Source organism: Stegostoma tigrinum, chromosome 42, assembly GCF_030684315.1.
Source record: "Stegostoma tigrinum isolate sSteTig4 chromosome 42, sSteTig4.hap1, whole genome shotgun sequence".
NCBI lineage: Eukaryota > Metazoa > Chordata > Chondrichthyes > Orectolobiformes > Stegostomatidae > Stegostoma > Stegostoma tigrinum.
In genome coordinates this window covers 3927174-3998420 of record NC_081395.1, presented here as the reverse complement: position 1 = coordinate 3998420, position 71247 = coordinate 3927174, and the positions used below count along the sequence as shown (strand labels likewise).

Below are 71247 nucleotides of genomic sequence, written 5' to 3'. Positions count from 1 at the left end.
TCTAATTGCTTGCACCACTACGGGAAAATTTAGCACGGCCAATCCACCCTAACCCCCACATCCCTAGACACTACGGGACAATTTAGCACAGCCAATCCACCCTAACCCCCACATCCCTAGACACTACGGGACAATTTAGCACGGCCAATCCACCCTAACCCGCACATCCCTGGGCACTATGGGACAATTTAGCACGGCCAATCCACCCTAACCTGCATATCCCTGGGCACTACGGGACAATTTAGCACGGCCAATCCACCCTAACCCCCACATCCCTGGGCACGATGGGACAATTTAGCACGGCCAATCCCACCCTAACCCGCACATCCCTGGACACTATGGGACAATTTAGCACGGCCAATCCACCCTAACCCACACATCCCTGGGCACTACGGGACAATTTAGCACGGGCAACCCACCCTAAACTGCACATCCCTGGGCACTACGGGACAATTTAGCACGGCCAATCCACCCTAACCTGCACATCCCTGAACACGACGGAACAATTTAGCACGGCCAATCCACCCTAACCTGTACATCCCTGGGCACTACGGGACAATTTAGCACGGCCAGCCCACCCTAACCCGCACATCCCTGGGCCCTATGGGACAATTTAGCACGGCCAATCCACCCTAACCCGCACATCCCTGGGCACTATGGGACAATTTAGCACGGCCAATCCACCCTAACCCGCACATCCCTGGGTACTATGGGACAATTTAGCACGGCCAATCCACCCTAACCCGCACATCCCTGGGCACTATGGGACAATTTAGCACGGCCAATCCACCCTAACCTGCACATCCCTGGGCACTACGGGACAATTTAGCACGGCCAACCCACCCTAACCCACACATCCCTGGGCACTATATGACAATTTAGCACGGCCAATCCACCCTAACCCGCACATCCCTGGGCACTATGGGACAATTTAGCACGGCCAATCCACCCTAACCCGCACATCCCTGGGTACTATGGGACAATTTAGCACGGCCAATCCACCCTAACCCGCACATCCCTGGGCACTATGGGACAATTTAGCACGGCCAATCCACCCTAACCTGCACATCCCTGGGCACTACGGGACAATTTAGCATGGCCAATCCACCCTAAACCGCACATCCCTGGACACTACGGGACAATTTAGCACGGCCAATCCACCATAACCAGCACATCCCTGGGCACTATGGGACAATTTAGCACGGCCAATCCACCCTAACCCGCACATCCCTGGGCACAACAGGACAATTTAACACGACCAACCCACCCTAACCTGCGCATCCCTGGGCACTATGGGACAATTTAGCACGGCCAATCCACCCTAACCCACACATCCCTGGGCACTTCGGGACAATTTAGCACGGCCAATCCACCCTAACCCGCACATCCCTGGACAATATGGGACAATTTAGCACGGCCAATCCACCCTAACCCGCACATCCCCGGACACTATGGGACAATTTAGCACGGCCAATCCCACCCTAACCCGCACATCCCTGGGCACTATGGGACAATTTAGCACGGCCAATCCACCCTAACCCGCACATCCCTGGACACTATGGGACAATTTAGCACGGCCAACCCACCCTAACCCGCACATCCCTGGGTACTACGGGACAATTTAGCACGGCCAACCCACCCTAACTTGCACATCCCTGGGCACTATGGGACAAATTAGCACGGCCAATCCACCCTAACCCGCATATCCCTGGACACTATGGGACAATTTAGCACGGCCAACCCACCCTAACCCGCACATCCCTGGGTACTACTGGACAATTTAGCACGGCCAATCCACCCTAACCCGCACATCCCTGGGCACTATGGGACAATTTAGCACGGCCAATCCACCCTAACCCGCACATCCCTGGGTGCTATGGGACAACTTAGCACGGCCAATCCACCCTAACCCGCACATCCCTGGGCACTATGGGACAATTTAGCACGGCCAATCCACCCTAACCTGCACATCCCTGGGCACTACGGGACAATTTAGCATGGCCAATCCACCCTAAACCGCACATCCCTGGACACTACGGGACAATTTAGCACGGCCAATCCACCCTAACCTGCACATCCCTGGACACTACGGGACAATTTAGCACGGCCAATCCACCATAACCAGCACATCCCTGGGCACTATGGGACAATTTAGCACGGCCAATCCACCCTAACCCGCACATCCCTGGGCACAACAGGACAATTTAACACGACCAACCCACCCTAACCTGCGCATCCCTGGGCACTATGGGACAATTTAGCACGGCCAATCCACCCTAACCCACACATCCCTGGGCACTTCGGGACAATTTAGCACGGCCAATCCACCCTAACCCGCACATCCCTGGACAATATGGGACAATTTAGCACGGCCAATCCACCCTAACCCGCACATCCCCGGACACTATGGGACAATTTAGCACAGCCAATCCCACCCTAACCCGCACATCCCTGGGCACTATGGGACAATTTAGCACGGCCAATCCACCCTAACCCGCACATCCCTGGACACTATGGGACAATTTAGCACGGCCAACCCACCCTAACCCGCACATCCCTGGGTACTACGGGACAATTTAGCACGGCCAACCCACCCTAACCTGCACATCCCTGGGCACTATGGGACAATTTAGCACGGCCAATCCACCCTAACCCGCACATCCCTGGGCACTATGGGACAAATTAGCACGGCCAATCCACCCTAACCCGCACATCCCTGGGCACTATGGGACAATTTTGCACGGCCAACCCACCCTAACCTGCACATCCCTGGGCACTATGGGTCAAATTAGCACGGCCAATCCACCCTAACCCGCACATCCCTGGGCACTACGGGACAATTTAGCACGGCCAATCCACCCTAACCTGCACATCCCTGGGCACTATGGGACAATTTAGCACGGCCAATCCACCCTAACTTGCACATCCCTGGACACTACGGAACAATTTAGCACGGCCAACCCACCCTAACCCGCACATCCCTGGGCACTACGGGACAATTTAGCACGGCCAATCCACCCTAACCTGCACATCCCTGGGACACTACAGGACAATTTAGCACGGCTAATCCACCCTAACCCGCACATCCCTGGGCACTATGGGACAATTTAGCACGGCCAACCCACCCTAACCCGCACATCCCTGGGCACTATGGGACAATTTAGCACGGCCAATCCACCCTAACCCCCACATCCCTGGGCACTACGGGACAATTTAGCACGGCCAACCCACCCTAACCCGCACATCCCTGGGCACTACGGGACAATTTAGCACGGCCAATCCACCCTAACCCCCACATCCCTGGGCACTATGGGACAATTTAGCACGGCCAATCCACCCTAACCCCCACATCCCTGGGCACTACGGGACAATTTAGCACGGCCAATCCACCCTAACCCCCACATCCCTGGGCACTATGGGACAATTTAGCACGGCCAATCCACCCTAACCCCCACATCCCTGGGCACTACGGGACAATTTAGCACGGCCAATCCACCCTAACCCCCACATCCCTGGGCACTATGGGACAAATTAGCACGGCCAATCCACCCTAACCTGCACATCCCTGGGCACTATGGGACAAATTAGCACGGCCAATCCACCCTAACCCCCACATCCCTGGGCACTATGGGACAAATTAGCACGGCCAATCCACCCTAACCTGCACATCCCTGGGCACTATGGGACAATTTAGCACGGCCAATCCACCCTAACCCGCACATCCCTGGGCACAACGGGACAATTTAGCACAGCCAATCCACCCTAACCCGCACATCCCTGGGCACTATGGGACAATTTAGCACGGCCAATCCACCCTAACCTGCACATCCCTGGGCACTACGGGACAATTTAGCATGGCCAATCCACCCTAACCCGCACATCCCTGGGCACTATGGGACAATTTAGCACGGCCAATCCACCCTAACCCGCGCATCCCTGGGCACTATGGGACAATTTAGCACGGCCAATCCACCCTAACCCGCACATCCCTGGGCACTACGGGACAATTTAGCACGGCCAATCCACCCTAACCTGCACATCCCTGGACACTATGGAACAATTTAGCACGGCCAATCCACCCTAACCTGCACATCCCTGGGCACTACGGGACAATTTAGCACGGCCAATCCCACCCTAACCTGCACATCCCTGGGCAATATGGGACAATTTAGCACGGCCAATCCACCCTAACCTGCACATCCCTGGGCACTATGGGACAATTTAGCACGGCCAATCCACCCTAACCTGCACATCCCTGGGCACTACGGGACAATTTAGCACGGCCAATCCCACCCTAACCTGCACATCCCTGGGCAATATGGGACAATTTAGCACGGCCAATCCACCCTAACCCCCACATCCCTGGACACTATGGGACAATTTAGCACGGCCAATCCACCCTAACCTGCACATCCCTGGGCACTACGGGACAATTTAGCACGGCCAATCCACCCTAACTTGCACATCCCTGGGCACTATGGGACAATTTAGCACGGCCAATCCACCCTAACCCACACATCTCTGGGCAATATGGAACAATTTAGCATGGCCAATCCACCCTAACCCGCACCTCCCTGGACACTATGGGACAATTTAGCACGGCCGATCCACCCTAACCCGCACATCCCTGGACACTATGGAACAATTTAGCATGGCCAATCCACCCTAACTTGCACATCTCTGGGCACTATTGGACAATTTAGCACGGCCAATCCACCCTAACCCGCACATCTCTGGGCAATATGGGACAATTTCGCACGGCCAATCCACCCTAACCTGCACATCCCTGGACACTATGGAACAATTTAGCACAGCCAATCCACCCTAACTTGCACATCCCTGGACACTATGGAACAATTTAGCACGGCCAATCCACCCTAACTTGCACATCCCTGGACACTATGGAACAATTTAGCACGGCCAATCCACCTAACCTGCACATCCCTGGACACTATGGAACAATTTAGCACAGCCAATCCACCCTAACTTGCACATCCCTGGACACTATGGAACAATTTAGCACGGCCAATCCACCCTAACCTGCACATCCCTGGGCACTATGGGACAAATTAGCACGGCCAATCCACCCTAACCCACACATCCCTGGGCACTATGGGACAATTTAGCACGGCCAATCCACCCTAACCTGCACATCCCGGGACACTATGGGACAAATTAGCACGGCCAATCCACCCTAACCTGCACATCCCTGGACACTACGGGACAATTTAGCACGGCCAATCCACCCTAACCTGCACATCCCTGGGACACTACAGGACAATTTAGCACGGCTAATCCACCCTAACCTGCATATCCCTGGGCATTATGGGACAATTTAGCACGGCCAACCCACCCTAAACCGCACATCCCTGGGCACTATGGGACAATTTAGCACGGCCAATCCACCCTAACCCGCACATCCCTGGGACACTACGGGACAATTTAGCACGGCCAATCCACCCTAACCTGCACATCCCTGGGCACTATGGGACAATTTAGCACGGCCAATCCACCCTAACCTGCACATCCCTGGGACACTACGGGACAATTTAGCACGGCCAATCCACCCTAACCTGCACATCCCTGGGCACTACGGGACAATTTAGCACGGCCAATCCACCCTAACCCGCACATCCCTGGGCACTATGGGACAAATTAGCACGGCCAATCCACCCTAACCTGCACATCCCTGGACACTATGGGACAATTTAGCACGGCCAATCCACCCTAACCTGCACATCCCTGGACACTATGGAACAATTTAGCACGGCTAATCCACCCTAACCTGCACATCCCTGGGCACTACGGGACAATTTAGCACGGCCAATCCACCCTAACCCGCACATCCCTGGGCATTACGGGACAATTTAGCACGGCCAATCCACCCTAACCCGCACATCCCTGGGCACTATGGGACAATTTAGCACGGCCAATCCACCCTAACCCGCACATCCCTGGGCACTATGGGACAATTTAGCACGGCCAATCCACCCTAACCCGCACATCCCTGGGCATTACGGGACAATTTAGCACGGCCAATCCACCCTAACCCGCACATCCCTGGGCACTATGGGACAATTTAGCACGGCCAATTCCACCCTAACCCGCACATCCCTGGGCACTATGGGACAATTTAGCACGGCCAATCCACCCTAACCCGCACATCCCTGGACACTATGGGACAATTTAGCACGGCCAACCCACCCTAACCCGCACATCCCTGGGCACTACGGGACAATTTAGCACGGCCAATCCACCCTAACCTGCACATCCCTGGGACACTACAGGACAATTTAGCACGGCTAATCCACCCTAACCTGCATATCCCTGGGCATTATGGGACAATTTAGCACGGCCAACCCACCCTAAACCGCACATCCCTGGGCACTATGGGACAATTTAGCACGGCCAATCCACCCTAACCCGCACATCCCTGGGACACTACGGGACAATTTAGCACGGCCAATCCACCCTAACCCCCACATCCCTGGACACTATGGGACAATTTAGCACGGCCAATCCACCCTAACCTGCACATCCCTGGGCACTATGGGACAATTTAGCACGGCCAATCACACCCTAACCTGCACATCCCTGGGCACTATGGGACAATTTAGCACGGCCAATCCACCCTAACCTGCACATCCCTGGGCACTATGGGACAATTTAGCACGGCCAATCCACCCTAACCTGCACATCCCTGGGACACTACGGGACAATTTAGCACGGCCAATCCACCCTAACCTGCACATCCCTGGGCACTACGGGACAATTTAGCACGGCCAATCCACCCTAACCCGCACATCCCTGGGCACTATGGGACAAATTAGCACGGCCAATCCACCCTAACTTGCACATCCCTGGGCACTATGGGACAATTTAGCACGGCCAATCCACCCTAACCCGCACATCCCTGGGCACTATGGGACAATTTAGCACGGCCAATCCACCCTAACCTGCACATCCCTGGACACTATGGAACAATTTAGCACGGCTAATCCACCCTAACCTGCACATCCCTGGGCACTACGGGACAATTTAGCACGGCCAATCCACCCTAACCCGCACATCCCTGGGCATTACGGGACAATTTAGCACGGCCAATCCACCCTAACCCGCACATCCCTGGGCACTATGGGACAATTTAGCACGGCCAATCCACCCTAACCCGCACATCCCTGGGCACTATGGGACAATTTAGCACGGCCAATCCACCCTAACCCGCACATCCCTGGGCACTACGGGACAATTTAGCACGGCCAATCCACCCTAACCCGCACATCCCTGGGCACTATGGGACAAATTAGCACGGCCAATCCACCCTAACTTGCACATCCCTGGGCACTATGGGACAATTTAGCACGGCCAATCCACCCTAACCCGCACATCCCTGGGCACTATGGGACAATTTAGCACGGCCAATCCACCCTAACCTGCACATCCCTGGACACTATGGAACAATTTAGCACGGCTAATCCACCCTAACCTGCACATCCCTGGGCACTACGGGACAATTTAGCACGGCCAATCCACCCTAACCCGCACATCCCTGGGCATTACGGGACAATTTAGCACGGCCAATCCACCCTAACCCGCACATCCCTGGGCACTATGGGACAATTTAGCACGGCCAATTCCACCCTAACCCGCACATCCCTGGGCACTATGGGACAATTTAGCACGGCCAATCCACCCTAACCCGCACATCCCTGGACACTATGGGACAATTTAGCACGGCCAACCCACCCTAACCCGCACATCCCTGGGCACTACGGGACAATTTAGCACGGCCAATCCACCCTAACCCGCACATCCCTGGGCACTACGGGACAATTTAGCACGGCCAGTCCACCCTAACCTGCACATCCCTGGGCACTACGGGACAATTTAGCACGGCCAATCCACCCTAACCCGCACATCCCTGGGCACTATGGGACAATTTAGCACGGCCAATCCACCCTAACCTGCACATCCCTGGACACTATGGGACAATTTAGCACGGCCAACCCACCCTAACCTGCACATCCCTGGGCACTATGGGACAATTTAGCACGGCCAATCCACCCTAACCCGCACATCCCTGGGCACTATGGGACAATTTAGCACGGCCAACCCACCCTAACCCCCACATCCCTGGGCCCTATGGGACAATTTAGCACGGCCAATCCACCCTAACCCGCACATCCCTGGACACTATGGGACAATTTAGCACGGCCAATCCACCCTAACCCGCACATCCCTGGGCACTACGGGACAATTTAGCACGGCCAATCCACCCTAACCCGCACATCCCTGGGCACTATGGGACAATTTAGCACGGCCAATCCACCCTAACCCGCACATCCCTGGACACTATGGGACAATTTAGCACGGCCAATCCACCCTAACCTGCACATCCCTGGACACTATGGGACAATTTAGCACGGCCAATCCACCCTAACCCGCACATCCCTGGGCACTACGGGACAATTTAGCACGGCCAATCCACCCTAACCCGCACATCCCTGGGCACTACGGGACAATTTAGCACGGCCAACCCACCCTAACCCGCACATCCCTGGGCACTACGGGACAATTTAGCACGGCCAACCCACCCTAACCCGCACATCCCTGGGCACTACGGGACAATTTAGCACGGCCAATCCACCCTAACCCGCACATCCCTGGGCACTACGGGACAATTTAGCACGGCCAACCCACCCTAACCTGCACATCCCTGGGCACTACGGGACAATTTAGCACGGCCAATCCACCCTAACCCGCACACCTTTGGACTGTGGGAGGAAACCAGAGCACCTGGTGGAAACCCACGCAGACACAGGGAGAATGTGCAAACTCCACACAGTGTCCCGAGGGTGGATTGAACCCGCCTCCCTGGCGCCGTGAGGCATCAGTGTTAACCCCTGAGCCACCGCGCTATTGATTCAACCAAAAGCAGCTCACTTGTCCTTGCAGTCCTGGCAATATGCTTTTCTCCGCTTAGCTCATATCCAACACCCCCTTCCTGACCCTTGATCGAGTCTGTCCCCTTCACATTCCAGGCCCGAACCACTCGTTGAGTTTTATTCTGTTCACGTTTCTCCTTCGCTCACTGTTTGTTCCCTGTCTCCTCCCATCTACGCGCCTCTTGTTCTCAATCTTTCTACCATGGGGGACGGGGCAGCAAAAGTGGGCAGTGGGTGGCAGGGGCTGGGTTTTGTGTTACAATTCTTTAAGATGCTGGTTAGACCCCAGCTGCAGCGCTGTGTGCAGTTCTGGATGTAACACAGTCTGTAACAAAGATGAGAAAACATTTGTGAGCGCAGGCGGGAATGGACCCAGAGATGAGGGACATCATTGGTGAGGGCCCATGGTGAAGACGGGACTTCGAGAGGCGGTGAATTGGTTGAGGTTTTTCAAATTATGTGCAAGCAGCGCAGGGAGAAACTATTCCATCAGTAAACTGATCTAGAACAAAGGGGGAGGGCACAGATTGAAATTGATGTGCAGAAAGGTGATAAGAGGAAAAGAAACTTATTCGCTCAGTGAGTGGTTAAGGGTCGGGAATGCACTGCCTGGAAGTTCGGTAGAGGCAGGTTCGATTAAAGGGGCATTGGGGGTTATTTGGTGAGGCGTGGAGTGCAGGGATACGGGGGGAGCAGGGGTTTGGGCACTGGGTAGCGATTGTCGCTTGACAGTGCGGGCAGAATGGGCTGAATGGCCTCCTCCTGGGATTTTGAGCACCTCGATCAAATCTCCCCGGGTCTCACAGCCACATCTGTTCGGATGACCACAGGCCATGAGAAACAGGTGGAGGTTCAAGGACCCCCGCGGTTCGTCTGAACAAACTGAAGCAGGGATCTGGCTGGAAAGAAGGACCAGGCTCGGCTGCAGTGCATCCCGTTGTCGATGACCCCATTTCAAAGAGAGAAGTGGGCAGCACAATTCCCATCACAGTGGGATAGACGTTTTTCCCAGCTCCGAGCCTCTTTTGGTAGGGAGGGGGGCTGACATTGTTCCTGCACAAAAACACCCCCACCCTCCACCCAAACCTCCTCACTTGTGCTTGCACCAGGGGCCAGACCAAGGGGACATTGGCCGATACAGCTGCCCCCGGTTTCCACACACACAACCATCCCGGGCCCTGGCTGCTGCAGTTCCAGAGACCGCCACCGAGCGGCAGCAACGCTCCACGGATCCCCCAGACGCAATGCGGAGCTGCAAACGCAGTGAAAGGGAAGATTATTAAACATGAACCGCAAAGGAAACGCTTCCCCCATCAGGAAACACAAGGCATTTACATCGCTGCTATTACAAGTTTATTCCTTTAAGGCGAATTCACAAACTCCCCATTAATTATTTTGCTTTTTAGAAACCAATAATTATTTGCAAAACGCAGCAGAATAAAAGTCTCTGCAGGTATGAGCTTTATTGAAAATTAAGTTAAAATATTTGTGCGAGCATCAAGCGTCAGAAAGGACAATGAAGCGTGGTCTGGACAGAGCACAGCCTGGAGATATACGTGCCCAGGTCATTCAAACCAAAACGCAACCAGGAGACAGCACCGGGGAGATTGTATTTACACTCAGACAGAAACACAGTGGGGCAGGAGGAGAGAGAGAGAGACAGGGAGGGGGAATAGAGAGACAGAGAGAGAGAGAGACAGGGAGGGGGAATAGAGAGACAGAGAGAGAGAGAGAGAGACAGGGAGGGGGAATAGAGAGACAGAGAGAGGGAGAGAGACAGGGAGGGGGAATAGAGAGACACAGAGAGAGAGAGAGAGACAGGGAGGGGGAATAGAGAGAGAGAGAGAGAGACAGGGAGGGGGAATAGAGAGAGAGAGAGAGACAGGGAGGGGGAATAGAGACAGAGGGAAGGCCACACACAGGGAGGGGGAATAGAGAGAGAGAGAGAGAGACAGGGAGGGGGAATAGAGAGAGAGAGAGACAGGGAAGGGGAATCGAGAGAGAGAGAGAGACAGGGAGGGGGAATAGAGACAGAGAGAGAGAGAGACAGGGAGGGGGAATAGAGAGACAGGGAGGGGGAATAGAGAGACACAGAGAGAGAGAGAGACAGGGAGGGGGAATAGAGAGAGAGAGACAGGGAGGGGGAATAGAGAGACAGGGAGGGGGAATAGAGAGACAGAGAGAGGGAGAGAGACAGGGAGGGGGAATAGAGAGACAGGGAGGGGGAATAGAGAGAGAGAGAGAGAGAGAGAGACAGGGAGGGGGAATAGAGAGCGAGAGAGAGAGAGAGACAGGGAGGGGGAATAGAGACAGAGGGAAGGCCACACACAGGGAGGGGGAATAGAGAGAGAGAGAGAGACGGGGAGGGGGAATAGAGAGCGAGAGAGAGAGACAGGGAGGGGGAATAGAGAGAGAGAGAGAGACGGGGAGGGGGAATAGAGAGCGAGAGAGAGAGACAGGGAGGGAGAATAGAGAGAGAGAGAGAGACGGGGAGGGGGAATAGAGAGCGAGAGAGAGAGAGAGAGAACCGGGCAAACAGGCAGAGAAACAGGGGGAGAGAAGTGAACAGAGAGACACAGGGAGAGAATAAGACAAGGTTTAGAGGCAGAGGGGACAGAAACAGAGGAGACGGAGAAAGACACACAAACACACACACACACACACACGCAGACACACACACACACACAGCAGAGTCACAGGAAAAGATGGGGAGATAGAGTAAGAGAGAGAGGGAGAGGAGAGACAGATAGACAGATACACACACAGAGATAGATAGAAAGACACACCAAGACAGCTGCTGAGGAATAACCAGCGAATCAGAAAGGCAGTTACAGTGGATGTAGAAAAAGAGTGATTTTACCTTTAGGGGCTGGCTGACAGATGGCAGTCTGAGGAAAGGTACTGACAATGAATCCCTGGCTCAGTGCTGCTGGAGATTGTCCCCAACAATTCAGCAACGGCTTGGTATCCCGTTACCTCCTGCTCACAGAGGCTCAGGCTGCAAACTCCTCCGACATGAGTGACCTCTGCAGCATCCCTCTGTTTCTCTCCCACTCCCTGGCTCCCTGTCGGGGGTGGGGGGGGGGGGGGGGGTGAACAATGACGTGACTTCAATGATTTTAATTTCCCACAATCCACACACAGACTGACATCACCCAGCTCTCCAACATCAGATGGTTTTCACACTGTCCCAGCCTGAGCAAACGACCACTTTAAAACGGATTGGGGCCTGAAAGCAGACTGACCAGCTGGTTTTCTACAGGAGAAGCCAATCTCCACATCAGAGCAAGGAGCTGGATTGGAAGGGGATAATTGGCTGACAGAGACACATGGATTCAGGGAGAGTGTGGTGGGACAGGCTGCACCCTGACATTCCCTGGATTCAGGCCGGTTCACCTAGCTCCCCCTTCGGAGGGGGAATAATTCCGATCCACTCCGTCCAAACCTTTAATCACCTTCATCCCCTCCATTAGGTCACCCTTTAAGCTCTCACACTCCATGGAATACAAATCCTCATTTACTTTCATCCTGGTTTTCAGATCCATCCAGCTCACTCAGTCCTCATTCACCCCTCTGTCTCCATCCCTGTCTCTGTCACCTCCTCCAGCCCCTACACCCCCTCCCTATCTCTGTCACCCCCTCCAGCCCCTACACCCCCTCCCCTATCTCTGTAACCCCCTCCAGCCCCTACACCCCCTCCCTATCACTGACATCCCCTCCAGCCCCTACACCCCCTCTCCATCTCTGTCACCTCCTCCAGCCCCTACATCCCCTCTCCATCTCTGTAACCCCCTCCAGCCCCTACACCCCCTCCCTATCACTGTCACCTCCTCCAGCCCCTGCACCCCCTCTGTATCTCTGTAAACCCCTCCAGCCCCTCCCTATCTCTGTAACCCCCTCCAGCCCCTACACCCCCTCCGTATCTCTGTCACTCCCCATACCCCTACACCCCCTCCCTATCTCTGTCACCCCCTCCAGCCCCTACACCCCCTCCCCTATCTCTGTAACCCCCTCCAGCCCCTACACCCCCTCCCTATCTCTGTCACCCCCTCCATCCCCTACACCCCCTCCCTATCTCTGTAACCCCCTCCATCCCCTACACCCCCTCCCTATCTGTGTCACCCCCTCCATCCCCCTACACCCCCTCCCTCTCTCTGTAACCCCCTCCAGCCCCTACACCCCCTCCCTATCTCTGTAACCCCCTCCAGCCCTACACCCCCTCCCTATCTCTGTAACCCCCTCCAGCCCCTACACCCCCACCCTATCTCTGTCACCCCCTCCAGCCCCTACACCCTCTCCCTATCTCTGTAACACCCTCCAGCCCCTACACCCCCTCCCTAACTCTGTAACCCCCTCCAGCCCCTACACCCCCTCCCTATCTCTGTAACCCCCTCCATCCCCTACACCCCCTCCCTATCTCTGTAACCCCCCCATCCCCCTACACCCCTCTCCCTATCTCTGTAACCCCCTCCAGCCCCTACACCCCCTCCCTATCTCTGTAACCCCCTCCAGTCCCTACACACCCCTCCCTATCTCTGTCAACCCCCTTCATCCCCTACACCCTCTCCCTATCTCTGGAACCCCCTACACCCCCTCCCTATCTCTGTCACCCACTCCAGAACCTGTGAAATAAATATTTTCAGATGCTCCCTGTTGGATTGTGGGGAAAGCAGCAGCTCAATTGTCACACAGCAAGATCCCATGGATGGCAATGTGGGAATGACCCGGTTCATCTGTTTTTAGTGATATTGGTCGAGGGAGCAATATTGGCATCAGGGCCTGGGGACAACTCCCCCCCCCCACCCCCGACTCTTCTTCCGAGAATGGCTGTGGGATAGTGACAGATTGAAATCAAGTTTTAGTGAGTTACAGCTCGAGCAGTTTGAAAGTCAGGGAGGTAATGGCCTCGTGGTATTTTCTGGGCCTGTTAATCCAGAGACCCAGGACTCAAATCCTGGCCCAGCGGATGGTTGAATAAAACATCTGGAATTAAGAGTCTAGTGATGACCATGAATCTGCTGGTGATTGTTGTGAAAAACACATCGGGTTCACTAATGTCCTGTAGGCAAGGAAACTGCCCTCTTTACCTGGTCTGGGCCTACATGTGACTCCAGACCCACAGCAATGTGACTGACTTTTAACTGCCCCTCTGGGAAATTAGGGATGGACAATAAATGCTGCCTGGCCAGCGATGTCCACATCCCATTAATGATTTTTATTTTAAAGTGTATAAATTGAAGCAACTTGAAATGGATAGAAGGTGGAGGCGAAATTCCAAAAAGTATAAAAACACAGAAAATGGATTTGAATTGCAGAGGGGAAGAGAGAGAGAGAATGAAGTGTAAAACACTGTGTTTATAGAGAAAGACGGATGTTGGTGCAGGGGTCAGTGGGGAAATCCGAGTTGTGGTCTGAAATCCAATAAGAAAATGTCTCACAATTGGAGAAAATTACCGCTGATGGTGGAATCTGTGCTGAAAACAAAGGCTGGTGATCACAGAGGTCAGGCAGCTTCCATGTAGAGAGACAGCAAGCTAATGTTCCGAGTCTAGATGATTCTTTATCAAAACTGATGTAAGGTGTGGGGGTTTGAGGAGCAGCATTTATGCGGTAGCTTGGTGGGATGAAGTGCTGGAGGAGATAGTTCAAACTGAGGGATCGGAAGGTGAGGTTGGCAGAACAATGGTGTGTCTAATGGTCAGACGGGGATGGGGTGGAGGGCAGTGAGGATGTGGTGACAGAGAATGTGAGAAAGAAAGGGGAGGTATGGGAGTTGGTTCTCAATTTGAAGGAGCTGAACTCAATATTGAAGTCCGGAAGGCTGTAACGTGCCTGGTCTAAAGATGAGATAACATGGTGTAGAGCTGGAGGAATGTCGCAGGCCGGGCAGCATCGGGGGAGCAGGAAAGCTGATGTTTTAGGTTCAGGTCCCAACTCAAAACGTCAGCTTTCTTGCTCCTCTGATGCTGCCTGGCCTGCTGTGTTCCTCCAGCTCCACGCTGTCACTGATCTCTGACTCCAGCACCGGCAGTTCTTACTATCTCTGGTCTGAAGATGAGATGTTGTTCCTCCAGTTAGCGCTGAGATTCACCGGAGTACTGCAGCATGCCCAGGACAGACACACAGGCCACACAAGCAGGATGCTGTGTTAAAACGACTGGCTATGGGAAGGTGATAATGGGAACTGTAGATGCTGGAGAATCCAAGATAATAAAATGTGAGGCTGGATGAACACAGCAGGCCAAGCAGCATCTCAGGAGCACAAAAGCTGACGTTTCAGGCCTAGACCCTTCATCAGAGAGGGGGATGGGGTGAGGATTCTGGAAAAAATAGGGAGAGAGGGGGAGGCGGACCGAAGATGGAGAGAAAAGAAGATAGGTGGAGAGGAGAGTATAGGTGGGGAGGTAGGGAGGGGATAGGTCAGTCCAGGGAAGACGGACAGGTCAACGAGGTGGGATGAGGTTAGTAGGTAGGAGATGGAGGTGCGGCTTGTGGTGGGAGGAAGGGATGGGTGAGAGGAAGAACTGGTTAGGGAGGCAGAGACAGGTTGGACTGGTTTTGGGATGCAGTGGGTGGAGGGGACGAACTGGGCTGGTTGTGTGGTGCAGTGGGGGGAGGGGACGAACTGGGCTGGTTTTGGGATGCGGTGGGGGAAGGGGAGATTTTGAAGCTGGTGAAGTCCACATTGATACCATTGGGCTGCAGGGTTCCCAAGCGGAATATGAGCTGCCGTTCCTGCAACCTTCGGGTGGCATCATTGTGGCACTGCAGGAGGCCCATGATGGACATGTCATCTAAAGAATGGGAGGGGGAGTGGAAATGGTTTGTGACTGGGAGGTGCAGTTGTTTATTGCGAACCGAGCGGAGGTGTTCTGCAAAGCGGTCCCCAAGCCACTGCTTGGTTTCCCCAATGTAGAGGAAGCCACACCGGGTACAGTGGATGCAGTATTACACATTGGCAGACATGCAGGTGAACCTCTGTTTAATGTGGAAAGTCATCTTGGGGCCCGGGATAGGGGTGAGGGAGGAGGTGTGGGGGCAAGTGTAGCATTTCCTGCGGTTGCAGGGGAAGGTGCCAGGTGTGGTGGGGTTGGAGGGCAGTGTGGAGCGAATAAGGGAGTCACGGAGAGAGTGGTCTCTCCGGAAAGCAGACAAGGGTGGGGATGGAAAAATGTCTTGGGTGGTGGGGTCGGATTGTAGATGGCGGAAGTGTCGGAGGATGATGCATTGTATCCGGAGGTTGGTGGGGTGGTGTGTGCGAACGAGTGGGATCCTCTTTGGGCGGTTGTGGCGGGGGTGGGGTGTGAGGGATGTGTTGCGGGAAATGCGGGAGACACGGTCAAAGGCGTTCTCGACCACTGTGGGGGGAAAGTTGCGGTCCTTAAAGAACTTGGACATCTGGGATGTGCAGGAGTGGAATGCCTCATCGTGGGAGCAGATGCGGTGGAGGTGGAGGAATTGGGAATAGGGGATGGAATTTTTGCAGGAGGGTGGGTGGGAGGAGGTGTATTCTAGGTAGCTGTGGGAGTCGGTGGGCTTGAAATGGACATCAGTTACAAGCTGGTTGCCTGAGATGGAGACTGAGAGGTCCAGGAAGGTGAGGGATGTGCTGGAGATGGCCCAGGTGAACTGAAGGTTGGGGTGGAAGGTGTTGGTGAAGTGGATGAACTGTTCGAGCTCCTCTGGGGAGCAAGAGGCGGCGCTGATACAGTCATCAATGTAACGGAGGAAGAGGTGGGGTTTGGGGCCTGTGTAGGTGCGGAAGAGGGACTGTTCCACGTAACCTACAAAGAGGCAGGCATGGCTGGGGCCCATGCGGGTGCCCATGGCCACCCCCTTAGTCTGTAGGAAATGGAAGGAATCGAAAGAGAAGTTGTTGAGGGTGAGGACGAGTTCGGCTAGGCGGATGAGGGTGTCGGTGGAGGGGGACTGGTCGGGCCTGCGGGACAGGAAGAAGCGGAGGGCCTTGAGGCCATCTGCATGTGGAATGCAGGTGTATAGGGACTGGACGTCCATGGTGAAAATGAGGTGTTGGGGGCCAGGGAATTGGAAGTCCTGGATGAGGTGGAGGGCGTGGGTGGTGTCACGGACGTAGGTAGGGAGTTCCTGGACCAAAGGGGAGAAGATTGAGTCCAGATAGGTGGAGATGAGTTCGGTGGGCCAGGAGCAGGCTGAGACGATGGGTCGACCAGGGCAGGCAGGTTTGTGGATTTTGGGAAGGAGATAGAAACGGGCCGTGCGGGGTTGGGGAACAATGAGGTTGGAGGCTGTGGGTGGGAGGTCCCCTGAGGTGATGAGGTCGTGAATGGTGTTGGAGATGATGGTTTGGTGCTCGGGTGTGGGGTCATGATCGAGGGGGCGGTAGGAGGTGGTGTCGGAGAGTTGGCGTCTGCCCTCAGCGAAGTAGAGGTCAATGCACCATACTACCACTGCGCCACCCTTGTCTGCGGGTTTGATGGTGAGGTTGGGGTTGGAGCGGAGGGAGCGGAGGGCTGCCCGTTCTGCGGGGGAGAGGTTGGAGTGGGTGAGAGGGGTGGAGAGGTTGAGGCGGTTAATGTCTCTACGGCAGTTGGAGATGAAGAGGTCGAGGGAGGTTAGGAGGCCTGGGGGTGGTGTCCAGGAGGAGGACTTGTGCTGGAAGAGGGTGAAGGGGTCAGTGGAGGGAGGGTTGGGTTCCCGGTTGAAGAAGTAGGCGTGGAGGCGAAGACGGTGGAAAAACTGCTCTATGTCCAATCGTGACTGGTATTGGTTGATGTGTGGTTGTAGGGGGACAAAGGTGAGCCCCTTCCTGAGGACTGACCGTTCGTCCTCAGTCAGTGGGAGGTCTGGCGGGAAGGTGAACATGCGGCAGGGCTCAGTGTGGCTGTCTCCTCTGGGGTTGCTGGCTGTGGGCGGAGCGATGAGGTAGTCGGCCGTGGGCGGGGTTCCGTCGGCTGTGGGCGGGGTTCCGTCGGCCGTGGGCAGGGTTCCATCGGCTGTGGGCGGGGTTCCGTCGGCCGTGGGCAGGGTTCCATCGGCTGTGGGCGGGGTTCCGTCGGCCGTGGGCGGGGTTCCGTCGGCTGTGGGCGGGGTTCCGTCGGCTGTGGGCGGGGTTCCGTCGGCCGTAGGCGGGGTTCCGTCGGCCGTGGGCAGGGTTCCGTCGGCTGTGGGCGGGGTTCCGTCGGCCGTGGGCGGGGTTCCGTTCGCGGTTGGAGGATCGGGGTGGGCGGCAGCAGCTGCGGTTCGGGTGGTGTGTGAGGTGTTGTACCTGGAAGCGGAGGCCACCTTCGGTCCGCCTCCCCCTCTCTCCCTATTTATTCCAGTTCCCTCACCCCATCCCCCTCTCTGATGAAGGGTCTAGGCCCGAAACGTCAGCTTTTGTGCTCCTGAGATGCTGCTGGTCCTGCTGTGTTCATCCAGCCTCACATTTTATTATCTTGGCTATGGGAAGGTCTCAGTTTGCACAGGCCCAGCCAAAATTGGAGGAAAAGGAATGTGGAGAAAATAGTACAACCAGTGAATTACAGACAATAAGACAATTGGTGCAGGAGTAGGCCATTCGGCCCTTTGAGCCAGCACCACCATTCATTATCCTGTCACAATCAGTATCCTGTTCCTGCCTTAACCCCATAACCCTTGATTCCACTATCTTTAAGAGCTCTGTCTATCTCTTTCTTGAAAGTATCCAGAGAGTTGGCCTCCACTGCCTTCTGGGGCAGAGCATTCCATATGTCCACCACTCTCTGGGTGAAGAAGTTTTTCCTCAACTCTGTTCTAAATGGCCTACCCCTTATTTTTAAACTGTGTCCTCTGGTTCTGGACTCACCAAAAGAGACCTAACCATCGCTCATACAGAGTAAGCAGACAGGTAAAGCACAAGAAATTTACACTTCACTGGCAAAGCAGATTTTCTGAAGAAGGGTCTAGGCCCAAAACCTCAGCTGTCCTGCCCCTCTGATGCTGTTTGGCCTGCCGTGTTCATCCACCTCTGCACCTTGTTATCTCTTTCTACAAATCATGATGCTTTGAATACAGCTGTACTTACTGCATACAGCACAGAATCTGTACAGTGTCGAAGCAGGCCATTTGGCCTGTCAAGTCCACGCTGCCCCTTGGAAGAGCATCCCACCCAGACCCATCCCCATAATCCTGCATTCCGATGGCTAACCTGCACATCCCTGGGCACTACGGGACAATTTAGCACGGCCAACCCACCCTAACCCGCACATCCCTGGGCACTATGGGACAATTTAGCACGGCCAATCCACCGTAACCCTCACATCCCTGGGCACTATGGGACAATTTAGCACGGCCAATCCACCCTAACCCGCACATCCCTGGGCACTATGGGACAATTTAGCACGGCCAATCCACCCTAACCCTCACATCCCTGGGCACTATGGGACAATTTAGCACGGCCAACCCACCCTAACCTGCACATCCCTGGTCACTATGGGACAATTTAGCACGGCCAACCCACCCTAACCTGCACATCCCTGGGCACTATGGGACAATTTAGCACGGCCAGCCCACCCTAACCCGCACATCCCTGGGCACTACGGGACAATTTAGCACAGCCAAACCCCCCTAACCTGCACATCCCTGGGCACTATGGGACAATTTAGCACGGCCAGCCCACCCTAACCTGCACATCCCTGGGCACTATGGGACACTTTAGCACAGCCAATCCACCCTAACCTGCACATCCCTGGGCACTACGGGACAATTTAGCACGGCCAACCCACCCTAACCCGCACATATTTCAGCCGTGGGGAAAAACAAACAGCACCCAGAGGAAACTCACGCAGACATAGGGAGACTGTGTCTGTGCTGTTTGCACAGTCGCATGAGGGTGGAATCAAACCCTGGTCCCTGATGTGCAGTTGTAACCATTGCGCCACCACACTGTCCTTAATGAGATTGTTCACAGAGAAATTTAAAAACTCACGACTTTCAGAGCAACATAGAAGATAGGTACAGGAGGCAGCCATTCGGCGTTCGGGCCTGCTGTATCGCAATGATGGCTGATCATCCAGCTCTACAGCCTAATTCTGTTTTCTTCCCATCACCTTTGATCCCATTCTCCCCCAGGGCTGTATCTCGTCGCCTCTTGAGTACATTCAATGTTTTGGCAGCAACTCCTTCCTGTGGGAATGAATTCCACAGGCTCACTGCTCTCTGGGTGAAGAAATGTCTCCTCATCGCCATCCTAAATGGTGCAGCCCGAATCCTCAGGCTGTGACACCACTACCCTCCCGGACACACCCACCATCGGGAACATCCTCCCTGCATCGATGCTGTCCTCATCATGAGGGCTAAAGGGTCACAACTATTGATAAACTTCAGCCATTGGTGCTGTGTATCAGCTAATCCACTAAAAAAACACCCTTCTTGGTCCCCCTCCAATGTGGACAGGATGGAGACTGGGGGATTGAGAGGAAAGTGAGAAGCTGAGGGAAGGAACAGAAAACAGGGTATAACATTGGCACTGTGGCTCCATGGCTCACAGCACCAGGGACACAGGTTTGATTCTTCTCTCAGAAGAAGGTCCACGTGGAGTTTGCACACTCTCCCTGTGTCTGCGTGGGGTTCCTCCGACTGCTCCGGTTTCCTCCCACAGTCAAAGATGTGCAGGTTAGGGTGGCTTGGCCATGGGAAATGCAGGGTTACAGTGGTAGGGCATAACCTGATGGGCCGATTGGACTGATTCCGCACTCTAGGGTTTCTATGAAACCAGCAACGGTTCTGAAAGCTTGTGTTTTTCAAATAAGCCTGTGGGAATGTGACCTGGTGCTGTGTGATCTCTGACCTTTTCCAACCCTGGTACCTCCACAGAATGTTGGGAGAGAGAAACTCAGGGGGGAGTTTTTTAAGATTAGATTCCTTAAAGTGTGGAAACAGGCCCTTCGGCCCAACAAGTCCACACCTCCCCTTGGAGCATCCCACCCAGACCCATCCCCCTATGACCCACACACCCGTGAACACTGTGGGACAATTTAGCATGGCCAATCCACCGAGCCTGCACATCTTTGGACTGTGAGAGGAAACAGAGCACCCAGAGGGAACCCAGGCAGGCATGGGGACAATGTGCAAACTCCACACAGATAGTCACCCGAGGCTGGAATTGAACCCAGGTCCCTGGTGCTGTGAGGCTAACCACTGAGCCTCCGGGCCACCCCGATGCTCCTGATGTTGCAGCTCGTCAGAATGAGTCCAAAAAGCAAACTCTAAAAGATTGGGCACCGCAACTAAAGTGAGTTACCAGACGGAAACAGTGCTTTGAGTGCAGGAGGAAGGTGAGAGAGATCAATGGGATTTTGACTAAAGAGAAGATAATCCCTTTTTCTTCAAAAGGAGAATTCCAAGACCTGAAGTATACCAAAGGATACAAAAACTCTTTTACTGGAGAAAGATTTAGTTTTCCCTTCAGAGCATTTGATGAAAACCCAACATGGTGTCAAACAGGACAGGGAGATAGTCCAACTGGAGTATGACTTGTCTATATGACTGCTGTGGGAGGATATTTAAGCAATTACATGTCGATGGGGTGGAATGTTTTAATAGAAATGAAAGTCAACGCTGTGCCGAAGATGGTGGGAAGTCTGAGTGAGGCCAAAGAGATGGAAGGGAGAGCCAAAAGCGTTGGAGAAACTCAGCAGGTCTGGCAGCATCTGCAGACAAAGACAAGAGACAAACAGCCAACACGCAGATCTGAAGAGCAGTCACTCTGCCTTTCCCCACAGGCGCTAGCAGAACGACTGAGTATCTCCAGCACTCGCTGCTTTTAGTCCAGATCTACAGCATCAACACTATGTTACATTTGTTTAGGGATGGGCTACAGCATAGGTGAAACAAGGTCCATCACTGCAGGTCATGACAATCCCCCAGGGGAACTGAAGTTCAGTTTAAAAATGACGAGAGATTAAAAGGAGAATTTGACATGTCCAGGACAAATATTCATTCATGGCATGTCGCTGGCTGGGCTAGTATTTATTGTCCCATCCCTAATTGCCCAGATGGGCAGTCCAGAGTCAACCACATTGCTGTGGGTCTGGAGTCACATGTCGGCCCAGACCAGGTAACGATGGCAGTTTCCTTCCCCCAAAGGACATTAGTGAACCAGATGGGGTTTTACTGATAATTGACAATGGATTCATTAGATTCTTAATTCCAGATATTTATTGAAATTAATTTCCGCCATCTGCTATAGCAGGATTCGAACACAGGTCCCCAGAAGATTACCTGGGTCTGGATGTGAGTTTGCTCGCTGAGCTGGAAGGTTAGTTTTCAGACGTTTCGTCACTTTTTTTTATTTGAAAAAATATACTTTATTCATAAGATGTACAAAAATGAAACATATTTATACACCTACCCAGTCATGCAAGCTGCTCTGGGTTACCCAGGGGGTACATACACCAACTAAAGGAAAAAAAAGAAGAAAAAAACAAAGCAAAGAAAATACCCCGGCGGTTGTCACCCCGCACAGTCCCCGTTGGTCCCCTGACCAGTTGGGGAAGGCACCAGCTGGGCCCAGTTACCAGATAGGGCCCTTTTTTCTATTCTGGATGAGGGGGTTCATACCGTGGTCTTTCCCCACCGCACCTTGGCGGCGGCTGCCCCAAGCTTTAGCGCATCCCTCAGCACGTAGCCCTGGACCTTGGAGTGCGCCAGTCTGCAACACTCGGTCGGGGTCAGTTCTTTCAGCTGGCAGACCAGCAAGTTGCGGGCAGACCAAAGAGCGTCTTTCACCGCATTGATGGTCCTCCAGGCGCAGTTGATGTTGGTCTCGGTGTGCGTCCCGGGAAACAGCCCGTAGAGCACAGAGTCCCGCGTCACGGAGCTGCTCGGGACGAACCTCGACAAATACCACTGCATTCCCCTCCTGCGCATGATCACCTCCTTCTGGAGTGTGCCTGACAGTCTCGGTCCCCCCCACCGCAGCCGCCTCGAGGGCAGCGTGCGGTGGCGCAGAGATTCCGTGCATGCATAAAGGATCTCACTGGCAGAGCCCCTCTCACCGCCAGCCAAGCAATGTCCTTGTGCTTGTTTGAAAGTTCTGGCGATGAGGCATTCTGCCAAATGACTTTGGCAGTCTGCGTGGGGAACCACACGACGGGATCCACCCTCTCCTTTCCCTGAAGGCTCCCGAGGATACTACGTGCTGACCACTGCCTGACGGCCTTGTGGTCAAAGGTGTTTCCCTTCAAATATTTCTCCACAAAGGACAGGTGGTATGGGACGGTCCAACTACTCGGAGCGTTCCGCGGCAACGAGGCCAGGCCCATCCTTCGCAACACCGGGGACAGGTAGAACCTCAGTAAGTAGTGACACTTGGTGTTTGCCTACTGACACTTGATGTTTGCCTACTGAGGATCTATGCACAGCTTGATGCAGCCGCACACAAAGGTAGCCATCAGGGAGAGGGTGGCGTTCAGTACGCCCGTTCCCCCATTTTCCAGGTCTTTGTACAGGGTGTCCCTGCGGATCCGGTCCATCCTCGACCCCCAAATGAAGTGGAAGATGGCCTGGGTGACCGCAGCGGCGCAGTTCCAGGGAATAGGCCAGGCCTGCGCCACATACAACAGTAGCGAAAGCCTCTCGCACCTGACAACCAGGTTCTTACCTGCGATGGAGAGGGACCGGAGCGTCCACCTGCCCAGCTTCTGCTTCAATTTGGTGATACACTCCTCCCAAGTCTTAGTGCACGCCCCAGCTCCACCAAACCAAACACCCGGCACCTTCAGGTAGTCTGTCCTGATGGTGAAGGGGATGAAGGAGCGGTCGTCCCAGTTCCCGAAGAACATGACCTCGCTCTTACCCCTATTGACTTTGGCACCCGAGGCCAGTTCAAACTGGCCGCAGATGTCCAACAGCCTACTCACCGACCGACGATCGGTGCAGAAGACGGCAACATCGTCCATGTACAGGGAGGTCTTTACCTGAAGTCCTCCGCTGCCTGGGATAGTCACGCCCTTCAGGCTCACGTCCTTCCTGATGGAGGCGGCGAAGGGCTCCACACAGCACACGAACAAGGCAGGAGAGAGCGGGCAGCCCTGCCTGACTCCAGATCTGACAGGAAAACTGTCCGATTCCCACCCGTTGATCGAGACTGCGCTAACGATGTTGGTGTAGACCAGCCGGATCCAATTGCGGATGCCCTCCCCGAACCCCAATTTGGAGAGGACGTCCCTCATGTAAGCATGAGAGACCCTGTCGAAGGCCTTCTCCTGGTCCAGGCTGACGAGGCAGGTATCCACCCGCCTGTCCTGTACGTAGGCGATCGTATCCCTGATGAGTGCGAGGCTCTCAGCGATCTTCCTGCCCGGCACAGCACAGGTTTGGTCAGGGTGAATCACCGACTCCAGGACAGACCTGACCCGGTTGGCTATGACCTTGGCCAGGATTTTGTAGTCCACATTCAGTAGTGAAATGGGACGCCAATTCTTAATTTCTTCCCTCTCCCCCTTCCTCTTGTAAATGAGGGTGATGATGCCCTTCCTCATGGACTTGCATATTTCCCCTGCCCAAAGCGCACTATCGTACACCTCCAGCAGGTCCTGGCCGACCAGGTCCCACAGAGCAGAATACAGCTTGACCGGTAAGCCGTCGCTCCCGGGAGTCTTATTCCTCTCCAAGGACTTGACGGCTCTAGTCAGCTCATCCAGGGATATCGGCTGGTCCAGCCACTCCCTCGTGCCATCGTCTAAGACCTCCGTGATAGACGACAGGAACGACTCGGAGGCCGTGCTGTCCGTGGGCTTCATGTCGTACAGTCCGGCATAGAAGGATCTGCTGATCCTCAAAATGTCGGGCCGAGACGACGTCACCGAGCCGTCGTCCTCCTTCAGCCGGCGAAGCACAGAGCTCTCTTTGTGCACCTTCTGAAAGAAGAAATGCGAGCACGTCTCGTCCCGCTCCACGGAGCGGACCCTGGACCGGAAGATTATCTTGGAGGCCTCCGCGGCGAAGAGCGAGGCTTGCTGGCCCCTCACCTCACGGAGGTCATCCATGACATCGACCCCCATCAACTGCAGAAGGAGCAGGTTCTGCACCCTTTTCTGGAGTCACGACAGCTTTCCCCGCCTCTCTCTCGCCTTCCGAACACCCTTGAGGACAAAGAACCTCTTGATGTTCTCCTTCACAGTCTTCCACCAGTCGCCCGGAGACTCAAAGAGGGGTTTCACGGTTCTCCAACCGGCGTACTTCCTCTTAAGCTCCTCGACGTTCTCTGGGGTCAACAGAGTCGTGTTGAGCTTCCACGTCCCCTTGCCGGCCGGCTGGTCGTCCTGTAAGTGACAGTCGGCCAGCAGGAGGCAGTGGTCAGAAAAGAACACCGGCTCGATGCCGGTGGACCTGACCGAGATCGTCCGTGACACAAACAGGAAGTCTATCCTTGAGCGGATAGACCCGTCTGGCCGCGACCAGGTGTACCTCTGCTGCGCTCCGTCTGCAGGGGTGCTGAAGACGTCGAGCAGCTTGGCGTCCTTCACCGTGCCCATCAGGAATCTGGACGTGACGCCCAGTTGACTCCCCCCACCCGCTGTCCCCACGCCGGATCTTCCATCTGCGTCGATGATGCAGTTGAAGTCTCCGCCTAGGATGACCGGCCTGGACGTAGCCAGCAGGGGTGGAAGCCGCTGCAGGACGGCCAACCGCTCACTCCGTACCCCTGGGGCGTACACGTTGATCAGCCTCAGGGGAGCATTTGTGTAGGTGACATCAGCCACTAGGAGGCGCCCCCCCACCACCTCCTGAACTTGAGAGATGGTGAAGTGGCGCCCCCGCAGCAGAATAGCCAGGCCCGAGGAGCGACAGTCGTTACCTCCCGACCAGATCAAAGGCCCACAGGTCCAGGCGCCAGACCATTTCCCGTACCTGCCGAGGTGCGGTATCCCGCACTCCTGCAGAAACAGGAGGTCCGCCTTGATGGTGGTCAGGTAGGCCAACGTGGACACACATCTTGCGGTGGACTTGACGCTGCGCACATTAATGCTCGCAATTCGTACCCCCATTGTGGGCAGTGACCGCAGTACCTTCCCCAAGTCCAAGGTCCAACCCCTCCATCTGTCCTTTCATGCCCATTGCCTGGGCTAACTGCTGGATGCTCTCCGGGCTCAGGAAACTGTCCGTGCTGCCTTCCGGGTGGCACCCCCCGTCGGGGGTACGGAGGCAGGAGAGTCCAGCTCTGGGTCAGGCTGGGGACGCGCTGTTTCCTCCCTCCCGCCTGGAAGTTCCGGGGAGCCCTCCAGTGCCCCAGGGGCACGTGACTGGGTGTCGGAGGGAGCCTCAGGATGCCTCCCGTCACCTGGAAGCGGGGTGCTGGTTTCCTTCTCCCTTGAAATCTTTAGCTTCTGCTTTGGGCAGGCCTCCTCCGAATCCCCCTCGTCAGAGGAGCTCTTATAGCCCCCCTGTAGCTGCCTCTTCCCGCCTGATGGTTGCGATTCCTGGGCCCGCCTTCCTCCTCGCTTTCCGGACCGTTGTCCACTCCCCTGGGTCGCCTGTCGCTGCCTCCATCGACTCCGGGTTGTCGGAGGGGAGCGGAGCCTGCAGGGGCGCTTTGCTGGCCTCGGGCCCATCCTGCGGGGCTGGGCCCTCCTGCTCGACCTGGCCCTCCTGCACATTAGTGGGGTCCTTGCAGGGCCCTGGTGCCTTCCTCTCCTCCGGGGGGGCTGGCCACGCATTGCCCCTGCCGGCGACCTGGGCGTAGGTGGTCCCCCGCCGCGGACATGCCCTATAGAGGTGGCCCGCTTCCCCGCCAATGTTGCAGCTTTTTTCTTGTGGGCAATCCTTTGCAAGGTGTCCCTCCTCCCTGCAGATGGTGGCTTTGCAGTCGGCCGCCACATGACCTGACCTACCACAGGCATGGCAGACTTTAGGTTGCCCTGCGTAGGTCAGGTAGCCCTTGCTCCCGCCGATCGCGAAGCTGGACGGTGGGTGTACAATGTTCCCGTCCGCGCCCATCCTCAGCGTCACCTTGACCTGCCTCTTACTGATCCAGATGCCAAAGGGGTCCATGATGTCAGTTAGGTCCCCTTCCACCTTCACATACCTTCTGAGGAAGGTCAGGCCATCAACTGCTGGCACATGTGGGTTGTACATGTGTACAGTCACCATACGGCTCCTCTGTGCTGGCATCACAAACAGTGGGACAGCGGTCAATACAGAGAGGGGGCCCTCACCTCCTTTCTCCTTGAAAACCTCCAGGAAGCGCTTGCCAAGCTGGTACTCCTGAAGGTTACATCGTAAAAACATCCTCCGGGGAAATCCTGCAGGCAGTAAATGTCCGCAGCAGCGAACCCACAACAGTCCAACAGGACCCTCTTCACGAAGAAGATGCGGTCCACAGGTGCACCTTCATCCACCTTCTTTACAGAAACACGGATGGTGTTCCGGACCCCCTGACCTGGGGCACGAGCACTTGCCGCAGCCATCGTTGCAGGTTGGCTGCTCCCCTGAACCAGTGTTAGACCGAAGCCAGCATTAAGATCCACCGGTTGCAAGGGTGCACAGCCAACCCGACGTCTTCCTTCCACCTCCAACACAGCGCTCTTCTCCTCTCGGTCCACAAGAGAGTGGGTCTTTATTTTGTTCCGGATGTAAGCTGCTTCACTGAGCTGGAAGGTTAGTTTTCAGATGTTTTGTCACCATTCTAGGTAACATCATTAGTGAGCCTCCGACGAAGCGCTGGTGTTATGTCCCGCTTTCTATTTATCTGTTTAGGTTTCCTAACGATGGCTGCGGCAAGTGCTCGTGCCCCAGGTCAGGGGGTCCTGAACACCATCCGTGTTTCCGTGAAGAAGGTGGATGAAGGTGCACCTGTGGACCTCATCTTCTTTGTGAAGAGGGTCCTGTTGGACTGTTGTGGGTTCGCTGCTGCAGACATTTACTGCCTGCGGGATTTCCCCGGAGGAGGATTTTACGATGTAACCTTCAGGAGTACCAGCTTGGCAAGCGCTTCCTGGAGGTTTTCAAGGAGAAAGAAGGTGAGGGCCCCCTCTCTGTATTGACCGCTGTCCCGCTGTTTGTGATGCCAGCGCAGAGGAGCCGTATGGTGACTGTACATATGTACAATCCGCATGTGCCAGCAGTTGATGTCCTGACCTTCCTCGGAAGGTACGTGAAGGTGGAAGGGGACCTAACTGACATCATGGACCAGCAAGAGGCAGGTCAAGGTGGCGCTGAGGATGGGCGCGGATGGGATCATTGTACACCCACCGTCCAGTTTCGCGATCGGCGGGAGCAAGGGCTACCTGACCTATGCAGGGCAACCTAAAGTCTGCCATGCCTGTGGTAGGTCAGGTCACATGGCGGCCGATTGCAAAGCCACCATCTGCAGGAACTGCAGGGAGGACGGACATCTTGCAAAGGATTGCCCACAAAAAAAAGCTGCAACCTTTGCGGGGAAGCGGGCCACCTCTATAGGGCATGTCCGCAGCGGGGGACCACCTACACCCAGGTCGCCAGCAGGGGCAATGCGGGGCCAGCCACCCTGGAGGAGAGGAAGGCACCAGGGCCCTGCAAGGACCCCCCTATTGTGCAGGAGGGCCCAGCCCCACAGGATGGACCCGAGGCCAGCAAAGCGCCCCTCCAGGCTCTGCTACCCCCCCCCCCACCCCGACAACCCGGAGTCGATGGAGGCGGCGACAGGCGACCCAGAGGAGTGGACGACGGTCCGGAAAGCGAGGAGGAAGGCGGGCCCAGGAACCGCAACCATCAGGCGGGAAGAGGCAGCTACAGGGGGGCTATAAGAGCTCCTCTGACGAGGGAGATTCGGAAAGGGCCCGCCCGAAGCAGAAGTTAAAGATCTTGAGGGAGAAGAAAAGCAGCACCATGCTTCCAGATGACGGGAGGCATCCTGAGGCTCCCTCCGACACCCAGTCAAATGCCGCTGGGGCACTGGAGGGTCCCCCGGAACTTCCAGGCAGGAAGGAGGAAACAGCGCATCCCCAGCCTGACCCAGAGCCGGACCCTCCTGCCTCCGCACCCCCGATGGGGGGGATGGCACCCGGAAGGCAGCATGGACAGTTTCCTGAGCCCGGAGAGCATCCAGCAGTTAGCCCGGGCAATGGGCATGAAGGGACAGATGGAGGGGTTGGACCTTGGACTTGGGGAAGGTACTGCGGTCACTGCCCACAATGGGGGTACGAATTGCGAGCATTAATGTGCGCAGCGTCAAGTCCACCGCAAGATGTGTGTCCACGTTGGCCTACCTGACCACCATCAAGGCGGACCTCCTGTTTCTGCAGGAGTGCGGGATACCGCACCTCGGCAGGTACGGGAAATGGTCCGGCGCCTGGACCTGTGGGCCTTCGATCTGGTCGGGGGATAACGACTGTCGCTCCTCGGGCCTGGCTATTCTGCTGCGGGGGCACAACTTCACCATCTCTCAAGTTCAGGAGGTGGTGGGGAGGCGCCTCCTAGTGGCTGACATCACCTACAAGAACGCTCCCCTGAGGCTGATCAACGTGTACGCCCCAGCGGCATGGAGTGAGCGGTTGGCCGTCCTGCAGTGGCTTCCACCCCTGCTGGCTACGTCCAGGCCGGTCATCCTGGGCGGAGACTTCAACTGCATCATTGACGCAGATGGAAGATCCGGCCTGGGGACAGCGGGCGGGGGGTGGGGGGGGTGTGGGGGGGGTGGGGGTGGGGAGTCAACTGGACGTCACGTCCAGATTCCTGATGGGCACGGTGAAGGACGCCAAGCTGCTCGATGTCTTCAGCACCCCTGCAGACGGAGCGCAGCAGAGGTACACCTGGTCGCGGCCAGACGGGTCTATTCGCTCAAGGATAGACTTCCTGTTTGTGTCACGGGCGATCTCGGTCAGGTCCACCGGCATCGAGCCGGTGTTCTTCTCTGACCACTGCCTCCTGTTGGCCGACTGTCACTTACAGGACGACCAGCCGGCCGGCAAGGGGACGTGGAAGCTCAACACGACTCTGTTGACCCCAGAGAACGTCGAGGAGCTTAAGAGGGAGTACGCCGGTTGGAGAACCGTGAAACCCCTCTTTGAGTCTCCGGGCGACTGGTGGGAGACTGTGAAGGAGAACATCAAGAGGTTCTTTGTCCTCAAGGGTGTTCGGAAGGCGAGAGAGAGGCGGGGAAAGCTGTCGCGACTCCAGAAAAGGGTGCAGAACCTGCTCCTTCTGCAGTTGATGGGGGTCGATGTCATGGATGACCTCCGTGAGGTGAGGGGCCAGCAAGCCTCGCTCTTCGCCGTGGAGGCCTCCAGGATAATGTGACATCGCCTCGGCCCGACATTTTGAGGATTAGCAGATCCTTCTATGCCGGACTGTACGACACGAAGCCCACGGACTGCACGGCCTCCGAGTCGTTCCTGTCGTCTATCACGGAGGTCTTAGACGATGGCACGAGGGAGTGGCTGGACCGGCCGATATCCCTGGACGAGCTGACCAGAGCCCTCAAGTCCTTGGACAGGAATAGGACTCCCGGGAGCGACGGCTTACCGGTCGAGCTGTATTCTGCTCTGTGGGACCTGGTCGACCAGGACCTGCTGGAGGTGTATGATAGTGCGCTTCGGGCGGGGGAAATTTGCAAGTCCATGAGGAAGGGCATCATCACCCTCATTTACAAGAGGAAGGGGGAGAGGGAAGAAATTAAGAATTGGCGTCCCATTTCATTATTGAATGTGGACTACAAAATCCTGGCCAAGGTCATTGCCAACCGGGTCAGGTCTGTCCTGGAGTCAGTGATTCACCCTGACCAAACTTGTGCTGTGCCGGGCAGGAAGATCACTGAGAGCCTCGCACTCATCAGGGATACGATCGCCTACGTGCAGGACAGGCGGGTGGACACCTGCCTCATCAGATTGGACCAGGAGAAGGCCTTCGACAGGGTCTCTCATGCTTACATGAGGGATGTCCTCTCCAAATTGGGGTTCGGGGAGGGCATCCGCAATTGGATCCGGCTGCTCTACGCCAACATCGTTAGCGCAGTCTCGATCAACGGGTGGGAATCGGACAGTTTTCCTGTTAGATCTGAAGTCAGGCAGGGCTGCCCACACTCTCCTGCCTTGTTTGTGTGCTGTGTGGAGCCCTTCGCCGCATCCATCAGGAAGGACATGAGCCTGAAGGGCGTGACTATCCCAGGCAGCGGAGGACTTCAGGTCAAGACCTCCCTGTACATGGACGATGTTGCCGTCTTCTGCACCGATCGGTCGGTGAGTAGACTGTTGGACATCTGCGGCCAGTTTGAACTGGCCTCGGGTGCCAAAGTCAATAGGGGTAAGAGCGAGGTCATGTTCTTCGGGAACTGGGATGACCGCTCCTTCATCCCCTTCACCGTCAGGACAGACTACCTGAAGGTGCTGGATGTTTGGTTTGGTGGAGCTGGGGCGTGCACTAAGACTTGGGAGGATTGTATCACCAAACTGAAGCAGAAGCTGGGCAGGTGGACGCTCCGGTCCCTCTCCATCGCGGGTAAGAACCTGGTTGTCAGGTGCGAGGGGGCTTTTGGTACTGTTATATATGGCGCAGGCCTGGCCTATTCCCTGGGCCTGCGCCGCTGCGGTCACCCGGGCCATCTTCCACTTCATTTGGGGGTCGAGGATGGACCGGGTCCACAGGGACACCATGTACAAAGACCTGGGAAATAGGGGAAAGGGCGTACCGAACGCCACCCTCGCCCTGACGGCTACCTTTGTGTGCAGCTGCATCAAGCTGTGCGTAGATCCTCAGTACGCAAACACCAAGTGTCACTACTTACTGAGGTTCTACCTGTCCCCGGTGTTGTGAAGGATGGGCCTGGCCTTGTTGCCGTGGAACGCTCTGAGTAGTTGGACCATTCCGTACCACCTGTCCTTCGTGGAGACATTTTTGAAAGGAAACACCTTTGACCACAAGGCCGTCAGGCAGTGGTCTGCACGTAGTATCCTCAGGACCCTTCGGGAAAAGGAGAGGGTGGATCCCGTCGTGTAGTTCCCCACGCAGACTGCCAAAGTCATTTGGCAGAATGCCTCATCGCCAGAACTTTCAAACAAGCACAAGGACATTGCTTGGCTGGCGGTGAGAGGGGCTCTGCCAGTGAGATCCTTTATGCATGCCCGGAATCTCTGCACCACCGCACGCTGCCCTCGAGGTGGCTGCGGGGGGGACAAGACTGTCGACCACCTCCTTCTGGAGTGTGCCTATGCGCAGGAGGTCTGGAGGGGGATGCAGTGGTATTTGTCGAGGTTCGTCCCAAGCAGCTCCGTGACGCGTGACTCCGTGCTCTACGGGCTGTTTCCCGGGACGCACACCGAGACCAACATCAACTGCGCCTGGAGGACCATCAATGCAGTGAAAGATGCTCTTTGGTCTGCCCGCAACTTTCTGGTCTGCCAGCTGAAAGAACTGACCCCGACCGAGTGTTGCAGACTGGCGCACTCCAAGGTCCAGGACTACGTGCTGAGAGACGCGCTAAAGCTTGGGGCAGCCGCCGCCAAGGCGCGGTGGGGAAAGACCATGGTATGAAACCCCTCGTCCAGAATAGGAAAAAGGGCCCTATCCTGTACCTGGGCCCAGCTGGTGCCTTCCCCAACTGGTCAGGGGGCCAACGGGGACTGTGCGGGGTGACAACCGCCGGGGTATTTTCTTTGCTTTGGTTTTTTTCTTCTTTGTTTTTTTTCCTTTAGTTGGTGTATGTACCCCCTGGGTATCCCGAAGCAGCTTGCATGACTGGGTAGGTGTATAAATATGTTTTATTTTTTGTACATTTTATGAATAAAGCATATTTTTTCAAATAAAAAAAAGTGACGAAATGTCTGAAAACGTACCTTCCAGCTCAGCGAGCAAACTCACATCCAGAGCCTCAACCTGAGCTACAAATCTTCTCAAAACTCGCTATTACCTGGCTCTCTGGATTAACAGTTCAGCGATAATACCACAAGGCCATCACCCCGCTTCCCCCCTAATTTAAGGTACACCCACAACACTGTCACAGAGTCAGATAATGCAGAAACAGACACTTCGGACCATCCAGTCCATGCCAACAATAATCCCAAACGAAACTAGTCCCACCTGCCTCCACTCTTAGCCCATATCCCTCCAAACCTTTCCCGATTCATGTCCTTATCCAAATGCTTTTTAAACGTTGTAACTATCCCCAGATCCACCTCTTCCTCAGGAAGTTCATTCCACACACGACCAATCTCTGCGTAAAAAACATTGCCCATCACATCCTTTTTAAATCTGTCCTCTCTCACCTTAAAAATATGTCCCTTGGTCTTAAAGTCCCCCATCCGAGTGAAGAATCACCTGTCATTCACTTTATCTACACCTCTCATGTTTTATAAATCTCTGTAAGGTCACTCCTCAACCTCCTACACTCCAGTGAGAAGAGCCCCAGCCTATCCAGCCTCTCCTGATAACTCAAATGTACCATTCCCAGCAACATCCTCTTAAATCCCCTCTGAGCCCTCTCCAGATTAAGAAATCCTTTCAACAACTGGGAGACCAGAACCAGACACAGTGCACCAGAAGAGGCTTCACCAACGTCCTGTACATCCTCAGCATGACGTCCCCAACTCCTGTACTCAAAGGTCTGAGCAATAAAGGCAATTGTGCGAAACGCCTTCTTAACCCCCTGTCTACTTCAAATAATGGGGGACCTGAACCCCGAGATTTCTCCATGACCCCTGGGCCTATTTTTATTGGTATAATTCCTGCCCTTATCGGTTTTACCAAAATGCAGTACCTCACGTTTACCAAATGAAACTCCATCTGCCTCTCCTCAGCTCAGTGACCCAATTGGTCAACAGTACTAGAGATAATGGGAACTGCAGATGCTGGAGAATTCCAAGATAATAAAATGTGAGGCTGGATGAACACAGCAGGCCAAGCTGTGTTCATCCAGCCTCACATTTTATGGTCAACAGTACTCTTTGGGTGAAGATGAATTTCTTCACTGTTCATGACACCAAGTTTGATGTCATCAACAAACTTACTAACCATGCGAGGGAGGGAATTCCAGGGATTCTGACCCAGCGACACTGAAGGAACGTGGATATATTCCCAAGTTGGGATGGTGAGGGGTTCGGAGGGGAATGTGCAGGGGGTGCTGTTCCCATGAACCTGCTGCCCCTTGTCCTTCTGGATGGAAGTGGGTGGTGGGTTTGGAAGGTGCTGCCTGAGGGTCTTTGGTGAGTTTCTGCAGAGCACCTTCTGTGTCGCACCCGGTCCCTCAGCACTGACCCTCCGACAGTGCCCTCTCCCTCAGCGCTGACCCTCCGACAGTGCCCTCTCCCTCAGCGCTGACCCTCCGACAGTGCCCGCTCCCTCAGCACTGACCCTCCGACAGTGCCCTCTCCCTCAGCACTGACCCTCCGACAGTGCCCGCTCCCTCAGCGCTGACCCTCCGACAGTGCCCTCTCCCTCAGCACTGACCCTCCGACAGTGCCCGCTCCCTCAGCGCTGACCCTCCGACAGTGCCCTCTCCCTCAGCACTGACCCTCCGACAGTGCCCGCTCCCTCAGCACTGACCCTCCGACAGTGCCCTCTCCCTCAGCGCTGACCCTCCGACTGTGCCCGCTCCCTCAGAACTGACCCTCCGACAGTGCCCGCTCCCTCAGCGCTGACCTCCGACAGTGCCCGCTCCCTCAGCACTGACCCTCCGACAGTGCCCACTCCCTCAGAACTGACCCTCCGACAGTGCCCTCTCCCTCAGCGCTGACCCTCCGACTGTGCCCGCTCCCTCAGCACTGACCCTCTGACAGTGCCCGCTCCCTCAGAACTGACCCTCCGACAGTGCCCGCTCCCTCAGCGCTGACCCTCTGACAGTGCCCGCTCCCTCAGCGCTGACCCTCTGACAGTGCCCGCTCCCTCGGCGCTGACCCTCTGACAGCGCCCCCTCCCTCAGCACTGACCCTCCGACAGTGCCCGCTCCCTCAGCACTGACCCTCCGACAGTGCCCGCTCCCTCAGCGCTGACCCTGAGCCGGTGACGATGGGGATGAACTACAACTCCCAGAGCACCCCGCGGCCCCCAACAGTCATTTCGCGAGTGTCTTCCGTTTTGTTAGTTGCCACGTGACAGCGGTCAGAGGGCAGGAGGAGAGTGAGGCGGGACCGCGGGACACAAGCCTCGGGTGGGAATGGAGGGAGGATTAGACCGGGGATGGGAGCACAGGGCTGGGGGAGGAATGAGAGGGTTTCGAGGAGTGATGGCGGGGGGGAGGAGTGATGGCGGGGGGGAGGAGTGATGGCGGGGGGGAGGGGTGAAGAGGGTGGGGGGGTGAAGAGGGTGGGGGGGTGAAGAGGGTGGGGGGGTGAAGAGGGTGGGGGGGTGAAGAGGGTGGGGGGGGTGAAGAGGGTGGGGGGGTGAAGAGGGTGGGGGGGGGAGGGGAGGGGTGAAGAGGGTGGGGGGGGGAGGGGAGGGGTGAAGAGGGTGGGGGGGGGAGGGGAGGGGTGAAGAGGGTGGGGGGGGGAGGGGAGGGGTGAAGAGGGTGGGGGGGGAGGGGAGGGGTGAAGAGGGTGGGGGGGGTGAAGAGGGTGGGGGGGGGTGAAGAGGGTGGGGGGGGGTGAAGAGGGTGGGGGGGGGTGAAGAGGGTGGGGGGGGGTGAAGAGGGAGGGGTGAAGAGGGTGGGGTGGGGGAGGGGTGAAGAGGGTGGGGTGGGGGAGGGGTGAAGAGGGTGGGGTGGGGGAGGGGTGAAGAGGGTGGGGTGGGGGAGGGGTGAAGAGGGGGGGGTGGGGGAGGGGGTGAAGAGGGGGGGGTGAAGAGGGTGGGGGGGGGGGAGGGGTGAAGAGGGTGGGGGGGGTGAAGGAGGAGGAGGGGGGGGGTGAAGGAGGAGGAGGGGGGGGAGTGTTGGGGGGTGAAGGAGGAGGAGGGGGGGAGTGTTGGGGGGTGAAGGAGGAGGGGGAGAAGGGGGGGGGAGGAGGGGGGAGAGGGAGTGTTGGGGTGGGAGGGAGTGTTGTGGGGGGGAATGTTGGAGGGGGGTGAGGGGAAGAGTGTGTGGGGTGGAGTGGTGGGGGTGGAGTTGGGTGGTGAGGGGGTGAGATGTGGGTGGGGAATGTATGGTGAGAGGGGGGTTGCGAGTGGGGGAGAGGTACAGCGGGTGGGGGGTTGGGGATGGGTGGTGAGTCGGGTGGAGGTAGAGGGAGGTGGGGATGTGGTGAGAGGTGGGTGGGGGTTTTGGGATGGGAGGTGAGTGGGGGAGAGGTAGAGGTGGGGGAATGGGTGCGGGGGCGGAGATGGGGATGAACTGCCTGCTGTGCCTCGCAGATGTTTCGCTGCCGGTTTTACTTGCTGTTGATTAATGAGGTCCCTCTGATTCCCTACAGGAAGGCAATGGCGGCCGACTCAGTGATCACTGTGGATCTGAGTTCCCTGAAGTTCTCCGCCAGGGACCAGCTTCACTTGTTGCCTGTTGCTATCGAATCTGACGGCAGTGCCAAAGTGGAGCAGTACTTCAGCCCAGCTGTGCGGCACAGAGATGGGGGTAAGGCTTTGGCTGATTGCTCAACCTGGAGGGTTGCACCCATGACCACAACTCCAAGCAAACTCATCCAGCACAGCATTCAGGCCATTCTGCCCATCCAACCTGTGTAGATTTTCTGAATGATCTCTCTCATTCTTCCCTGCTGGTTCCCCTCCTTTTGAAAGTTCCTGTTGAATCTGCTTGCTCCCCCCCCCCCCCCCACCCTTTCAGGCAACACACCCCAGATCAGAACTCACTGCTTCAAGTAAAATATTCTCCTCATCTCTCCCCCCACCCCTTCCTTCAGGGTCTTTTCCCTCCATTTTCTTTGATCTGTATCTCTCTAGTGACCTATCCAAGATAGCAGACCTGTTCCAGGTGTAACCCAGCAACAGGGATGGGCCAAGGCAGGGACGTGCAGGCTATCGTTGGACATATAAAAAAAAAGGTAAATTTCTCTCAGAGTTGCAGGTGTCCTATCGAGGCCGAGCCTTGCAAGGTCGGGATCTTCCTGTGCCCCCTGGATATGTTGGACTTGTTCTGAAAGAGGACCATAAACCGTGCCTGGAGGAGGAGGTGAGACAGCACTCAATATTCAACTGTGAGCGCTCACCCGAGTCTAGGAACATCACCCAGTGGTGGAAGTTACATTCCTTTACAGCCTCCAACAGCACAGCGCTCCCTCGCTGCCAACCCTCCGACAGCATGGCGCTCCCTCAATGTTTACCTGTTGGTTGGCTCCAGTTACGTGGCTCATGTTCCTGAGGTGTACTGAAGCTGTGACCTCTAACTGAGAGGTGCCTATTTGTTAATGCAGGGTGACCTGCGCTGTTGGTGGCAATGTTTTGCTGGAAATGCTCCCTGCTCCTCATCAGGGCCAATATCTTTCCAAAATGACAACCTAAATATCATTCAATGAAATGTCACTTAAAACTTTTACTGTGATTTGCAGGACCGGAACGTCAGTGTTAAATCATCTTTCTCTTCAGTGACTTACTGGAACCTGGGATCTCCCCCAGCAGAAGACGACAGCGTGGTCATGGCGATGGGCTGGACTCAGATTGCAGAAGCTGTAAATCATTTATTACTTTAATCCCTTCAAACCGGTATCAACTTTCAGAACTTCAAACACGGAGACTCACTCCTGAGTCCCAAAACCCTAGGGAAGGAGCAAAGGCTGAATGGGTTAAATAGTGAGGGTGAGATGCACAGACAGGACACATTCCCTCGAGAGGCAGGGGTTAGAATGTGATCCATTGAGGGGTTTATGATGATTGAAGAATTCAGTTGTACCCGTAGAGAAGTCTTTGGTTTCCCTCTGGTTCAGCCCAAGCTGCAGAATCTTCCCCTTTAAAGTCAGCAGGTATGACGTCCCTTCTAGGGGTGAATGGCTTCTTGTTTCTATGTAGCAGGCAAGAGAAGAGGCTAAGGTTTTCCTCCCATTTCTGTGACCAGCAGGAGCACTGATATCTCAATTTTTAATATACTTCTAATTGACCTGTTCAGAAATGTTATTCAACATCTCTGGAGCAGATGGGACTTCAACCCCAAGTCACCTGGCTCAGAGTTAAGAACACTACACCTGTTCCACAGGGAACCCAACTGCCTTTCTCTGTCTTTGCCCTAACTGAGGGCAGGGCAGCACAACTGATGCTGAACTGCTACCCAGCTAAGTCCTGCTCTGCACAGACATAATGTCGCCATTTGTCCTCCACACACTAAATTCCTGAGCTCCCCCCTCCTGCTTCCCATTCCCAGCTATGCCTTCTGCTGCCTGGATACGTCAGCTCTGGAATTCCCTCCCTGTCTCCCTCTCATCTCTCCACACTTAGATGCTCCTTTAAAACCTTTTCTGACTTAGCTATCAGCCTCCTGATGTCCTCAGGGTCAAATTCTCACTGATTGGAGCTTGTTATCAGATAACTTTGGACCTGACAGGAAAATGGCCTACAGAAGGAAATTGAGTGAACAACACAGTTGAAATTTAATCGCAACAGCATCTTTGCATAGACCAGTTTAACCCCGATATACTGTGCTCATTAAGATCAAACTGTGCAAAGACAGCTGGCCATTGTCTGTCATACTGAAAGACACTGATAAAACAGGATAATTAACATTTGGAACTTTTGGACTCTCTACCAATTTGAACAGTAAAATATTCTAAGTGGTTGTGTTCTACGTTGTGTTTTACAGCTTCATGCACCTGTAGAAGAACAGTGAATAGATTTACGGTGGGCCTGGGTAAAGAAAAATAAATTCAGATTCTGCACCTCCACCTCCCAGTACATCTTCAGCTGTAACACTGGGGAATTTGGAGGAACCAGGAATCTTGTGGAGAGTGACCGTCCCATATTTTCCTTCACCAAACAATGGGGCATCAGCTGTGCAAAGAAATGCCTTTTGTCACACCTTCGTGCAGAAATAAAGATTATTTTCAATACACAGTCTACCTGAGCAGCTTCATCTTTTCTAGTTGGCTGTGTTAAAGACAAAGGAAGGGGCTGGTTGCGGGCAGTTTCACAGGGATGGAAGTAAAGTAGGAAGATCCTACCCTCCCAATCCTGCACCCAAGAGATCAGGCAGAATCGGTTTGTCGTCTCATGGGAAAGACAGCACGACGCTGACCCTCCCACAGTGCAGCACCCCCACAGCATTGCCTCCCCTCAGCGCTGACCCCTGACGGCACAGTGCAGTGAATATTGTAGTTTGTTGATGGGGTCTTTTTTTTAAAAAGGGTAACAGTGCAGGTATTCAGACCTTGGAGTTTAAGAGCAGCTAGTGACCATCTAGACTGTATAAGAAATCTGGTATTTTTTTTGGGGAGTGGAATGAGCAGAATGGCCAGTCGTCACCCTAAAACTCAATGCAGAAAGGCTGGTGCATGGTATGTTAATATTTACTCTGTACAGAATAGATTACAAAACAGACATCAACATCTTTGACAGAGTGACAGCCAGAGTCTCTCAGAACGCAACAAGCACCAGCTTGGTAGAAGGTCACTGTAACTACTGAATCAACACCACAGTACGAGATACACAACTGCAGTGGGTGCAGGGCCTGTGGGGGTCATTGAAGGACTTTTGAGACAATTGTATTGACCTGGGCTGTCGACATTTGCCCTGCTGCCAACCACACGGCAAGGAGCAAGGTGATGGTGGAGGAGGGGGCTGTGATCCCAGTGCAACCAGCTCCCCAACACTTATTTATTAAAACCAATCTGCCTTCTTGCCTCACCCTATAATATAAATACAACTTTTGGCATTATAAAATTTCAGACCAGACTCCCCAGGGTGCCAGTATTTCTCCTCCCTCCTGCCCTGGAGGTTTCAGGAACTGCACTACCTCCACACTTGGGTTAATCCTAACCCCACAGGCCTGGAGGGATTACAATTTCTCTCTGACCTCACCTTGTTCACATCTCGGATGGCGAATGAAGGTATTGAGCCCTCCCATTCCTGACATTGAGCTGAGTGACACTTGCTGGATTCAGGTTGAGAAGGTGATACACAGCTCCGTGATTGCAGGATGCAACAGAATTCAGATACAGCTCCCTCTATGCTGTTCCCCCATCAAACACTCCCAGAACAGGGACAGCATGGGGTTAGGTACATCATAAAGCTCCCTCTACCCTGTCCCTATTAAACACTCCCAGGACAGGGACAGCATGGGGTTAGGTACATCATAAAGCTCCCTCTACCCTGTCCCTATTAAACACTCCCAGGACAGGGACAGCATGGGGTGAGATACAGATTAAAGCTTCCCCCCTGAGCTGTATATTTACCACTGTGATAGGAGAGGGTGAGTGTCTGTTTGCTGTTGCCATTTTCACTCGAGATGCAGCAAACCAGAACTGATGTCTATGACCATTAAACGTGAGCAGCGAATCTCAGCCTGTGGCTTGGGTTGTCCAGAAGTCGGTGTGAGGTCTACCTGCTCATTTACTTTTATCTGTGATGTTTCCTCGAGTGTGTGAAGTTGTAAATAGATGGAGATTCCTGGTTGTTCTTTGTAGGAGACCGGAATCGGTATACTTCAGACAGCCTCAGAGGGTCATACTCAGTGGCTACTGGGCTGCTGTGACTCAGTGACCGTACCTGGTGCTACACCCTTGCTGTGGTCTGGCAGCGGGTATGTCAGCTGCAGTGCCGACACGTTGCGATCTTGCCAGTGCAGGGCTCCTGCTCAATATCCTTCAGGGCCTCACAGATGATTGGCACAGCAAAGCAAAACGTCCCACTCTCTTGCTGGTTTGTTTGTGTCTTCACAGCGGGACGTCCGGCTGACCGAGGGAAGTGTAGAGTCTCTCAGCCAGAGGGTGGGGGGGGTAACTGCAAGGGTGAAGAGACACCAAACCAGGAGGGAGAGCAGTTCAATCCCTGTCCAGGAACTGCACATGGCAAAAACGTGTGTGTGTGTGTGTGTGTGTGTGTGTGTGTGTGTGTGTGTGTGAGAGAGAGTGTGTGAGTGTGTGTGTGTGTGTGTGAGTGTGTGTGAGAGGGAGTGTGAGAGTGTGTGAGAGTGAGAGAGAGTGAGAGAGTGTGTGTGAGAGAGAGAGAGTGTGTGAGAGAGTGAGTGAGAGGGTGTGTGAGAGAGAGAGAGTGTGTGTGTGTGTGTGTGTGTGTGTGTGTGTGAGAGAGAGAGAGAGTGTGTGAGTGAGTGAGTGTGTGTGTGTGTGTGAATGAGTGAGAGTGTGTGTGTGTGTGTGTGTGTGTGAGAGTGAGAGTGTGTGTGTGTGTGTGAGTGAGAGTGTGTGTGTGTGTGAGAGAGAGAGAGAGACTGTGTGTGTGAGTGCGTGTGTGCATCTATGCAAATGGTCCACAATAACGGCGCCAGCCAACAAGCACACTGAGGGGCTTCAGAGGTCAGCGCTCATTCAGGTGAAACTGACTCCGGTGGCCGTTTCACCCATACTTCAACATTGTCGCCATGGAGTTGCGGTTGGTGACAAGCAGGAGAAGCGGCAGAGATCAACACCTGACCCAATCCGACTCTCAGCAGTGTGTCGAGTATCACATCCTGCCCCTCTATCCAGCTATCGCCCATTCTGACGGCATTCCAACTTGCTCAGTGGGAGGGCAGCGCACCAGCGCGAGAGGTTCCAAAGACGATGATCATTCATTGAAAACCTCGGGTCAGCACTCACAACAAGCAGAGTCTGTTTCTGTGCAATGAGATGGACGGTGTGCGAGAGAGAGAAAGAGAGAGGCAGAGCGGGTGGAGGCGGTGTATCCACTCCTGGTCCTCTGACAGTTTCTCTCCCTCTTTGCCACTGCATGGTCCCAAGTTGCATGCCATTACCATTTCCCCCTCTTACTCCAGTCCTTGGGAGTAAAGTGCAGACATTTGGAGTCTATACGGAGATGCCTCTTCATCATTGCCTTCTCGTGACCCTCAACAATGTCCTCAGACAGTGTGAGTATGTACTGACCCTGAAACCACAAGGAAAGCAGCAAGATTTAGCTCCCATGTGTCACACTGCCAACACAAACAAACAACATTAAAACAATAAAAAGGTCTCCAACTTACATTGTTTCACTGTCACAACGTGGTCCTACAGCTAATGAGGCAATTGATGTGAGAAGGTGTAACATTGAAAGAAAAGTAGACATTTTTCATGCAGCACTGTGTAGCACTGCATTTCACTGAGTCATTGATTGTCGACTGATGTGGGAAAAGGGATGTTTTACAAACCAAAAGGTATGATTTGATTTGATTTAATTTATTGTTGTCACACGTACCCTCAGTACAGCAAAGAGTTTTGTTTTGCAACCAGCACTGGTAGATCATAACAGGGCTTACAGATCACAGGGTGACTGAACACAGCGAGGCACATGGGGTTACAGCTGCACGGGTGTACAAAGCAAGATCAACATTAGATTTGAAATGTGAGCGGTCCATTCGATAGTCTAATAAGAGCGAGGAAGAAGCTGTTCTTGAACCAGTTGGTACTTGTGTTTAAGGATAATAAACACTGTCTGCAGTGTTTACACAGCTGCTTTGTCCAAGCAGTGGGGAGATCTTTGCAGATGGGCCAGCACCAGAGAGTGCATACAAAGTGAGATTCAGCCAGCAAAAAGTAGCTGATTGGTTAGGGGAGTTGTCTCCAATTGTGGATGACAAAGATGTCAGCCCGACAACAGTGATCTGATTGGCTCCTCGGAAACCAGAACAGCTTGTAGAGGTGCACGATATGACCTGAAACCTCTGGACTCGGATGGGGGTGGGGTAGCATGCAGCATTCCCTTAGTACCGACCATCCTACAGCATGGCAATGTTCCCACTCCAAAATTTTCAAATAAATTGTTTCCCTTTTGCAAAAACACATTGACTCTGCCTTGAATTGTTCCAAGTGTCCTGCTAGAATGTCTAAGAAAAGCTTCTAATACTTTCCCTATGATAGACATTAAACCAACTAGCCTACAGTTTCCTGCTTTCTGTCCGCTGCCGTTTTTGAATGAAGCAATTACTTTCACTATCATCCATTCTAATGCAACCTTCCTGAATATGGCAAGTTTGGAAAATTAAAACTAGCCACTTCTTTTACCACTGTAGGATGAAGTCAAACAGGATTCACTTGTCAGCCCACAACTCCAACAATTTACTCAAAACAGTGTCAACCACATTGCTGTGGGTCTGGAGTCACGTGTAGGCCAGACCAGGGAGGATGGCAGTTTCCTTCCCTAAAAGGACATTAGTGAACCAGATGGGTTTTTCTGACAATTGACCATCCCTATCCTCTACAGTGAAGAATATGGCAAAATACCCATTCAGTCCATCTATCATCTGTTTATCTTTCATTAGTTATTCTCTGGATACACTTTCTAAAGGACCAATGGTCTCGTCCCCAATATTTTCTTCAGTCGTTCTCTGGTATTTTTAATATTCTGTCTCCCAAAGAACAGTCACACCAGATACAAAATTTAGCCCTGTTTTTTCTCTCTCCACAGATGCTGTCAGACCTGTTGTGTTCCCAAATCTCTGTTTTTCTTTTACATTTCCAATATATTCAGTATTTTGCTTTTATTCTAATACAGCCTACTCTCCAGCCGGCTTCAGAATGTGCTGGTCTCAGAAACTTTTCCAGGACACTCTAAGAATTCCTCATCCAGACTACCTTTGCCCACCTGACTTTTCCAGCCTAAGTTTAGATTAAAGTTTCCATGACTACCTGGCTGTAGTTGACTGATGTGAAATATTTGGCATTTGCCTACCTTGTAGTAGTTAATGAGGTTCAGGTACTGCAGTGTTGAGATCACATCTTCTTTCTTGATGCTGGTTAATTCACTGATCTCACTGAAGTAAAAAAGATAACAGATTTTGAGTTTGCAGGGGAGTGAAAGCTGCTGATACTAGACTGGGAAACTCTCTGCGAAGCTAAAACCTGGTTGGTGACAACTTCCCCTTCTGCACCATCCTGACATTCTCTGATATTCACTTATGTTTGAGAACACCGTCCTCTCTTTACTCTTACATGCAGTGTGGGCCTCATTGCCCTTGAATTTGGGTCACTGCTGTGGGTCTGGTGTCACCGTGTAGGCCAGACAGGGTAAAGATGACAGATCTCACTCCCTAAAGGACACTCGTGACCCAGATGGGTTTGTATGACAATGGAGGACAGTGTCCCAGGTCCATCACTAAGGCCGGATTGAAATGCTAGGCGTAATTCATTGAAATGAATTTTGTTTCAAATGGTGGGATCTGCACCCGGTGTCCCCAAAGTACTTGGCCAGATTTTTTGACTACTAGCCCAATGACACAACTGCTACGCCACTGTCACCCCTAACAATTGTCTTTTCATGTAGTGTTTCGGGGGAGGTGACAGCCGAGTGGTATTGTTGCTAGACTGTTAATCCGGAGACCCAGGTAATAGTCTGTGGACCTAGGTTTGAATCCCACCACAGCAGACGGTGGAATTTGAATTTAAGAAAAGAGCAGAATGGAGAGTCCAATGATGACCATGAATCCATTGTTGATTGTTGGCTCACTAAATGTCCTTAAGGGAAGGAAACTGCCATCCTTACTGGTCTGGCCTACATGTGACTCCAGGCCCACAGTCTATGGGTTGCCTTCTAGGTAATTAGGGATGGGCAATAAATGCTGGCCTAGTCAGCGATACCCTCATCCCATGAATGAATAAAGGGTATAAAAAAATACAGTAAATGGTCACAAGAGGGGAACACTGCACTGGACTTTCTGCAGAACCCATAGCCCCCCAGCACAGAGGCAAGAGCAGTAGTGCACATGGAATCCGGGGTGCCACCCTCCACCAACGCTGGCAGGAGCAGATGTTGCCCTCCGCCCCCATACTCCCAACCTTTCCCCAGGACCATGCCCTGACACGTACTTGATTGTAATCTGTGGCCTCTCTCCATTCTCCGATTTCAGCTCCATGAGAATCTCCAGGATGGTCTGGGACCAGTAGCTGCGGTAGGACAACAGTCCCAGGTCAGACAACGGTTTCTCCGGTGTCCCCGTTTTCCCTTCAACCTTTGAGAGCTCATAACCTGAGAAGGAATTGCAGAATTATTTTTAAGGTAAAGGCGGATGGATTCTTGGTAAACAAGGGGGCAAGAGGTTATGGATGGCGTGGGCAAGTGTGAAGGGGAGATACAAAGATGTAGAGTACAGTAATCACATCTTATTGAATGGCAAAGCAGGACTAAAAGGGCCAAGTGGCCTACTCCTGAAACTAATTCACTGGTTTGTTATTGTGGCCTTACCAGGTAGATCTTACTAGTTGCTGCTGGCTCAGTCGTAGCTAGGAACAGTGCAAGAGCAGGGAATGTGGACTGCCTATACTTTGATGTCCCTGCACTAGGTCTTGTGCCGAGAGTGTTTCCCCAGCTAAGAGCAGGGAGCAAACCTCCTGACTGAGAAAGCTCAGTCTCATGGAGGGTCTCCCGAGTGATGTTTGTTTTTTTAATCAGTTCGTTCTTGGGAGGTGAACAACAGGGTTTCAGCAACACTGAAGGAATGGTGATATATTTCCAAGTCAGGATAGCGAATGGCTCAGAGGGGAATGTGCAGGGGGTGGTGTTCCCCTGTACCTGCTGCCCTTGTCCTTCTAGATGGAAGCGCCCACAGGTTAGGAAGGTACTGTCTAAGGAGGGTCAGCTGGCTGCTGTGAGAATGGACAATGAGGAGGAAAGGGAACGTGAGGCTTTATTGTGCAAACTGGGCACGTACAAGGAACAGCCGACCTGTGGATTGTTAAGTCTGGAGAGTGGAGGCCGAGACTGGAGAGTACGAATAACACACTGATATCTCTCTCTCTCAGTAACACTGATTCCTGAACCACAGGTTAAGTGATTGCGTGAGGAAGTGTTGCTACTTACTGAACTCGATAAGTAACTTTCCATAGCCTCTCCTCTGATATGGTGGCAGTGTTAATATACAAGCCACATTGTAATCTTCTGTTGACTCTTTTTCCTGAATGGATTAGAAAGAAAGTTGTGTGAAACAAATTACCCAATAGACTTTTTGTGAAAACTGTCAAACTGATTTTCAAAAGAACACTCTCCAGTGGATTTTGTGCTTACTAGCACAGCAAAGTTAGTATTGGGGAATGGTGGAGTGGCAAGACTTGGCAAGTGAGGCAGGGAAGGTAAAGGGTTGGCCAGGATGAGCCCAGAACTGAGAGGATCTAACTAACAGGAAAGTTTGTACAGGCTGGGGCTGTTTTCTCTCATAAACAGGAGGCTGAGGGAGTGACATGATTGAGTCTTCAAAACGATGAAAGGGGCGATGTTGAGAAGATGTTTGCCATTGGTGGCAGGAGACCAAATCCAACAGAGTCTTCAGGAGAAACACCCTGCTCCTCCACCCTCCAGGGGATTGGAGGGAGCCCTCCCTCCAGCGAATGTGGGACTCACTTCCACAGGAAGGGGTCAAGGGAATTGTTTAAGACAAAAGCTGGATAAACAGGCGGCAGAGTAAAGGAATAGAAGGATAGAGTTGGGGTGGCGGGATGTGGTTGCAAGATGAAGTAGGATGTTGGTGGAACCTGGTATCAAGCAGAAAGAGCTATGATGCTGCTCAGGAGGTGAGTTTAGACTGAGTGATGGTAAACGGCTTCCTACCTTGGAGAAATACCCGACTATGTGAAAGCCTTTGCAGTCATACTCTGTCATGACGTAGAACAGGAAGGGATCGGTGTCGTAGTAGAGTGTTTTGTGATCCAGGAAGCACTTGGCCAGCAGACACAAGTTCTGTGAGTAATTCTATTTGTGAATGAAAACAGAGCAGTATTAGGGAGAAGTTCCCACCTGACTTGCCTTCTCTACTTTACTTTGACGTCTCCCACATTCAACTAAAGAAATTACACTGGCAACTTCCAGGTCTCTCACGACTGTGTCGTTCTCTGTCATGGGCTGGGCCAGTATTTATTGCCTGTTCTTAAACTGCTGTAGTTCACGTGACCCACAGTGCTGTTAGTGAGGGAATTCCAGGATTCTGACCCAGTGACACTGAAGGAACGGCGATATATTTCCAAGACAAGGTGGTGAGGGCCTTGGAGGTGAACTTGCAGGGGATGGTGTTCCCATGTACCTGCTGCTTTTGACCTTTTACATGGAAGTGGTTGTGGGTTTGGAAGGTGCTGTCTGAGGATCTTTCTGCAGGGCATCCTGTAGATAGTACACATTGCTGCTACTGAGTATCGGTAGTGGAGGGAGTGGGTGTGGTGCCAATCAAGCGGGGGCTTCTTCGCCATGGATGGTGTTGAGCTTCTTGAGCGTTGTTGGGGCTGCTCCTATCCAGCCAATGGGGGGTATTCCATCCCACTCTTGACTTGTGCCTTGTCTATGGTGGATAGGCTTTTTTTTTGGGGGGGGGGGGTGGTGTGGTCAGGAGGGGAGTTCCCCGCTGCAGGATTCCCAGCCTCTGACCTGCTCTTGTAGCCCCTGTGTTTATGTGGTGAATCCAGTTGAGTTTCTGGACAATGGTAACCCCCAGGATGTTGATCATGGGGCATTCAGTGATGGGAACAACACTGAAGTCAAGGAGAGATGACAGAAACAGCAGCCCAGCAGAGAACAGCCATGCAGGATACTTTCTTATAGATGGGGTTCCCAACACATTAACATTCTCTTGCAAAATCTTCTGAGGGTCAGGACGTCACAGGATCAAGTTCCTGAGTTGTCCCCATTGGTAATGCAGTGCCGTGCACCCGCTAAGGGAGGGCCGGCACCGGGGGAGCACCTCACTGTTGGAGGGTCAGTTCTGTGCTAGTGGAGGTTAATGGATGGGGAGCGTGGAGTAACAAATTGTTACCTGAATGATACCTGAACTACTCAGAAGATACTCACTTTGTTTTTCCTGCCATCAATTTCAAAGAAGGAGATGGTTCCTTTGCGATAAATCTCATTTCCTGGTGGATGTCGCAAGTTACATTTGGTCTGACGGAACAAAACAGCGGGTTGGCACTATTAGTGAGTGAAAATTCAGAAGGGGTCTCATTTAAATGCCTTTTGAAGACAGCAGCACAACCTGGACTAACCACATCCCTTCCAATTCTGAGCCCTTGCTTCATAACAACCTCACAACCTAGTGAGGATGTTGTGGTATTGAGCTCCATACTAGCAGCCTGAGCCATTCAATCCAGCCTGACCGCCACCACCTTCCATCCCTCTGGCACCGACCATAAACAGGCAGCCCCTGGAGTGCTACAGCACCTGGGACAGAGTCATGCAGCAGATTGTAGGCTGACAGCAAGCACTTCCACAGGCTTTTTCTGAAGCGGGGGGAGTTTTTCAGGTGACTTTCTCCCCACCTCGCCAGTAAGAATGACTACACACGTCTGCATACATGTATGTGATACAGGTGCTGTGATCCCCTACTGTGTAATTTAACCCGGTTTAGTACAGATACTCTGAAGAGGGATGGCACAGTGGCCCAGTGGCTAGCACGGCTGAGTCATAGCACCAGAAACCCGGGTTCAATTCCACCTTCAGGCACACAGTCTGCTGTGTCTGCATGGGTTTCCTCCCACAGTCCAAAGATATACAGGCCATGCTAAATTGTCCCATAGTGTCCAAGGATGTGCAGGCTAGGTGGGTTAGTCATGGGAAATGCAGGGTTACATAGATAGGGGAGGTGTGTGTGTCTGGATGGGATACCCTTGGGAGCGTCAGTGTGTGGACCTGATGGGTCAAATGGCCTGCTTCCACTCAGTAGGGATTCTATGTACTGTGGCAGTATTTCAGAGCGAGACTGAAGGACAGAGTCAGTGTCTCAGGGTCACTGTTAGGGTTAGCAGATTACAGTTTCTGCTGGGTCATGTTGACCAGGAATGAGAATAAATAATCAGAAAAGGATTGAGAGGTTGAACCTCGTTTTCAATTGAGAAAAGCCTCGTTGTGTAATCTAACTGAGATGTTGAAATGTCTGAAACATTTGGATCGAGTGAAAACTAAAGGGAATGTTTCCACTAAAACCAGGGAGTGATCTATATCAGATTGTCACACAGAAATCCATGAGAAAATTCTTCACCCAAAAACAGCAGGGAGATTTGCTCTCATGGGGAGCAGTCAGGGTGAAGAGTGAAGGTGTATTTAAGGCAACGTGAGGCCAGCAGGTGAGGGGCAAGCGAGTAGAGGGTTACAATGGTAGATTTAGATGAGGGAAAGATAGGAGGAGGCTGCACCAATACCAGAAGGGATTGGCTGGCCTACCCTTGTGCCATATTTCCAACCTGATCCAGTAAGCGATACTTCCCTTGTCATTGGAAACATCACTGACATTTTGGTTTATCGAACCGAACCCTCGAAGGACACGTCACAAAACCAAGTCAGCGTTTACAGACCCTGCGTGCCTTGAGTGAATTTGATTTCTGCTCGGCTTCCTTCCCCTACCCAACATTCACAGCCAGCCAGTGACAGACAAACCCTGCACACTTACCAGGTGCCTCTGCAGGCATTTCAGGCTCTTCAGGTACTTGAGACAGAACTCACAGAGGTACAGGACGGGCAGCGAGGTCAGCTCCTGTGGGTAGGGTGAGAAGTACCAGGGTTTCAGGCGGTGTCGGCCCAGCTCGATACATTCGATGTTCTTCATCCGCGTGACTATATCATCATGGCTTCTGTCTGACACCAGGCTGCCCGTCATGCGGGGGGCCGAGGGGATGCCGTCCGAGCTGTCCTGGGAGTCCTGTTCAAAGCAGACGGTGAAAGTTGGGTGAAAGGGATACAGCAGCACCTTCCTGACAGCACTTTGCTCAGGAGCCCCTCGCCCTGTCCTGAGGCAGGAGTTACTTTTGATTCTGTTGAGACCGTTAGAGGCGGAAGGCAGTTGAAAGGTTTTGTGATGTCAGGAGCCAGCTTCCTGGTACCGATGTGACATCATCATAAAAGAGGGACAGAGAAGCAAAAACAGTGGCTCATTCTGTAAAACTGCAGCACATAATCCAGTGCAGAAAGCGACCGTTCGGCCCGTCTGCTGCTTTCCCTCCTCCATCCAAACCCGTCTTCACTTCACCCGCCCCAACTCTTAATCAGTGCCCCTCGGAAATGCATCGACAAAATTCACCAACGCTGCCCTCCCCCGCTCTCTGGGGGGTGTTTCCCTTGAAATCTTCCGATGATTTTTCAGGGCTGTCTGAAACCATACGCCCTCCTAGATCTGGTACCACCACCCCACTCCCCCACCCCCCATGGAGGGGGAGCTATCTTCTTTAAATATCGACCCAATTGATACCCATTTCATCACTTTGAAGACTCAATCAGATCAGCCCTTTAGCCTATTTAGACTCTCCTCACAGTTATAGCCTCTTTGTTCTAGGATCATCCTTGTAAATCTTTCTAACAAGCTTCTCCAATGCCTCAATAGCCCTTTTCATAAAATGTACTTCAAACGTGTGACATGTGGAGACCAGGCAGCACGGTGGCTCAGCGGTTAACACTGCTGCCTCACAGCACCAGGGACCTGGATTTGATTCCAGCCTCGGGCAACTGTCTGTGTGGAGTTTGCACATTCTCCCCGTGTCTGCGTGGGTTTCCTCCGGGTGCATGGTTCCTCTCACAGTCCAAAAGTGTGCAGGCTAGGTGAAGTGGCCAGGCTAAATCGCCCATTTGGTGTTCAGGAATGTATGGATTAGGTGGGTCATAGGGAAGTGGGTCTGGGCAGGATGCTCTGAGGGGAGGTGTGGACTTGTTGGGCCGAAGGGCCTGGTTCGACACTGTAGGGATTCTGTGATATGGTGAAAACTGACAGGGTCTGTAATGTAGCAGCTCCATACGGGAGATACAGACTGCGACTGTGTGCAGTAAGTCCAAGTGTGGGATATGCTAGGGGGAGCATCATTAAAGAAAATAGGTGAACAAAGAGTCCAGAGAGTGAAAAAAAACAGTTGGGAAGTTGAGGCAATAGGTATAGGTCAGCCTGGGGTAATGAGGAGAGTTAGTGGCTGACAATAGGTTGTTTGTAGTAGCAGCCCATGTGATGGCAAGGCCTAGTCTGTGGGGATTGGAGAAAGGACATGGGAGAATGCACTCAGGCCCTGAAATTACTGAACTCAATATGGAGTCCTAAGGTTGCAGGGGTCCCAAGTGGAAAATAAGGGGCGTTCTTCAATCTCGTGCCAAGCTTTGCTGACGCACTGCAGCAAGCCCGAGACAGAGATGTTGGCCAGGGAACAAGGTGGTATGTTGGCAACTGTTGGCAGAAGTGGCAGGCAAATGGAAGCTCAGGGTCATTTTTAAAAAAGGAGAAAACGTAGGTGTTCTGCAAAGCAGTCGATCAGCTGGTGCTTCATCTCCCCACTGTCGGTATCGACTCTGCTTTCTCAACACAGCTGCTGCCAGACCTGAGTTTTTTTACCTAGCAATTTCTGATTTTGTTTCTGATTTCCAGCATGCACAGTGTTTTTTTACATTTTACATTCTTAACACTGTCATAAAATCGTATACCCGCATCTCTACTTAATAAAGCTTGGTCAGAAATTGACAATTACAGCTGACCCTGGGATAGGAAAAGGAATAGTTCCTTACTTCCCGGAACACTGGATGTGTTGCATCCAGCTTTCAATTGCTTGTCTGATGTCCACGTCTCCTTTCCCACTCAACTGAAAAGTGGGTTCTCACCCAGGGCCAGTGAGCCTGCAAGGAGAAACTGGAGAGGCTGGGATCATTCCCCTTGGGGAGACGGGAAAGTTCTGGGGGAGAGTGAACGGAGAACCAGGAAGAGGGCTGCTGGATCCGGTCAGTGTGAGGGAGAAACTGTTCTCAGCAGCAGGAGGGTCAGTCACCAGAGGGACACAGGAACAGAATCCAAGGAGAGGGAGGGAGGGGAGAGACAAGGAGAGTGTTTGATTTGAAGCTGCAAGTGAATGGGAGCAGATTCAACAGGAACTTTTTTTCTTGTGGGTTGGGGCGGGGATGGGGGAGAAATCAGTAAATACTGAGAAGGGAAGAATACAAAGAGATCTGTCGGGGGCAAGGCCAGAGGGGAGGGGGTCTCAATTGAAGACATCTTTCCAAGAGCTGGCCCAGGCTCAGTGGGCTGAATGGCCTCCTCCTGTGCAATACACCCCAAAAAAGAAAGATACCCATTAAAAGGGTGACATGATGGCTTAGCACTGCTACCTCACATCACCAGGGACACTGGCTCAATTCCATCCTTGGGTGATCATCTATGTGGAGTTTGCAATATTCTCCCTGGGTCTGCATGCGTTTCCTCGGAGAGGTCTGGTTTCCACTCGCAGTCTAAAGATGTGCACCCTAGGTGGATTGGCCATGGGAAATTGTCCACAGTGTGGAGGTGTTACAGGGATACAGTAGAGGGCTGGGTCTGGGTGGGATGTTCTTCAGCGGGTCAGTGCAGGCTCGATGGGTCAAATGGGCTCTTTCTGCACTGCAGGGATACTATGACTTTCTGTGAACCTCCCAAACCTCATGACATCCCAAAGTGCTTTGCAGTCAACAAAATCTGTTTGGGGATATTGTCTGGGATTCTGGGCGGACGTGGCAGAGAGGACACATCGCACCAACTCACCTCATCAGTCCCCAGGCAGCCGGCTTTCCTCTTCCGCCCGGCAACAGCCGACACCGGTCTCCTCACTGAGCCATTTTGCTGCAAAGACAGAGAAATGTCAGGTTGAATGGAAACTCAGCCGCGTCAGTTCCGTCGAAGCAGGGAAATGGCACAGCAAGTCAGCAAAGACCCAGGGTGTGGTCAAATGTTGCAAACCTTGCAAGTGTGCACGGCAATCGCAGTGATTTAAAGAGGTAACGAAGCAGGGAACGGGGGGAAGAAGGGTGGTACAGCAGCTCAGCGGTTAGCACTGCTGCCTCACAGCGTCAGAGATGTGGGTTCAATTCCACCCTCAGGCGACTGTGTGGAATTTGCACATTCTCTCCCTACCGCAGACTTTTTCTGGGTGCTCCAGTTTCCTCCCACAGTCCAAAGGCATGTGGGTTGGGTGGACTGGCCATGTTGAATTGACCATAGTGTCCACGGATGTGTAGGCTCGATGGGTTAGGGTGGGAAATGTAAGGTTATAGGCATAGGATGGGGCGATTGGTCTGGGTGGGATGCCCTTCTGAGGGGGAAGCATGGACTTGATGGGCCGAATGGCCTGCTTCCACACTGTAGAGATTCCACGAAGTGAACTGGGATCCAGTTAGCACCCAGTCAGCCAAGCTGATTCATTAATGTCCTGTAGGGAGGGAAATCTGCTGTCCTTACATGTGATTCTGGTAATATGGCGGCCCCTAACTGCCCTCGGGGTAATTAGGGACGGGCCTAGCCAATGATGCCCACATCCTGTGAATGAATAATTAAAACCTCCCATCCCAACTGCATTCAGGGAACTGCTGGTGTTGGAGGCAGGAAGAAATAAAAGGATATACTGATAGGCTGGGATAAGGAGACATGGAATGAGGAGTATTAACACTGACAACAGAGACCAAACCTCCCCACAAACCCCCACTCCCCCTCACAGCTGCCTCTGAAACTCACCTGCGCAAAGACGGGTGTGGGTATTTCTGGAGTTGGTGCCACAGGAGTTGCTGGAGAGCACTGGGTTGTGAGGGAAACAGCCTCCAACTTCCTCTTCTGCAAGGGAATCCAAAACATTTCTCATGTAAAGTGCTTCTGTGGGACCCATACAGGCCACCCACACCACCCTCCCCCCAGCTTCTCTGCATAACCTTCCAAGCTTGCCAGCATTGAACCCCGTCCTGATCGAGCCATTATATCACAACAGTGACTGACACAGTGGGATCTGGGCACTCTGTACACTGGGGCAGGAAGGAGCAAGAAGGGCACTAATGCCTCTTAGGAAGGGGACAGGGTTTGCACCAAACAGGGTCACACACATTGTGATGGGGGCTGAGAGATGAGTGAATCTGGTGAAGCCACAAACATTCACGTCCATGCCAGGCATCCCCGAGGTTACAGTGCGGAGATACTGAACAAGATGTCTGAGACAGCATTCCAAAAGGTTGGTGGGTCACTGCGTCTGCCTCAGTCTTACGCTCATCGAGAGGTAGTGTCGGGGACACAAATAGGATGTCCTGTGCCTAGCCCACCACAATTGCCCGCTTCACCAGACCTTCCAAATGAACCAGACCAAGTGCTGCAGTGAGATTCAGGTTACACAGTAGCTCAACAGCAGCATTTGGTCACTGCCCCTCCTGTGAGGTGGTCAGTGGCCACTGCAAACTGAAACAGGAGGGATCAGCAGTCGAGGTGAGAGAAGCACCATTGTTTCAATGTTCAGAGATTCAGGCAGCGCCGCTATTCTGGCACAGAACAAGTAACAAGGGAGCCACAGTTCTTCAAACAAATCTAACATTTCCAGAGGTATACTGCAGGTGTGCTGCAAATTTTCTTTCGTGTTTTTATTCAAAATGATTGGGAAAGGAATATAAAGCAGAGATGAGACAGTGATGTTGGTTTAGAAAGCCAGAAGCCCACTCTAATGCCCTGGGGACACAGGGACATCCAAAAAGTCTACCTCCAATTGCTGAATAAAACCCAGAAATGAAAGCTAGTCTCAGTGAAGGTGACCACGAAACCATCATTGACTGTTGTAAAAACCCATCTGGTTCACTAATGTCCTTTAGTGATGGAAATCTGTACCTGGTCTGGCCTACCACATGACTCCAGCCCCCACCGCAATGAGAATAGCTCATAACTGCCCCCTGAAATGGCCGAGCGAGCCACTTCATTCAAAGGGCAGCGAGGGACAGGCCTTGCCAGCCAAATCCAAATCCCGTGAGAAAATATAAGAGGAACCTAGCAGGCTGGATTGCTACATTTATAAACAATCTTGTGCCTGAGAGGGTTTATTCACCTCGTTAAGATAGCTCACTACAGCACGAGGCAAAACTAACCAAACATTTATCACCACCATCCTCAGATCCCAGCACACACTCAAACAGGGGCAATTAACAGCAAAATAACATCTTACTGCTGGTCACTCGTCTGCTGGGATCAATTTCCCCAAATATATTTCGGGAAATGATTTGGAAATCTAGAACTATATTCCCGATGCACCCCTAACATCAACACCACCTTGCAGAGGGATAACTGGGCCTTTCAAGAAGAAGATATTGAAATTTCTGTTGGTCAAGATATGGGGGTAACAGGTATGAGTGCGGCTAAGTGGGCCTCCCTTTCCTGTGTAGCTGTTTAGAGGGGTTGAACGGCCTCCTTTTATTCCCCTATAAAAGGTCCAAGCAAGGAGCTAAATGGTCTATTCGGAAACAAAGGAATGCCTCGTTGTGATAGCTTCTCTACAGACTGAAAGCGAGTAAAGGACTTAGAAAGCAGTGGCTTTGAAAATAATCTTTTCTCCAACAACCAACATGTGCTGCTCCACGCAGGCAATTTCAAGAGGTGAAGGAATGAGAGGAGCACATGACCAGTCAGATGGGTCAGTGGGCCGGAGTGGGTATGGATAGGATGGAAGGACAGGTTACATTTCAAATTGGATTTAGAGTGAACAATTTTGCCAGAGTGAAAGGGCCCCCAGAAAAATAAAAGGCACAGGTTAGAGTCTATAAGGCACCTGACCAGACTGCAGAAAGCAAGGAGTTAGAGCAAAGGTACACTCAAATCATTGGTAACATTGCAAAACATTTCTATTCCCCAATCAAACTGTGTTTCCTATCAAATATATTAACCACCCTTGTGCAAGTCCTGCCAGCTTTACACCAAAAACACCTAAATCTGGGCAGTACCTACGTAAAATGGTCACGCTGTAATTGCGCCCTCTCATCAGTGGAGGCGCTGCCACACCGTGACATGTTTACATAGGGAGTTCCCATTATAAACGTGGACAGCCTGCCTGGCTGGCCAAAGGTGGTACGGCAGTGCTAAGTGGAGCACAAGTCTGGGAGTGGTTACAGTAATATAACCCAACATGAAGAAAGGTTACAGTAATATAACTGAACACCACTCATTCCTTGTACAACGGACATTTAAACTCAACGAGCAGAGAACTGATCTCCCAGCAGGGCCCTGCAGCCTTCTCCCTTCTATCCTTACCCTGTAGGGCTGCCATCTTAAACCAGTATTATTGACCAATGGATACCTGACACCCAGGGATGAAGGGTGAGACGCCAGACTGCGGCCCTAAGGTTCTGGGGGATGGGGTTACAGTGGTCATTTTGGACAGAGCACATGCCATCAGAACAGAAAGTCACAAAAGCATTTAAATGGCTAGCCCTGGTGCCAATGTACTGGACATCCAATCCAAGGAGGGCAGGTGGCAGGAATATCCTAGAACACGGATACTAGGGGCTAGAAAGGAGTTAAATTTCATCACAACTGACTCACATCACCAGCAAGCGGTCAAACAAGTATAAAGGCAACTCACGGATAACAAATTTTTTGTGACGTTTTCGATGCTGTTGGTCCTGTCTGGTATCTTCACGACAGGGACCCTTTGTAAACTAGCACTTGAGGCTAAGTAGGGCAAGCCCTGCTCCACACAATACCATAGAAGGGGGAGAAAGAGACACAACAGGTTATCCTGGTAGAGCGACCAATGGCAGCCTGACTGTGATCCTCATCTGGTTTTCAAAGCCCCTCCATGGCCTCCTCTGCAACCTCCGCCAGACCCAATAACCCTCTGAGATTTCTGTGCTCCTCCAACTCCAGCCTTTTCAGCATCCACTGATTTCCATCAGTCCATCATTAGTGCCTTTAGCTGCCTGAGGCGTCAAGTTGTGGAACTCACTCACTAAGCCTCTCCAGCTCTCTCCTCCTTTAACACGCTCCTTAGCGCAGACCTCTGTGACCCAGCTTTTGGTCATCTGTCCCCGCTATCTCCCAATATGGGTCAGGGAGAAATTCTGCCTGAGATTTCCTTTCCTGTGGAGGATACAAATTGAGTCATTGTGAACTATGAGGTCCCTATATTCCAGAGGCCCTGTAACACCCCAGGGACCAGAAACTGTGACTCTCTAGATGTGAAGACAGGAGGGCACTCTTTGGTGAAACGGTTGGTCACTCCGGGGCTCAGCCTGGGGCTGTCAGTGCCCAAGTGTTGCTGCGCCCCTGGGTATCAGGCTGAACCAGTCTAGGTATTACACAGGGACCAAACACCTTTGTGCAACTTGAGTCTAAGGCTATGCAATGGGTTTCTGACGAGGCTCCTCCCAGACAGGGGTTCTCTATCCAAATGCAATGCTGACTTCACCAAATGCTCGCACGCGTAGTCCAGTAGGGATGGGGGGGTGGGGTGGAAAAAGGGGAGAGGAATACTTTTCATTAAACGCCCTCCCCTCACCCATCGATACTGATATAATAATAGTCTCTCCCCCCCCATCTCCCCACAATAAGAGGAACTTGCATTTGTATAAAGCTCCTTCCGCCACTCAGGACATACCCACCAATGAAGGGAACGTGGCAGTCACCTTTGGCACAGAGCCAGATCTCACGAAAGGAGATGGTTATTGGTCACGGGGGTAAGATGTGAGCAACAGGTCACCGGGGAGAACTCAACTATAGCAAATAGGCTGCTGGCTCCTGCCACTGCAGCACATTTTGATGTTAAAACAGGTTGGCTAGCCTTCTGTAATGGCAAAAACACATGATCCGGAAAGCCGCTAACAGAGGGCCCAGTGTGTATCTGTATCATAGTTGGCTGAATGTTGCTCAGCTCTGCGTCAAAGGGATATGGGTGTCATTCACAGAAAAAATAATGCTGGTACAATGCACAACTGGGCTTTACAAAGCATGTAAGATTCCTATTTCTCTGGGTCCTTTCCCCACCTCAGGGCATTTCAAAGCTTCACAGCCAATTACAGACTTTATGGAAGGGTAGTCACTGTAGGAAATGCAGCAGTCGCACACGTAAACCAACAGCCCACAACTAAATTAATGACTAGATGCTCTCTACCTGTGACATTGGTCGAGGGGCTATCACGGAGGACAGTGTGATGAACTCTCTCACTTCTACAAATTAGCAACTGGGGATCATTTCACCTACACGTGAGAGGGTCACAACAGCAATTAAAGCAACACCCCTGCCCCACCAACAGGCCAATACTGCCCAGCACTGTGCTGGGAGTGCTGAGCTGGATTATGGGACTCAAGCCTCCAGCGTAGGGTTGGGAGGCAGAACTTTGTGATTCAGAAGGGAACAGTGATCACACCAAGATTAACAGGTGAAGTTCAGGATTGAGAAGGTGGAGAGTCTTAACCTACTGTCCCCGTCACCCTGGTCAAACCAGTCCACATGGATCCATTCTAAACTAGGCAAGGATTCATAAATTAAGCCCCGGACAAACTTTTCGGCGTTGTTTCAGGAAAGTGAGCAATTCAGTTCATTAAAATTACCCCAACTCAAGCTCAAAAATGCCACTTTCAAACAGCGCTCACATTGGGACAGGGGTGAGATCCCCGAGCCTGTTGGTCCATCAGTATGTGACTGACTGCCTGTGGTCTTGGCTCCATTTCTCTGCCTGACGCCACCTCATCCTTAATTCCCTCGTTGGTTAAAAACTTTTAACTCAGCCTTGAATGATATTTAGTGGCCCAGCCTCCACTGCTCTTTGGAGGAAGAGAATTCCACAGACTCACGACCCTCAGAGACAAGAAATTCCTCCTCATCTCCATAGATCCCTCATTTGGAGTGTGCCCATTTGTTGCAGACATCCTCCATGATAGGAAACATCCACTCAACCCCCTCAGGACCTTATATATTTCAATAAGATAACCTCTCGTTCTTCTAAAATCAACGAATACCAGCCCTAACACTGATCCAATGACTCTGTCCCCACCTCACTCGAACACAGAACACTGTCCAAAGTTGGTAGATTCATAGAATCACTGAATCCTTACAGCGTGTACATTGAGTCCACTCTCCGAAGAGCATCCCACCCAGACCCCACTAGCACCCCTGCCCACCCACTATCCCTGCAATTCCCCATAACCAATCCACCTGGCCTGCACATCCCTGGACGCTACAAGGCAATTTAGCACGACCAATTCACCCTAACCTGAACACCATTGGCCTGGGGGAGGAGAACATGCAAACTCCACACAGACAGTCACCTGAGGGTGAATATAAACCAGGATCCCTGGCGCTGTGAGGCAACAGTGCTAACTATTGAGCCACCATGCCACCTCTTGCCTGCCTACTTTCCTAGCAGGTTAAGGCAGAAGAAACAATAACAAGGAGTGGGAGACCCACTGAGCCCAGTTCCACCAATGGTTAGCTCATGGCTTAACTCTGTCTGCCCACCTTGATCCTGTAACTTCAAAGGCCCATTCCCCATCTTCAAAAAGAGAATTAATCTCAGTCCTGATGTTTCCCAGTGACCTCAAAACTGGAGGGAACAGTTTCCCTTCTAAGAGCCTGATGGATTCAGGCTCTTTGAGACTTGAGGGAAATATAAATACATCCATGGAACCCACCTGGGTTAGCTCATCTAATCTGGCTGGAAACCAGGGAGCCACAGTGTGACTGAAACCTAAACAATAGGCAGAAGGTGTGAAGAGAGACAGAGACTTTGTCAGTCTCTGAATCAGGAGGATATTAAGATGCCCTCAAGTAAAGCTGGGGTGGGGGCGGTGGGAGAACTGGCAAGGAGCGTGGGCAGCTGGCTGGTGGGGCAATGGGCCCAGCAATCAAAAGAAATTAACAAGCAATTTTCCTCTCTGAGGTTGGGTCAGAAGCACTGCACTGACTGTCATTAATAACATCAACTGGAAGGTAGAGACAGCCCTTTTGGAATAGGATTAAGAAATCTGCAGTACCGGTGTTGGAATGGTTTTGCCAATCCCTGCTGCTGGTGTGTGCAGTGAAAGATCGAGTGTCTTCTTCTGAGGAGGAATAGAGATTAGGTTACTCACGTACATGGTCCAACAACACAATTACGGCTGCTTTTGCCAGGCTTCAAAATCCTCCAGGGCCTCACTAACACTCCCTTGTTCCTGCTGCCTCCCCCTACCACCGTCACACCCCGAAACCCCCACCTCTCCCTCTCAATCTCAGCTAGGAGAAACACCCTCATGGCCACCCAACTGAGACCAGCTCATGCAGCAAGTAACAAGGTGCAGAGATATTTGGGCGGGGTGGAAGCTGGGCAGAGTCTAAGAGATCATTAAAAGCTGGGAGCAAAGGATAACAAAAACAGAATAGAATGAGGCTAAATGACAGGAGGCCTTGACATTATGGGGGACTGTACCTGAAAGGTACACAGAAAACTCTGGTCAGACTTCACCTGCAGTCACTGTGCTCAGTCCCAGACACCTGACCTCAGGATAGGGCTTGAACGGAAGAAGGGCAGCCCAGATTCACCAGAATCTTTATTGGCTGTAAAGCGCTGCAGGGGCATCCTGAGGATGTGAAAGGTGCTATGTAAATGCAAGATGTTCCCAGTGAACCCATACGTCCCTATACGCCTGTTCTTACCTTAGCCTGTCCATGAGCACCCCCACACCCCATCCCACCCCAACCCCCTCCCCGCCTGTGCGTCCGCGCCTCACCCCAACCCCCTCCCCGCCTGTGCGTCCGCGCCTCACCCCGCACCCTCCACGTCTGTGCGTCCGCGCCTCACCCCAACCCCCTCCCCGCCTGTGCGTCCGCGCCTCACCCCAACCCCCTCCACGTCTGTGCGTCCGCGCCTTATCCCCCAACCCCTATGTCTGTGCGTCCCCGCCTCACCCCGCATCCCAGTCTGTGCGTCCGCACCTCAACCCCCAAGTCTGTGCGTCTGCACCTCACACCCCAACCCCTACGTCTGTGCGCCCCGACCTCGCCCCCCCCAACCCCTACGTCTGTGCATCCCTGCCTCACCCCCCATGTCTGTGCGTCCGTTCCTCACCCCCCCAACCCCCACGTCTGTGCATCCGCTCCTCACCCCGCTAACCCCCACATCTGTGCGCCCCTGCCTCACCCCCCAACCCCTCACGTCTGTGCGTCTGCACCTCAACCCCCAAACCCCACGCCTGTGCATCCCCACCTCACCTGACACCCCCTCCCCGCCTGTGTGTCCCCTCCTCACCTGACACCACCCCCCGCCTGTGCATCCCCCCCTCACCCGACAGCCCCCTCACCTCAGCCTGTGCGCACTTACTCATCTCACCCTGCACACCACCACCCCCCTCAGCCTCTCCATACTCACCTCACCCTGCACACCATCCCCACCTCAGCCTGTCCGTACTCACCTCACCCTGCACACCGCCCCCTCAGCCTGTCCATTATCCCACTTATTTCAACTCAAAACTCTCCTTTGAACACGCTCCCCTTTTCATCCTCTGCACCTACCACAGCCTCACTCTCCGATAAACACTCCCTCTTTCTCCACTCTTGCACCCACTCTCTCCCCTGCTGCCTCTCTTCCTATTTGCCCCCCATTGTAACATCCCCACTACCACCCACCACCCACAGCAAGCCCCTCCCCAGTGTCTGCTCTACCTGCCCACTCTCTCGCCTGTTCCACCATGGCCCCTTAATCCCTCTTAGAACATCTCTTACCCCCTCTCCACTTCCTCCGTACACCCTCTGTTCCTACACCAAGCCATAGCTCATATCTCCCTCCCACCCCTGGCATCCGTCACATCAACCATCCGCTACCCCACCACCACCCCTCACCTCTACATTTCTCTTTCTCTCTGCTCACCTTCATCCATTGTCTCCCGCTCCGCCCTCTCAGCCTCGGTCTCCCCAATTATAGATGCTCATTTCTACCAGAGCCCCTCTCTCCTTTCACACCTCAGTCCCACTGTCTCCAGCCTCCACCCATAGCCTCCCTATTCTTCTGTATTTCCCTCAAAGCCTCTCACTCTCCTGCTCTCTGCTGACCTCTTTTGGTCCCATTTCTCCACTTTCCCTTCATAACCTCTTCCTCTCTGTCCTCCCCTCTCTTTCTCTCCAACCTCTCGCTGGTTCTCCCTCCCGCTCTCCTTCCTCCCCTCTCTGCATGCATCCCCCCACCCTCCCCTCATAGCCACTCACCCCCCTTCCTCCTCTTGCAACACATCTATCTTACGTCTTTATCTCTCTCTCTCTCCAAACAGTTATGATTCAAACTGCAGAGTCATTACCAGATCCCTCTCAGGAGAGCTCGGCCTGGATCCTGGGAGGCCATTCTTCGTTGGAGTCTTAGCTTCCTTTTTTGGGAACTGGATTTTCTTGAGGTCCAACCTTTCAGGAGTCACCCACTCGTCCAGACGCTTGTTAACTGTGGGAAAAAAATTCAACTTTAACGCACACCTCAGTGAGAACAGTGAGCCACGAAACCCCTAAACAAACCCCCACCTTGTTACCATCTTGAAACCATGTTCCCCAGATTCCCAAACACCCTACAGTACCAACTCTACCATCCACTCCTCACCCTTTCAAACACCTTCAACCCTGATAACCACTGTGACCCCGCCCAACATCAGTGCTAAATATTCAGATTTCCAGCTTCTGTACTGTTTTCGTTTAAATTAACAAAAGCCAGACTCACTGCTCCAATACATTTACATGAGGAACTGACAGCTGCTACTGTCAGACAGCCAGGGCATTTGCCAGCAGCACAGCAGATATGGCCCCACCAGTGTCGTGCCGTGACAGACCCACCCCCACCGGTATGGCCCCACCAGAATCATGCCACGACAGACCTGCCCCCACCGGAACAGCAACCCAGTCTCATGCTGCAACAGACCCGCCCCCACCGGTACTGTACCCCAGTGTCATGCCGCGACAGACCTGCCCCCACCAGTACAGCACCCCAGTCTCATGCCGCGACAGACCCGTCCCCACCGGTACTGTACCCCAGTGTCATGCCGCGACAGACCCGCCCCCACCGGTACTGTACCCCAGTGTCATGCCGCGACAGACCCGCCCCCACCGGTACTGTACCCCAGTGTCATGCCGCGACAGACCCGCCCCCACCGGTACTGTACCCCAGTGTCATGCCGCGACAGACCCGCCCCCACCGGTACTGTACCCCAGTGTCATGCCGCGACAGACCCGCCCCCACCGGTACTGTACCCCAGTGTCATGCCGCGACAGACCCGTCCCCACCGGTACAGCACCCCAGTGTCATGCCGCGACAGACCCGCCCCCACCGGTACTGTACCCCAGTGTCATGCCGCGACAGACCCGTCCCCACCGGTACAGCACCCCAGTCTCATACAGGGACAGACCCGTCCCCACCGGTACTGTACCCCAGTGTCATGCCGCAACAGACCCGCCCCCACCGGTACTGTACCCCAGTGTCATGCCGCGACAGACCCGTCCCCACCGGTACAGCATCCCAGTCTCATGCCGCGACAGACCCGCCCCCACCAGTACAGCACCCCAGTGTCATGCCGCGACAGACCCGCCCCCACCGGTACTGTACCCCAGTCTCATGCCACGACAGACCCGCCCCCACCAGTACAGCACCCCAGTCTCATGCCGCGACAGACCCGCCCCCACCAGTACAGCACCCCAGTGTCATGCCGCGACAGACCCGCCCCCACCGGTACTGTACCCCAGTGTCATGCCGCGACAGACCCGCCCCCACCGGTACTGTACCCCAGTCTCATGCCGCGACAGACCCGCCCCCACCAGTACAGCACCCCAGTGTCATGCCGCGACAGACCTGCCCCCACCGGTACTGTACCCCAGTCTCATGCCGCGACAGACTCGCCCCCACCAGTACAGCACCCCAGTGTCATGCCGCGACAGACCCGCCCCCACCGGTTCAGCACCCCAGTGTCATGCCGCGACAGACCCACACCCACCAGTATAGCACCCCAGTCTCATGCCGCGACAGACCCATCCCCCACCGGTACTGAAACCAGTCTCAAACAGGGACAGACCCGTCCCCACCAGTATAGCACCCCAGTGTCATGCCGTGACAGACCCATCCCCACCGATACAGCACCCCAGTCTCATACAGGGACAGACCCATCCCCACCGGTACAGCACCCCAGTCTCATACAGGGACAGACCCATCCCCACCGGTACAGCACCCCAGTCTCATACAGGGACAGACCCATCCCCACCGGTACAGCACCCCAATGTCATGCCACGACAGATCCGCTCCCACTGGTACTGAAACCAGTCTCATACAGGGACAGACCTGTCCCCAGCAGTACAGTACCCTAATGTTATACAGTGGTGAAAGCACAGTGTGAAATGTGACTTTATGTTCAATACTTACAGTCTATGTAATGGACATAGAACACCTTGCGCCCGCTGATGTCTTTGACGCTGAGGATTTCTGCAAGTGCTGGGGTAAAAAGGAGTAAATAACACATCAGTTTTCCTCAAATGAATGGCTGCAGACAGGTATTCATCATTTCAAACCCAGACATCACCTGAGCCAGCTTCAGGACATAGCACTCACTCCATGTTAACCCTTTCAACCCATTCCACTCTGCACACACTGGTCTAACCGTGCCCACCTTGTTTTTCAGCTTCTCTCAAGCCACCCAACTCTGAAGAGGTCTACTCGACCCTTAAAGCCATCCTTGTAACAGGAGATGACCATTCAGCCTCTCTGGTCTAGAATTAAAAAACAAACATTCCCTTTACAAGTCCTGACAGGTTGGTAGGGATGTCTCAGTACAACAGGAGGACTTTGATTACTTCCTTTATGAAGAAACTGGATCATATTCAGCACCTGATATTTCAACTTCCGGAGAATAAATGATCAGCTGATATATCACTGTGATTAACCTGGCAGTTTTTTGTACGGCCATGCTGACACTTCAAGAAGCATTTCACCGGCTGCCAAGCATTCTTTTGGTATGTCCCAAAGTGGTGTAGTTACTATCTAAATGCAAGTCCTTTCTTTGCCCCATTCCTGTTATTGGGGCGACAGCAGCTCCCACACCCCCATCCCCAGCGCTTGCATTCAAAATGACGCCATTGGCTCCCTACTGGCCTAGAGGGTGTCACTGCGTGAGCCAAATAACTAATAATTAACTAAAGGCAGTCCAATAAATTCTACTCTAAGGCTGTAAACTTAAGACATGCAAGGCCAGCGAAGCAAAATGTGTAGCCCGTCATGGGTGCAGAGTTCTGGAGCTGCCAGAGTTCCAGATAACCACATATGCAAGATGTGTTCCAAGCTGCAGAAGCTGGAGCTCTGGGATTCAGAGCTGGCACACGGGTTGGTGACACAGTGGCACATCCACAAGGCTGAGAGTTACATGGATAGCATGTTCAGAGATGTGGCCACACTGCAGCTCAAGGGATGAGAGGGAAGTAGGGAATGAATGACCACCAGGCAATTTAGAAAGGGCAGGCAGGTACTGCAGGAGTCCCTTGCAATCCCATTCACTAACCAGTATTCCATTCTGGAAGCTGAAGATGGTGCTAGTGCCTTGGAACATGCAGTCAGAGCCACACTTCTGACACGATAAGTGGCTTGACTGTATGGGGGCTGAGGAAGAAGAAGTAAGGAACAGCAACAGTGATATGAGATTCTTTAATGAGGGGAGCAGACAGGTATTTCTGCAGAAAAAGTCAACTCCAGGATGGTGTGTTGCCTCCCTGGTGCCAGGGTCAGGGATGTCACTGAGTGACTGCAGGGCATCCTGAAAGGGGAGGGCCATGGGTTAGAGACTGTGGTATGTGTTGGTACCAACAATATGGGGAAAGTGAGGAATGAAGTCAGGGATCTAGGCAATGGATTAAAAAGCTGGACCTCAGTAGTTGTAATCTCTGGATTACTCCTGGTGCCACAGGCCAGCGAGTAAAGAAGTAGGAAAATAGGACAGACAAGATGTGTGGTTCAAGAGCTGCTACAAGAGGGGGGAGGGTTTAATTTCTGGGATCACTGGGACTGCTCCTGGGGAAGGTGGGACATGTACACACAGGGCAGGCTGCACCTGAACCATACTGGGACCAACATTTCCTGCAAGTAAGTGTGCCAATGCTGTTGGGAGGAGTTTAAACTAGTCCGGAAGGGGAAGGGGGCACAGTATATTAATGAAACAGAGACACGCCATGCTACAGCAAAGGAAGCAAGTAGCAGTGAGTTCAAATATATTGACTGTCAAGACAGTAAGGTAAGGCTGGAGCGTTTTTACTTTAATGCTAGGAGTGTAATGGGTAGAACTGATGAGTTAATGGCGTGGATTGACACACAGAGGTATGATATTGCTGCCATCACAGAAACATGGTTGAGGGAAGGGCTGGACCGGCAACTCAACATTCAAGGCGAAAGGATCTTTAGGTGAGATAGAGGAGGCTGTAAAAAGGGTGGTGGTGAGGCACTATTGATTAGAGTCAACTGCTGCTGTAAGGAAAGATGGACTCTCCGAAGGATCTTCAAATGAGGCTTTGTGAGTAGAACGAAGGAATGTTAAGAGGGCAGCCACTTCACTGGCGCTGTATTAGAGGCCCTCAAAGGGTCAGTGGGAAGTCGAGGGGTGAATATGTAGACAATTCAGAGGCGTGTATATGTAATAAGTGGGTAATTATACTGCGGGATTTCAACATTACTGACATAAATTGTGATAGTCACAGTGTTCATGGTTTAGCAGGGATGGATTGCTTGAAATGTATCCAGGGGAGTTTTTTGTACCGATACGTAGAAGGCCCAACAAGGGACAGCACAGTGCTGGAGCTGGTTCTGGGGCAAGAAGCCAGACGAATGTTCGATGTGGCAGTGGGGGAGCATTTAGACAATACGGTACACTTCAAATTTGTTCTGGACACGAAAAGAGATGGCCTGCAAACAACAGCTTTGGGCTGGGGGAGGGAGATGTTATTAGAATAAAGCAGGATCTGGCCACAGTTGACTGGAACAGCTCCTTGCAGGTAAGTCTACAGCAGAGCAATGGTGGGCATTCACAAAGGAGCTGGGGGGGGGCGGAATACAGGTCCAACATGCAGCTTTTAAGCAGAAATGTAGCAGCAATAAGTTCAGGGAACCCTGGAAGTCTGGGATAATTTGGGACTGAATGAGGAAAAGGATGTCCAAACAGAGCAATTCAGCTGTGATTCGAGAAGGAAACAGGAAGTGTACGAGGGAACTTAAGAAAGCCATTAGAAGAACGAAAATGGGAAATGGGAAAGGACTTACAAACAACGTTAGGGAGAATCCTAAGTACATTAGAGAGAAGAGATTAACCAGGAACAGAGTCGGGCCCATTAGGGAGCCAGGGACAATCTGTGTGTGAAACGGCAGGATATTGGAAGAGTGTTAAATCAATATTTCTCTTCAGTCTTCACTATGGAAAGGAGAATGTAGGTATGGAATTCAGGAAAAAGGGACTTTGAGCAACTTGCACAGTTCGACCTGGGAAATGGAGAGGTATTGGAGGCTCTGTCAGGCTTAAAAACAGACAGAACCCCGGCCCAGACACGGGAGGTGAAGCAGGAAACTACAGTGGCTCCGACACAAAGTTTTAATTCCTTTCTGGCCACAGGAGGACTTGACAGCAGCTAATGTGGGTCCACCTTTCAAGAAGGGTGGTAGAGATGAACCAGGAAATTACAGACGAGTGAAACTCATGTCAGTGGTAGGGAAACTATTGGAGCAAATTCTGAAGGAGAGAATTAATAAATATTCACTTGCAAAAACATGGCTTTATCAGAGGGAGGTCATGCCTAACACATTTGTTGGAATTTACCAAAAAATGATAGAATGTGTGGATGAGGCAAGTTCCATTGATGTACTTTATATGGATTTTAGCAAAGCTTTTGGTCAGGTCCCACGTGGGAGACTAATTGAGAAGGTTAAAGCGCATGGAACAGAGGAAAACTTGGCGAGATGCATCAGAAACTGGCTCAGTAATAGGGCATAAAGGGTAGTGGGAGAAGGCTATTTGAGTAACTGGAAGCTGGTGTGTGTGTTGTACCACAAGGATCTGTGCTCGGGCCCTTATTGTTACGTCCATAAATGATTTGGATGACAATGTGAGGGGAATATTAAGCAAACTCGCAGACGACACCAAGATTGATAGGGTGGCTAATAGTGATGATGGTTGCGGGTTACATGAAGATTATAGTCGGGTTGGTCAGATGGGCACTTTGGAAGGAGAACCAAGATGAGGGAGTAACTAATGAATGGCAGAACACAGGGTAACTTAGAGGAACAGAGGGATCTTCGGGTAATTATTCACAGATCCCTGAAGTCGGCAGAGCATGTGAACAGGACAGGTAAGAAGGCCGATGGAACACTTGCTTTCATCAGTCGTGGCATAGAGTACAAGAGCAGGGAGGTAATGTTGAAGTTGTACAGGGTGTTGGTTAGGCCACAGCTGGAGTACTGTGTGCAGTCCTGGTCACCTCACTACAGGAAGGACGTGATAGCACTAGAGGGGGTAGAGGAGGTTCACCAGCATATAGCCTGGGGTGGAGAAACTGAGCGGTGAGGAGAGACTGGGTAGGTTTGGATTGTTTTCTCTAGAGCAGAGAAGACTGAGGGGGTGACAAGAATGAGATGTACACAACTATGTATGAACAGGGCGAGTAGAGAGCAGCTGCTACCTTTCGTTGCAGGGTCTATCTCGAGATGTCATAGTTTTACGGTAAGAGGCAGGAGATTCTGAGGGGATTTGAGGAAAACCTTTTCACTCAGGGGGTGCTGGGAATCTCGAATGCACTTCCTGGGAGGTATTAGAGACCGGAAACATTACAACCTTTAAAAACATTTGGATGTGCACTATAAATATAGATACATTCAAGGATCTGGGACGAGGGCAGGAAACTGGGATTAGTGCATCTAGTATCAGAGATAATGGGAACTGCAGATGCTGGAGATTCCAAGATAATAAAATGTGAGGCTGGATGAACACAGCAGGCCAAGCAGCATCTCAGGAGCACAAAAACTGACGTTTCGGGCCTAGACCCTTCATCAGAGAGGGGGATGGGGGGAGGGAACTGGAATAAATAGGGAGAGAGGGGGAGGCGGACCGAAGATGGAGAGTAAAGAAGATAGGTGGAGAGGGTGTAGGTGGGGAGGTAGGGAGAGGATAGGTCAGTCCAGGGAAGACGGACAGGTCAAGGAGGTGGTCTTCCCTGGACTGACCTGTCGCCTCCCTACCTCCCCACCTACACCCTCTCCACCTATCTTCTTTATTCTCCATCTTCGGTCCGCCTCCCCCTCTCTCCCTATTTATTCCAGTTCCCTCCCCCCATCCCCCTCTCTGATGAAGGGTCTAGGCCCGAAACGTCAGCTTTTGTGCTCCTGAGATGCTGCTTGGCCTGCTGTGTTCATCCAGCCTCACATTTTATTATCTTAGTGCATCTAGTGTTGGGATGAGGAACTATCCAGCAGAACCAGTTGGAGAGCCCCCGCAAGTGGCAAGAGGTATCACACTCTGGGAGATGTGGGACTGTGTGTCCTGCCAGGAGGAGATACTGTACTCTGGTGGATCCAGCGGGATCACACTCTCTGGAGAGGAGGAGGTACCTTACCACCGTAGTTCCACTGGGTGTGCCCTTGTGGATGGGACGGGTTACTGCACTATATCTGTTCCATTGAGGGCACTCCTCAAGACCAGGAGGATTTACTGTGCCCAGGGAGATTCAGTGGGACCACTCCTTATGACCAGAAAGAAGATCCACTGGGAGCGTCACTCATGGCCTGGAGAAGGCACTGCACTTCACAAGATCCAATGGGTGCCCACCAAACTCCACCGTGTCCTGGAGCAGATATCACACTCAGAGTTTCCAATAACAGCCTGTGCTCTGAGTCCTGCAGAAGGAGCTGCACTTTGCAAGATCCAAATGGCAATTTCCACCCCCCCCGCCCCATACCACATCCTGGAGGAGGTACCACACTCAGAGAGTTACAATGGGAGCAACCCCCCCATGGCCACGAGGAGGTATTGCTCCTTATATGAATTGCTGTGGGACTGCACTCCACAAGGGGAGCAACCGACTTCCCCTCACCCCTAACCCCACCCAATACAGCCAGAAGAGGGACTGCACTCAGAGGTCCAATGGGACCACCCCTTTGGCCTGTAGGAGGTACTAATGCCACAGGATCCAGTGGTATCACACCCCTCCTCCACGGCCTGATGCAGGTACTAGACTCAGGGCGATTCAGTGGCACTGCATCCCTTGCCCTGTGGCCAGGATGAGGCAGTGCATGTGGGGAGTTCCAATGGGAACCACCACCGTGGCTAAACGGAGAGATTGCTTCTCGAGATCTGCAGCGGGGGCACCCTCCAAAACTTTAAGGAGGTACTGCATTCAGGGATTTCCAGTGGGAACCACCCGCCATGGCCAGGTGGTGATATTACTCCTTTGGAGTTGCAGTGGGAGTGCTCCCTATGGTGTGGAGGAGGTACTGCACTCAGAGATTTCCAATGAGAGTGCAACCACCACCCCTGTCCCTATCGTGTGGAGCAGGTAGTACACACTTAGGGATTTCCAGAGGGAGCATACACCCCATCTGCCCCATGATGCTGAGGAGATACAGCTCTCAGGGATTTCCATTGGGAGCACCCCCATAACCTGGAGGAGGTACTCCACTCACAGACTTCCACCGGAGTGCACGCCCCTCATGGCCTGGAAGAGGTACTGCACACAGGGTTCTCCAGTGGGAGCGCTACCCACGTGACCTGGAGGAGGTACTGCACACAAGGTCCTCCAGTGGGAGCGCGCCCCACGTGGCCTGGAGGAGGTATTGCACACAGGGTCCTTCAGTGGGAGCGCTACCCACGTGGCCTGGAGGAGGTATTGCACACAGGGTCCTTCAGTGGGAGCGCTACCCACGTGACCTGGAGGAGGTACTGCACACAGCGTCCATCAGTGGGAGCGCGCCCCACGTGGCCTGGAGGAGGTACTGCACACAGGGTCCTCCAGTGGAAGCGCCCCACGTGGCCTGGAGGAGGTACTGCACACAGGGTCCTTCAGTGGGAGCGCGCCCCACGTGGCCTGGAGGAGGTACTGCACACAGGGTCCTCCAGTGGGAGCGCCCCCACACGGCATGGAGGACGAAATGCAAACAGCCCCGTCCGAGGGATGGTACACCGCGCCCGCCCGTCCGCCATGTCGGCTACTCACGCCACTCGTCCTCATTCTCCTGGTTCCTCCGGAGGACGGGAAGGCGGCATCCTTCGATCACCTCCATTGTTAGTCCGGGCGGTGAGTGTGACTGAGACAGAGGGTGAGACTCGGGTGGAAAATGCCGGTGCGGACGTTGATCACGCTCGGTCTTTCCCGCTCCCCGATGTCTCTTAGCCACGGGACGGCGGTGGAGTTTGTTTATTTCTTTCGATAAAAGTGTTTTTTCACCGACTCCGCTCCGCCGCAGCCGCCATCTTGTCCCCTCGGGGTCCTTCACGTCGCCGAGGAGGCCGCCGCACCGCCTGCCATCCCCCCGCAAAAACACGGCGAAATAATTCAATAAAGAGTGTGCCCAGAGATCCCAGCCCCCAGGAGAAGATGCTCTCACCCGCCAGAGGGGTAGGGGGGTTAATCTGATCATTTAAACTCACCAACATTTAGCACCCATTTCACCAGATAGGGTGTATAGGTGGCTATCTTAGTGCCTGTTTCCAGCACCAAAACACCAA

The 71247-nt window shown here is 53.1% G+C and overlaps 3 protein-coding genes across 7 annotated transcripts in view; 1 reads left to right on the top strand and 2 right to left on the bottom strand.

The window, feature by feature from the left end:
- The window catches only part of LOC125450338 (kinesin light chain 1-like), a 59991-nt gene extending 47982 nt beyond the window's left edge, over positions 1–12009 (bottom strand). The window contains exon 1 of the mRNA XM_059641485.1: positions 11806–12009. The gene's annotated coding sequence lies outside the window, so the exon portion shown is untranslated. The remainder of the gene's footprint in view (positions 1–11805) is intronic.
- A 22923-nt stretch (positions 12010–34932) lies between these two features.
- On the top strand, positions 34933–38780 carry rnaseh2c (ribonuclease H2, subunit C). The gene is made up of 5 exons (XM_059641479.1): positions 34933–35004; positions 36197–36354; positions 36797–36909; positions 37286–37405; positions 38527–38780. The coding sequence occupies exons 2-5, from the start codon at positions 36204–36206 to the stop codon at positions 38551–38553; spliced, it is 411 nt and encodes a 136-aa protein (XP_059497462.1). The 5' UTR covers positions 34933–35004; positions 36197–36203; the 3' UTR covers positions 38554–38780.
- A 2222-nt stretch (positions 38781–41002) lies between these two features.
- On the bottom strand, positions 41003–71018 carry LOC125449295 (histone acetyltransferase KAT5). Of its 5 annotated transcripts, none has more exons than XM_059641569.1 (14): positions 70736–71018; positions 63927–63995; positions 61834–61970; positions 59542–59604; positions 56153–56257; positions 53287–53382; positions 52321–52398; positions 49231–49479; positions 47640–47729; positions 46413–46553; positions 45669–45762; positions 44678–44837; positions 43545–43626; positions 41004–41762 (listed from the first exon to the last, which is right to left on the bottom strand). In XM_059641569.1, exons 1-14 carry the CDS (start codon positions 70800–70802, stop codon positions 41628–41630), a joined length of 1566 nt encoding a protein of 521 aa, XP_059497552.1. In that variant the 5' UTR covers positions 70803–71018; the 3' UTR covers positions 41004–41627. The 5 variants fall into 5 exon arrangements, with proteins under 5 accessions (XP_059497555.1, XP_059497552.1, XP_059497554.1 ...); XM_059641568.1 differs by having other exon boundaries at positions 41005–41762; positions 59542–59607; XM_059641571.1 differs by lacking the exon at positions 56153–56257 and having other exon boundaries at positions 59542–59607.
- Positions 71019–71247: the final 229 nt, after the last annotated feature.

Excerpts from the sequence above, each read along its gene's own strand:
- LOC125449295 (XM_059641568.1), bottom strand. The coding sequence starts at position 70,802 with ATGGAGGTGATCGAAGGATGCCGCCTTCCCGTCCTCCGGAGGAACCAG. Across the intron at positions 61,971-63,926 it reads CTATGTCCATTACATAGACT|TTAACAAGCGTCTGGACGAG; the intron begins GTAAGTATTGAA and ends TTTTTCCCACAG. Across the intron at positions 49,480-52,320 it reads GCTGCCTGGGGACTGATGAG|GACTCCCAGGACAGCTCGGA; the intron begins GTGAGTTGGTGC and ends TGCTTTGAACAG.
- rnaseh2c (XM_059641479.1), top strand. The coding sequence starts at position 36,204 with ATGGCGGCCGACTCAGTGATCACTGTGGATCTGAGTTCCCTGAAGTTC. Across the intron at positions 36,355-36,796 it reads TGTGCGGCACAGAGATGGGG|AGTTGCAGGTGTCCTATCGA; the intron begins GTAAGGCTTTGG and ends AATTTCTCTCAG. Across the intron at positions 36,910-37,285 it reads AACCGTGCCTGGAGGAGGAG|GACCGGAACGTCAGTGTTAA; the intron begins GTGAGACAGCAC and ends TGTGATTTGCAG.